Source organism: Liolophura sinensis, chromosome 1 (assembly GCF_032854445.1).
Source record: "Liolophura sinensis isolate JHLJ2023 chromosome 1, CUHK_Ljap_v2, whole genome shotgun sequence".
NCBI lineage: Eukaryota > Metazoa > Mollusca > Polyplacophora > Chitonida > Chitonidae > Liolophura > Liolophura sinensis.
This window is the reverse complement of record NC_088295.1, coordinates 84,105,319-84,177,407: the sequence shown is the minus strand read 5'-3', so window position 1 is coordinate 84,177,407 and position 72,089 is coordinate 84,105,319. Positions and strand designations below refer to the sequence as shown.

At 39.4% G+C, this 72,089-nt stretch overlaps 3 protein-coding genes across 4 annotated transcripts in view; 1 reads left to right on the top strand and 2 right to left on the bottom strand.

Annotated features, from left to right (window-relative positions):
• Positions 1–5,484, top strand: part of LOC135480887 (uncharacterized) — a 7,320-nt gene extending 1,836 nt beyond the window's left edge. Inside the window, exons 3-6 of the mRNA XM_064760819.1 lie at positions 299–421; positions 1,312–1,371; positions 1,632–1,862; positions 3,997–5,484. Coding sequence (XP_064616889.1) covers positions 299–421; positions 1,312–1,371; positions 1,632–1,862; positions 3,997–4,235 — 653 coding nt within the window. The 3' untranslated portion in view covers positions 4,236–5,484. The remainder of the gene's footprint in view (positions 1–298; positions 422–1,311; positions 1,372–1,631; positions 1,863–3,996) is intronic.
• Positions 5,485–8,551: 3,067 nt separating this feature from the next.
• LOC135482392 (galactosylceramide sulfotransferase-like) lies at positions 8,552–15,919 on the bottom strand. Its single transcript, XM_064762349.1, has 2 exons — positions 15,770–15,919; positions 8,552–10,919 (listed from the first exon to the last, which is right to left on the bottom strand). Exons 1-2 carry the CDS (start codon positions 15,793–15,795, stop codon positions 9,794–9,796), a joined length of 1,152 nt encoding a protein of 383 aa, XP_064618419.1. The 5' UTR covers positions 15,796–15,919; the 3' UTR covers positions 8,552–9,793.
• An 11,683-nt stretch (positions 15,920–27,602) lies between these two features.
• On the bottom strand, positions 27,603–65,930 carry LOC135461399 (FMRFamide receptor-like). 2 transcript variants are annotated; one of them, XM_064738473.1, is made up of 2 exons: positions 65,686–65,930; positions 27,603–28,966 (listed from the first exon to the last, which is right to left on the bottom strand). In XM_064738473.1, exon 2 carries the CDS (start codon positions 28,898–28,900, stop codon positions 27,776–27,778), a length of 1,125 nt encoding a protein of 374 aa, XP_064594543.1. In that variant the 5' UTR covers positions 28,901–28,966; positions 65,686–65,930; the 3' UTR covers positions 27,603–27,775. The 2 variants fall into 2 exon arrangements, with proteins under 2 accessions (XP_064594543.1, XP_064594542.1); XM_064738472.1 differs by lacking the exon at positions 65,686–65,930 and adding an exon at positions 37,157–37,368.
• Positions 65,931–72,089: the final 6,159 nt, after the last annotated feature.

Here is a 72,089-nt window from a genome sequence, read left to right as displayed (position 1 = left end):
AGCTGTTGCCATGTTTTTGTAGTATGTGTGTTCACTCTTCATTGGTTTAGTCCCACTACATGTGTGGTACAGAAAGTGTTCACCTTTATTGGTGTTTGTGAACTTTTTCACTTATTAGACACATAGATTATCACTAATTCACTATACCATAGTAGTTCTTCCTACAGTCATAAATGTATATGATGTAGAGAGAGACATAAAACAGAGCGATTTTCAAAGTTTCCGTGGTGATTTGGCTGATTTGCCCATTCACTATTGTCGTGCCGCGTCAGATAAGTTTGACCTATTTATGTTTTAGCCCCACCACCTGACTATAATTCCTTGTTCGGTAGAGTAAAGCCTTACCGAAGAAATGGCTCGGAGGGACCAGATATATTTCAAACTTGCTCCAAAGTGGCTTGCTCAGGAACTATTGGAAAAGGTAGGTTTGAAAGAAAGTTCCAATGTGAATATGTGTATATATGTGCTTAATTTATTCAACATCTACAAGTACTCAAGAAGAATTCACTTATAGGACGGTAGCCATCTGGGAGGAAACCAGACAGCATCTGGAGAAAATCCACAACCATTTGCATATATGTTAAATGCTCATTTGTTAGTGACCTCATGATGCCCTCACCCATGGAAATCCATGACACTGCATCACATGTTTGTTACTTTCAATTAAGTAGTCATAACCGTGAATCATGTGCAGGTGACCCTAAGAGCTTGGTTCTCATTAACTTTTTCTTGCAAATCACTTACTATGAGGTTGAAACATCAATGTGACCAGTTCTGGCAAAATCTGCAAAAAACATGGCATGTGTGAAAGAGACACCAGGCTCATTTGTGAAATTATCCTGAGTCCCTGATATTCATAGTTGCCAAAGCAGCAAACATTGTGGAGGTATTCTCTCCTTGCATTCTCAAGGCTGTGATTTTGTCACATTAGTTTTGTATAGTTTTTTGAGTTGGTTCTTGACTAGACTGACATGTATAGGGTGCATGCTTCCACTGAAGACAACAGACAGTTGACCACTTCTAATCCAGTTCCATCTGGTTTGACTGCCGTTTTACATCACAATGCCAGCTCTTATGTTGAAGTGCAGTGGTTAATTGGTAGATCTGTGTAGGGCTCATGATTATTTTCCTTTGCTGTAGTCTGCTGCAGCTTCACAACTTAAATTTATTGAAATATTATTGAAACCATGTATACATACATGTATGTGACATAGAAATTTATTAATATTTCCTTGAAGAGGTGGAAGTAAATTTCATTGCCAAATCTTCTATAATTTGTTTTACAATAATTTTTTTTCTTCCTATTTTCAGTTTTGTGTACCTTCATGGTTGTGCTTCTCGTGGGTATTTTAGTATTTATGATTGTAATAGGTAAGTATACTTTAGCTTGTACTACTGAATATTATTCCAACTTAATAACAGTTATGGATTTTTCATCGTCAGCAAATTTCTTGAATTGTCCTTAAAGTGTTTGTGTTAGAGCAATTCTTCATCTTCAAAATGGCATATTCTGTTTGCGATAAGTCACTCTACTACTGGACGACCTTGATCATTTAACTCTATTGTCTTCTCTTTTATCTGTACATTGTGTTTTGCTTGGAAATTTGACAGATTTTCTCTCTGTTTTACAGGAAGTGTGTATAGATTTGACTGCCCAGCTCAGAACAGCTTACCTCTGTATCTGATAGTATCAGGGGCAGTTCCGTTAGTATGGGCAGTGCGCTGCTTCAGTTACCAGCCATGTCTTTGTGTGGATCCACACGAAGATGAAAGACGTCGCCTGGCTCGACAGAGGAAGTTTGAGGGCATGGCCATTGTAGACGCCGGCATTTTCTGTTTTATATTTGCTTGGTTTGTCATCGGTTAGTAAATCTAATTTCACATACATGCTTCTGTTTTTCGGAGCAGATGTATTTTTGATTCACAGCTGTGTAGCTATGTTTGTGTTGATAGTCCAGGTGTCAGCTGACTTGACATAGTTTGCCAGTCACAGCAATAACAGTCACAACACTACAGTAAGGCAACACTTGAGTCAGGTCATGGCATGTGAGCATTTGTATCCCTCTCCATTGACACACAAGTCAAGTACTAATACCTGTAACAGTTGGTGGTACATGGAAAGCTGTTACTTAGAATTAGGTTAGTGCTTTGTCAGCCTTCTACTTTACTTTATTTATTTTGTTATATATTTATGCATATCAACAATATATGGGATACGTTTATTACAAAGATGTATATTTCCTGAAGTATAATAATTTTACATTTGACAGCTACAATTTGTTAGGAATGGTTATGGCGTGATATCAAGATCACTGTAGGTTATATAGTCTGTAAAGGGTGTATGTAATATTATCTTACTGGATATTTACCCTTATAGACAGACATTCTGTTTACTGATAATTTGGAACATATGTTTTCCACGTATGTAAGACGCATTGTAAACTGCGTGACGTTGTTCCACAATACAATGTTTTGTGACATTATTCTAGACTTCGTGTACATCAGGTACATTTTTTCCATAACCGTTTATGACGTTCTAATTGTATTGCGATGTAATGACATGGCTACAGGTAAACACTGCTAATGATTGCCTATTGGATATATGAACAATCCACTCTACACCATGTTTATTTTTTTGAAATAATGTGGTTAGTCACTTGATAATGATCCCGGTGTGTGGATCAAATGCTTGTGTAACCTTTCACATTTATGTGGTGATGCCATGACTTCATTATTATTCTGCTGTGCCGATATATCAAAGTATGGAGGAAATATTTAGGCCTCTTAAAAGTTTAAATAAGAAATTCACTATGTAGTCGGATTATTTACAGATATTGGCAGATGAGCATTGGGGGAAAATGCCTTTGTATTGTACACAGGACATAATCGTCATGTGGGAAAGGGGAGATAACCAGTGTGATTTCTTACATTTTCTTAAATGTAAGACCAATATCTACACAGCAAGGGGATATTTCTACAAAAACTGATATAAGGGCATAAGAATCATACATTTTATAGATATTTACAGGCTTTGGTTGGTTTACTTTAAAAAGTAAAATTTCAGCTTTTGTGGTAAAATTCCCCTTCCTTGTAAATAGGCTCTTGTGAAAATTCATCACTGGGTCTTATAAATTCATCGAATTTTAATTTGAACCATAGAAATGTGTTGCATATGTGGGGCTTTTTTTAGGTCTCCTCTCCACCCATAAACCTGACTACTGTCTTACAAGTAAAAATTACTGAGCATTGCATCAAACACCAATCAGATAAATAAATCAATCTACTGTAATTCTTCAACCTATGAAGACATTCAGTATGGAATGTTAAAGGTGTTCTTCTTGTGAAGCCCTGAAAGTTGACAATCCAAGGGATCTAGTTTTATCTCCAAAATCAAGGTATAAATGTGCATAAATCTCCCTGAAAACTGCTCATTCATATGGGAAAAGGTTGAGGAATTAGGGTAATTAATGGTGAGGGTATACTACACTGGCTAGTTTTGAGTGAAGTTCTGACCTACTTAATGATCTAGGAATTACCTTGCCATGGTGGGTTGCCCTGATTAAGCATTGTGAACACATTGATAAATGTGACACTGGTTATACATCTGTTATTAATATATTTACCTACTCAATTGCTTCATTTTGCCTCTATTTTTAACTCCTCCCCCTCCCCAAATAAGGTGAATATAATAACCTGTGAGGAAAGGTCACTGAAGTCTTAAAAGTAATGATTTCTCAAAGATTTACTATTTACATTTATCGTTGATAACAGGTTTCATAATAGCTGACTGGATTTTACTTGTGGCCTGTCAAACACCTGAGCCAGCTGAACATTACGCATACGTAACTGCCCTAACATAAGGCTTAGAGTCCTGGTTGCCTACGTAGTAAGCTATTGAGAGCATTTCATGCAAGTAGGCAGTGTATGCCAGTAATTATTGAATAGCTTAGTGTACAAAGGTGTATATAATGTTGAATGCTTCATGTGTGATTTCAGGCAGCTATTGGGTATACGGGATGTGGAGCTGGTCGTCAGATGCTGAGTCTGCCAACTACTGTCACCCCATGGTCTACTACCTAGTGTTCTGGTCTATAACTACAATCTACATCATCGGTGGCTGTGTAGGAGGCATAGTAATCATCGTGGTGCTAGGGATCTATTGCTGTCACTTCTGGACTGAGTACATAAAACCGGGCTTCTGTGACACGAGCCACAATCATGTGACGGAGCTTTGACGACAGCGAACTAGGACATAACCCCAAATTTGTATCAAAACAAAAGTTGTATCACAAGTGCTATTTTCCTATTTAGTAATAGAACATATGTACATGTACTGGAGAAAAGGATTTTATTTTTACTTGTTATTTCATAGGTCTTTAATTTGATCTGTTGTGAATATTTTGTCTATGAAGAATTGGCTATGAATTGTACTTGATGTGTAGCTTGAGAAAGAATCTGTTTGAACATCTTTCATATCATAATTATCACGGGTGTTTATGTTCTTTTGTTAGGAGACCATACACTGGAAGGGGCAGTCATCAATATGGCTTTTTTACTGTATTATAGTTTGATGTTTAACATTATTATTTATTTCTATGGTAGTGTTATAGTGCTAAAACTAATATATACCTTGAATACGTATACATCAGTTTGGTTTACAGTTTGCCTGGGTTTATAAATTTATGGCTTAAGTAAAGATTTACATGTAATCTCTGCATTATAAGGTGATGCCAGTTATTTATTAATATATAGTGTATTTGCTTTGTTACGTAATATTTATTGTGTATAGTAATTTATTGGACCAATTTTTTATTTGGGTCTGTGTCAGTTTTTTTTTTCAAAATATTTATTTTACATTTTATTTTTATTTATGAATATGTGTCAGGTAGAATCAAAGCACAAACACATTACTGATTAAGAAGAAGTGTTAAATGATATGGATTGAATCAAAAGATATTGTGGGTATGTGTAGCATTAACGCCGATTTCACAAGATCGAGAGGATCCTACAGAAACAAAAATGCCTTCCACTTTTGCTTAGTTGAAGGTCTCATCAGAACACATACGGTATCTTCATACATCGACGACGTTTTGCTGTAATTAATGGAACACTCCAATACGCCTTCAGATGTGTCCATCAAGGCTATTTTGACGTCACATCAGCAAATGTAGAGGTGCTTGTGTTCTTGACATTTTACATTATCATGTTCATATCGTACATTTATACGGCTTATGTTATATCATTTTTACAAGAAACCTTCAAGTGTGGTTGACGACTGAAAAGCCCTTTCTATTTTGTATTTGGTTGTGGAAGGTTTGGGAAGTTTACTTTTTGGATCACGATAATGCTAAATATCACAAAAAGCCCGAACCTCATAGTATGTTACTGAATGATCCATACATTATACACAACTCTGTACAAGAAACCCAGATAAGATAGATGTTGAACAAAATCTTATGCTCAGTGCAAGTCAACACACGCTCTGCATTGTCACCAAGTTTATTACAACTCCTGGAGACCTGTGAGGACACGTGTCGCCATGGTAGTTACAATCAACTTAGCCTGCAATACTTTGTGCAACAGGTATCACTTTGACAAAACTTTTTGTCAAATTTTTGTAAACTTTTTTCGTAAATGACGTTGTGTTTAGGTTAAAGAGACATAAGGGAATGTGACTACGACGAAAGTTACAGACAAATGGTTTACTTGTTACATGAATGTGTGCCCAGGCATTATTCTCTCTGCAGTTTCTGTATAGTGCTGGAATAGATTTATATGCAGTTGAAGCGGTTATGTATAACTTAGATGGTGGACTGTTTTAGCTGAAGATAAAGAATACGGCTTGTGAACTAAATGTAATTTAATTATGCAGAAAACTTAATGTGTTAGCATCGGAGTTGCAGAAAAAGTTTTAAGGCAACGGATATAATGTGACATTTGTTTATGCCGAAATCGAGATACGGTTTTGTAGTGCACGTGGAAAACTTGAGGTACCGAGTAAATACTTTCGAACACGTATATTAAACTAGTTATTCAACCACATACGTTTTACTTCCCCTGTTGTAGTGTTACTGTTTTGCACATGTAATTTATTGAGATACTCATTTATCTTACACAAATGTCATTCATGTGATAGTAATGTGGTACAGATAAGGGTAACGTTTGCATACTGTGTTTCATGTGCAAGAATTCTTGACCGGAGAATCAATAATCAGAAAGGAACACATACATGAAAAACTTTGGGAAGTCTGTGTTTTATAGCAAACAGCATTGTATTGAAAGTAATAGCATCCAGTAATACTGAAAGATTTATTAAATAATATGTTTTAGAATTGATAACAACACTATTTGCCATAAAGAGACACAAGTCAGCCAATATAAGGTTCTATGCACACTGTGTTCGGAATTTTGTACTCTTTAGACATCATTAAATTAACATGTTTTCTCGAATCTATATGTAGAACGTATTTCCAGGTAAAACCCCTTAGATTGTGAACCACTGTGCGCATTTGAGTTCGTGTGTCAGGGATTACGGTTGTTAGTCTTGAATATCTTCTTGTGCTATGTGACCGGACATGAAAAAATCTGCCGTGTTCAAAGATTGAAGCAAGGTATGTGCAATGGGAATAAGAGCAAAATACACGGACGGAGTGACGATGATTTCTTCGATGTCAGTGCCCTTTGTTTCCGTGCTACTCGCTGTTGGCGGTGTCAACATGTATGCTCAACGATGACCATGGCGACAAGCCTATCCAGACCATTTTGAATGGACAGTTCTTGTCAGCGACATTTAAACTGCTACTTTGGCGAACAAATTCTCTTTGGGGTTAGTCTATTTGAGGTTTTGAATGCCTCTCGTACTTTCGACTTACAGTTGGTCTGTGGGCCAAACGCAGTGACGTCTCAAGTTATCTCGTATAGCACAGTGCGGTATGTGAGTGCGTGTTTTACCCCTAGACGTCTTGCCAGGATAACGTTGCAATTACCTCGTAGAATAAATATGTGTGTATATATGATTATCTAAGCCTGTGATGTTTCCAGCCGTTCATGTTTTTTGTCAGAATTTACCCAGGTTTGTATTATAGAATGTCCCTGGTAGGCCCCTGCCTTGCATAGACTGAGCAGTAGCTACAGCAATAAAAAGATCTCGTCTCATTGCATCAGTATGTTTCTTTGTTTCTCTGAAAATGGGGTTTTCATTTGTGTGTTTGCGGTAGAACTGTCCGTATTTTATAAGCATAAATTCATTTGGAACTTAGAAGTTTGTGCAGACATCTTAGGTATAGGATTTTCCAGCAAACTATCAGCCGACTCGATGTCAGTGGATTGTACATTGTATAAATCTGAGTGCCGTGGGAGATCGAGGGTTGTTCCAGACTATGTGCCATTTCCCAAAGTGATGCTGTGTTAAATTTGCTGGTCTCCCTGGAGGTTGGCGGTGATATGTGCTTGAAGAGGATGTTATTACCCGTCACGTTCTGGCGCGAAATGCATGTACCCAGACCGGAGAAGTACGTTTACATTATCATTTTGGGAATTTCCTTTCTCCTAACTAAAGGCTAGTTTTACACAAGCTGTGCGATTTAGAGGAATGATTATTTCCATGCATGGTTATGGTGATCTGGTTTATTTCTGAATAAAGTGTCTTCTATTTTATTGTAAAATAGAAATAGCGACAAACGGGTCCGTGGTTTATATGCCCCCTTCTACTGAGAGGATGGGGTCGGGGAAATTTGCCTTCATACCACACAAGCACGACCACAGGGCATACCCATGCATGACTGTAACAGCACATTGCAGCTTAATTCAGTAGCAATGGGTAAGGGTTTATTCTGGCTATATTGTCTTCAGCGATGTGAACCAGATCAACAAATGCCACAGACAAATACTCTCTGGGCAGAAAACGCAATGTGAGCACTGTTCAACTTCTGTCCTCTTCTTCCAGTCTGACTTGGAGCACAAGAAACAACGAAATATCATTCCTCAGATAAGCCTTCGCCATCCCTCAGATGAGCCTTGGCCATGCATCTGAAGAGCCTTGGCCATGCCTCTGATGAACCTTGGCCATGCCTCTGATGAGCCTTCGCCATGCCTCTGATGAGCCTTGGCCATGCCTCAGATGAGCCTTGGCCATGCCACAGATGAGCCTTCACCATGCCTCTGATGAGCCTTTACCATGCCTCTGAATGAGCCTTCGCCATGCCTCTGATGAGCCTTCGCCATGCCTCAGATGAGCCTTCGCCATCCCTCAGATGAGCCTTCACCATGCCTCTGATGAGCCTTGGCCATGCCTCAGATGAGCCCTGGCCATGCCACAGATGAGCCTTCACCATGCCTCTGATGAGCCTTTACCATGCCTCTGAATGAGCCTTCGCCATGCCTCTGATGAGCCTTCGCCATGCCTCAGATGAGCCTTCGCCATCCCTCAGATGAGCCTTCACCATGCCTCTGATGAGCCTTCACCATGCCTCTGAATGAGCATTTTATCCCTCACACAACAAAGTCAGCAAGTGTTCATTTCTTTTATTTACTAAAAATAAATAAACTCTCAAATAGGCACCCACTGTGTATTTGTGACACATAAATATCTTTTTATATTTCCTTGAAATAGGAACATGAAGTACCCTCAGATTTTTGTCCTAGGGGAGATTTCTTTGACTACAGATTGATATTTTTCACTGTCGAAACCATACCCTGGTATCCAATCCAGTTAATACCAATAACACATTATTGATGATGGTAAAAATCTCAATTGTGTATACAAATATAAGTCTACAACCAGTATACATCCGTAAAATCGACAGTCTAGATAAAAATGTATAGGCTTATAAGTATCAAAGAATTCATAATTTGGGTTAACACAATACTGACAGTACTCCCACCAGATGGTCACCAATTAACTTTACAGGGAATATGTCCCTATTTCAGAGAAGTGATTTGTCGCAAAAAGACGTACAACTACAGGTAAATTTGGCATAGGGCATGATCACGGAGTACTTGTATTACGTACTTCCGCACAACACGTTTGGATTGAGAATACGACTTCCATCTACAAGAAAAGACGACATCGGTGAGAAAAAAAATAGCAGTATGAACGTTCTCATTTTGTACTCTATAGTCCTAATCATTTGAGTCAGTCTATGTACAGGGCATATCCATGATGCATGCGTCATCAATATTATATCAACATTCATTTGCATTTTTTGTTGTTTTCTATAGGTGAAGGATAATTTGCACGATACGTCACACTATCTCAGGTGTATAAATCGAGATTCGACACATTTTGTATAGTTTTAGAAATTAACAATAATACTGAAATATAAAATCATCTTCAGTATCTGACTTGCTTAATATCGCGGTGTATACATACCCGCATTCTGCAGGACAACAATCTCAGACTATAGCACACTTTATAATACTTTACCTTCAACGTTCCAAAACTACAATTAGATCAAAATCAATAACTGTGGTCAAGTTATATACGCTACCGTTAATCTATGTCCAAATTTAAGACTCGGTCCTGATGTAAAACCCACAACTTGAACATTTTCTTAAGTTTGTCATGAAGCAACAACTATGGACCCTTTGCCTTAAAGAACCACATGGAATCAGTGCAAAAGCATGGCTTTAAAAACATCAGATACAGTCTGCTAGGTAAGCAATAAAAAATTCCTTTCAAATACATTTAAATTGTGCCTGTATGGTCACCTAACACTTAAGGTCTCCCGTATGACCTGCATGGTATCATTTGTATCACAAAGGTTGGTCTGCTGATATTTGTTTAAACAACCCATTAGTGGTAGAGTTGAGACCGATGTACCGCTTTCCACACTGGCCCATATTGTCGTGAGCCTACGATATCTTGGAACTTCAACTCCGGCATGTCCATTAATTGACAGGTCTCTGACGTCACCATAAAAGCCGTCTGCCAAGGCGACGAGGGAAAACGGAGCGGTCCATCCACCCGCCATAACTGTCGAGTGCAATATTTTCTTACCGCTTCTCTTACTTGGCGAAAATACAGCAGTTCTTTTTGAAAATCCAACCCCTCTTGAAATACTTTGTCTTGCATTTTCTTATGAAAGTGTCGATAAAATGTGTAATCCGCATCAGCTATTGTTCTATGTTTGTCTTTTGAGATCATTGTGGCGTTTTTAACGCTCGGCGTACCGTCACGGGCGTTCTTTCGGATGTACAAAATATCTGTAAGATTCCAACAAAACTGCCGCTTCATAAGTAACAGAGATTCGTCTATTAATTCTAGCACCAGCATTATGTGAAATTCTTTATCGATCTGGTTTGTAAACATTTTCACTTCGGTTGAATTTCGCGCCCTCTTAGACGACAGACCAAAATAGTTCGTCAGAAGATTGAAAGACACATTTCTTTGGCCGGCATAATGATCTGGGTCGCGAAGGAATTCTTCAAGCTTGTCTTTGCCCGGAACGACATGCTCCAGAAAGTAATAAATATAACTGTTCAACAGTGTAAGTGGATGGCGTATGATGCCCACATAGCTGGTGTCTGGATGCATGTACTTCTCAAATGCTGTGCGGTTATACTTGACATGATTACAAGATATATCATATCTATCTTTAAATACTGGTAATGACATCACTTCTCTATCCTTCACACATGTGCTGTAACTAATATAATTACCGTATTTCGGCAACATAAACGTCAAATTTCGATTTGTGCCGAATCTATAGAAAATGTTCTGGACGGTGGAACTGCCAGCCTTTTGTACCTTGACAAAGACTACGTGTTCCTGGGGGTTACACTGGGGTGTCGCCTGCAGGTGTAACACTTGTAAGATGGAGGAGGGCTGAGATCCCGCCTTCTTTGGCACGGTAGCAATCCGGAAGAAGAGCCATGCAGATACCACCAGTAAGTCCAGGGCACCTAGCAGCACAATCGATCTGAAACATACATCAGGTATATAATGTATCAAAGTGTAGAGGTTTGTTTCCAGACAGTTAACGAAAGTGAATCTATACTGACGTAGAAGTTTCAGAATATGGCATGTAGAAGCCTACCTATATATCAGATAAAAGCACGTGGTTTAAAGGATACATGGAAAGGTTCTATAAAATGAAGTGTATGGTTTTAAGGAAATCAAGAAATTAGAAAATAAATTATTTTTGAAGCATATTTTACATATGTTCATAACCCCTCTATTTTACACATATTTTCCAGTAATAATCAAAGATATTCAGAAATGACGTCCTGGATGAATATACTGGGAAGGCGGAGCCACCTTAGCGCCACCAATTCGGGCTCAGTCTCCGGCAAAGTTTTTTTGACAGCTATCACCGTTGACGTTATCACAATAGCCTACTTAATCCCTGGACTGACCGCGAGGCCTCGTGAAAACCATTTTATAGCAATATTTGCGCCCCAACAAAAACTGAAAAGTGTTTTGTACTTTTATATGCTAGGCCACATCATACTTTTTCTTCAAAGAAAGAAAAACCAAGTACATCCTTTAAAAACGAGTGGAAACAACTCTATTTGAGCGAATATTAGTGTACTGTATATAAGATACACGATAGTCTTAATATGTTATCACTAATTTGTTCCCTATAGGGTTTGTATGGTAAACTGTATAACTTCGTCAACCTGGCTTCAAATATGATTAATACAGAATGTAACGCTACACTGCCTCGGATGAGACTGTTATCTTGGTATTTTAATTAAGGTTGCATCCATGCATGGCATTATCCTGTCTCAACTTTTCCTTGTGTCTATCTCAATAGCACGATGTCATGTTGTCCAAACATATTAATCAGATATGAATTTCCCATTATCTCAACGTGTACAAAACCTGAACAAAATTACCTCCCCCCCCCCCCCCGCCCCCCCACCACCACACCTCACACACACACAAGCACAGGGACCAAAGCGCGGTTGCTTAAACAGAGATTCGATCGACAAAAGCAAAGTGTCCCAGCATCGGATGTCTTTTACCAAACCTCTCCTATGTTTCTTAATATATGTGTTTTCCTACCATTTCCCGGGTAAGCCATGTTGTGTGATGATGTGACGATATAGGACAGGGCGAGGTGTTACGTATACGATAGCTGCTATCTCTATGGACATTCACATCTCCCAATACTACCCATTATCCATAAGTAAAAATGTGGCTGACTCTCACAATAAATATTGTTAACTGTGGACTCTTCAAAAAATGATATTTTCAGGCAATCTGGCAATTTACAGTGGGACCATCAGAGTGCTTCTCATGGAAATACAATGTCCAATTGCAAGAGAGAACTAAAGCAATTTAAGCATACCACTAAGGAGACTGGAGCCGATTTTATAGCTGAATTCAGTCTGCCAGAGTTAAATTTAGCCTTAATCTTAATTTGATATATCTGAATATTACTTAACGGCAATATGTAATGTTATAAATTTTGTCCATGTTATTAGAAAATACAGAAAATACATAGCCCTAGAAGGAAAATAAAATATGACATGGTGACAGACCATGTCCACATAAGTCAGCCCATCGAACCGGGCAGTACTTATATAGTTTCGGAGTGTAACTCTGAAATCGAACGACGCAGTTGCGAGAGTTACGGACAGAAACAATCCAGTTTGAGTCCGACTGACGGTAGGAACATTTACGCTGTTCACACCGACATTAAGTCTTCCATAGTATAAATCGATGTGAGCCGCATGTTCCTACATATTAACTAACATAATCTTCTGTTTCCCTACCGAAAACAGTACATGGCTATAACACAAGTTCAAAAAAATTCATTTTTAGGGTCTACCCTACTGCGACCGTTATCTTGAAAACTCACTAAACGCTATGGTATAGGCCCGGAAAATGTGATTATTTTTCATAAAATGAGTTCGTGACTGTCATGTACCCTTTTAGTTCGGCGAGTCTCGCAACAGGTTAGTTAATTACAGACCACATGGTTGACGTCAGTTCATGCCAGGGAACATTTAATGCCCATGTGAACAGCGGTAAATGTTTCTCACGGTCAACCCGACACATTTGGGAGTACTCTCTCAGCTGCGTTGCTCGATTTCAAAATTTACATTCCGAAACAAGTACTTATACTTTCACCTACCTTTTCCGCGACTACAGTCGTTCCAGAGTTTGAATCCACAACCTGTCAATGCTGCAACCCCTCTTCCATTAATACTCCAGATGATGAAAAGTTATTAGTTAACAGGTTCGATTATGAAACATGGCTGACAACCGTTTGACTTTTCGATCCCTAGTTTTCAGCGTCCGGATTATTCCAAGAAGAGGGGCTGACGATGCACATTTACCAAACATTAAGATGGGGTTAAGTTATACAGGTAGAGGAATTTTTTCTACTGGACAGCATAGGGACATGAGCGAGGCTCTAAATGTACTAAGTACAGCTCGTGCCGATGGGTTACTCGTGATTCAGACAGATGTGGCTTGCAATGTGCAAGGTAGCTGTTTAAAATAAACTGCAACAAAGCTCGTGCACCTATAAAGATCATGTGATGAAGAAATAAGAGATAATTTACGCACAAAGCTTGAGATTCACGTTGTTAAACTGGGTATTAAATATCAAAGGTCATTTATATAGGTTAAAAGTGTATAATTAAGACAAATAAATGCAACGTTCCTGTGGGAATTAACCGTATAATAATTTCCCCCAAATAACTGAGAAGTGGAAAGCATGCGGACATGGCATGTCACAAGGAAATTAGTCAAATCTGATTGCAGTTAGTCAAAGGTCATCAGGAAGGTAGTGGGTTCAAATCCAGATCTCACTTGTTTGGCTACAACTTCAGATTAAAGAGTTTATCAGCTGTTTGACAAGGCGTGGTTGTAAATACGTTGATGAAGAAGCAATGTATAATAATTGTACCATAATTGTATAATGCCGTCATGAATGTCTGAACACACAGATTCGAACAGTTTCTGATCATGTTTTTGTGCAATAGACATTTCAGCATGAGTTCATGAACCCATCCAGTTTAACAGATAATACAACAAATAATACAACCTGAATTACTTGAATTCAGCAATATTCCTGATGCATTTGGTAACTCAATAAATCAACTGTAAAAAATCTGGAATTATTGCGAGGCCATGGGATGCGTCATGTTAAAGCAACCGCAAACAAGTCACGTCACGTCACTCGTACGCCACTGACTTATGGTTAAAGGGCAAACCAGGCATTAAGTGACGGGAGGCTTTACGTTCTCAGGCTATAGAGATAACTTGCGCCCAAATGATCAAACGTGATATAACATGACGACACTTACCATTTTCTGCTATTTGTTTACTTTGAACTACGATATTTTGGTCATGCAACATCACAAAGACAAAAAGTTATGCTGTTCATCTACATGCGGGATACGTTATGACTGCATATAAACACTTAGTATACACTCAAAAAATTCATGTTTAAATTTAACAAGAAAGTCTGTTGTCTGAGTGATGCTACAATGTATTCTGTTATTATAACACATTATTGACTCATATACAGTGTTCTGTTAGTCTAATAGTCTCATGTTGAATTAATAGAATAATATAATGAACGGAGGGCAAAAATAAGCTGTTCAAGTATCAGATTTATATTAAGAAACGTTTTCAAACGTGTGAGTACCTGTACGTGAGATGTTGTGAATGTATACCTTTGCTGAGCTTGTCCAATAATATTTTACACTACACATACAGCTATTCCCAAACCACACTGAAGAGAAAGATGTGACAATCTGCTCGACATTTAATTGACAGCCCACACTTCCGGAAACAAGATGACATCCACAACATCGTGTTTTTTCTAGGGATACACAATAGCATAGTTCTGTATACGGTTGAGTAACTGATATAGCTATACCCCAGTACATCTTGGGCGATATCGTTTTATACACGCACACGTATGCATAAAAACATATATATAATCACCTAAACGTATAGTAAGGTACACCTGACAGCAGTACATGCTTGACCCACTTTCTCACAGCATTATTAAAAATATACCTACTTCATAAAGGGTACATAGACATGTGTATATGATAAATTAGCCTGTGTACAATTAAAACTGGCAAATTATCTGAATGCAAGCTTAAGACAGCTGCAAGGATAAATTAAACAACTAACCGATTCAAGCACTCTACTTTATGTAATCTAGGTAATAGAACATATGTAGGGGCCTACATGTATTCGTATTGCGAGAAATTAAGTGATGCCTTAAGTCAGATTTACATGTAAACATTTGATTTAAGCAGAAGTTCCCAACATTGGTTGACGACTTTGTAGTTCGTTGTGTTTCAGTTCATAATCTCAAATCAATTTAGATGCCAAATAGGCCTACATGTATAATATTCATAAAAACCCTGTCTAATCGCATTCAGCTTACGTCCACTATACATTTGCTTGTAATGGGGGTATACGAATTGGCCAAATCTGCAGTAAAAAGACATAAGCTTCGTGGTGGACTTAACATTGTGGGATATGAGTCAGGTATCCAAGACGTTTGAATTAAGGTATACCCACCCCTAAAGCGTTCAGTAAACAGCGCCATTTCGTATGAATGTAAACACAACATTCCCTGCTCTCACTGCAAGCACATACATAGTGTGAAACGTGGTCACATGGTGGCTGAGTTAAACCCTGTTAAGTAGGTCTGTGGGCAGGGTTGTAGGCCTATGCGTGTGAGTGTGGGAACACCTTTGACCTAATATACACTTGTTACCCAGCGGCCAAAGCCCCGCCCGTACGGTAGCAGGGGGCAACAGACCGGGTGAAGTTAGCTGTACAACCTACCTCAGCGTCCTCGCACCAGAAGCCATGGTGAACTGTTAGATTAGCTCGTACCCAGCCTCATTCTGTACGTCGTACGCCCCAGCCAGCCTGTCTGCCGACTGCTGGTCAATCACCCGGTCAGGTGAAGCCACGAGATGACCACTCCAGTCATGTGATCATCTGCAAGCAAAGGTGACCGTCTCCCCTCACAACCGTTGTCTGTTTGTAAAGACTACCACGCGAGTTCTCCAGGCGCACAGCGCTACGTACTCGCCCACAACATGCGACCATTCGTTTCTTTGTCCTACATAAGTGTGTGTACGCGAAAAAATAGCTCAGCCCATTTCAGCCTGTATGAAGAATTGAGAAACACATGCCGTGTGGTGCATTATGCATGTATATACATGCACGGTGTAGGAAGCCAACCGCATCACATAGAGCGGGTAAGCTCCGCGTAGGGGCCTACACATGTATATTCATAAGCGTAAATCAGCAAGTTTTCATTTCAACAGTAGAACTTACAAGCATAGCTATAAGCTAAAGTAGGCCACTTATGAAATAAGATAATGAGCAACCTACTCAGACTAAACTGGCTTTAGACAGAACACCTTTATGAGTGGCCTGGAAAATAATAATAGATATCAGAAGTGTGCGCCGCGCTGATTATATTGATCTGCCAACAGATGTCCGAGACATTGCAATATTCGGTTTTTGGTATGCATATTAAAATCTATATGACGAACGTACTACAATGCATTTATGCCGTCTACAGGATGCTGCTCAGAGCTCGATGTATGTGGTTGGGATATAGTAGAATTGAAGAGAAAACTAAGTTCGAAGGAAAGATGTTACATAGCACGGCGCACCAACCTTTTATATTCTGTAACTGCATGAGATGACATGATTCCATATCTCTTATATGATTTTTCAATGTTAATGCTAGGTCTGATTTTTACTGAGTGGTCAGCTACGCCAAGCGATTTTGAATATTAGCCTAAAATTTTAATTCAGGTTAAATACATGCGTTAAATCGATAAAATGTTGACCCTTAATTCTACACTGTGGTATTGTAATGCAGTGGGTGAGGGGGTGAGGGAAGGGCTGCGTTTTTTTCCACACGTTAACCCTACCGCCAGCAAAAACATGTACGAAATAATTTAGTTATGATTGCATCTAGCTCGTGAAATATCGGCTAATTAATTAAGTATGTATGTATATTTTGAATTTTACGTCATACTTAACAATTTTTCAGACATAAGTTGTGTGTTTATATATACCGTATTTTCTTGTGGCAGACTGAGTCTCAGCCGCCAAAGTGCTGCCACCACTGCAGTATTATGCCGAAGACACCAAGCATGACACCGCACTCAGTCACATTATACTGACACCGGGTCAACTGGCCCCGTTTCCTTGCTCTAACCTTACAGTGCTGAGCGCCAGGCGCCAGTATCGTCTTTGGTATGACCTGACCCGAGTTTGATCCCGGCTAACCCGACTTCGAAGCGGACGCTCTAACCATTAGGCCATCGAAGCGGTTCGATTAATTAAGTAAACCAAACAATCAGTTTTGCATTTTGCAGCTGAAAATTGCTCAATCCTCTACAAATCCCACGATGTCATGTATATTTTCAGTAATTATCAGCCAATTGATTCATACGTCTATCCTCGCCGGTTGATTTCACGTTCTCGGTCATTACTAATAGTATTAATTTCAAAATAAATTTGTAACACAAAATCCACAGAGAACTTAGTGAGAATTAGAGAAAGAATAAAGCTAGATATACATATAGTGTACAAGCCTGTCGTTTTATACTTGTGTTATACTTTTGTACATGTATAAAGGAGATAATAAATACTATTTTCCACAGGCACTATGACGACGAAGGAGTCCTTAAAGTACATGTAATGAGCCGTCTTGTTGCAGAACGGATTTCCACCACTCTTTTATCTAGTGCTGCTTCACAGAGACGACTTACCAAAGGCAAGTCAATCGTCCCACCTGAGCCATTATACTGATACGGGTCAACCAGTCGTTGCACTTCCCCTTTATGCTGAAGCGAGGAAGATACAACTTCCTCTTTTAAAGCCTTAGGTGTGATCTACCGCACCCGAGGCGAACGCTCTACCAACTGAGCCATCAAGGGATAGTTCAGGCTCATTGAAGTTGCATGATCAAATTCAGCTTTGGATAGTTCGGCTGCGGCTGACGGCAGGACGTTTGTCAAGTACCAGCATAGGTACGGTCGGTGGTTCCCCCCGGGCTCTGCCCGGTTTCCATAAACCTAACGACCGTCTTGTAAGTGAAAAATCTTGAGCATTACCTAAATCACAAGTGAAGTAAATAAATACATAAATAAGAAAATCCACTGCATTTCCCATCTGGGAATTAACAAAGAGCCCAAGAGCCAGCTTCACATCATCTGCTTTCTATGGTGACAGGTTTTTAGCGTGTTCTGCAGCTAAAGCTTCTGTTGTAAGCAATTGTCCGAATTTTCATTGTTAAGCGAGCTCACTCGTATCAGACGACGATCGTGGTCAGAAGTTTAAAATCGCGACATGATCTGTCTTTTCATTGGTCAGTTGTCTCGCGCTACATTTTTCCATGATAGATACGCATATCTTTATCTCATGCGCAGAAAATAAAACACATCTCCTTCCGAAGAGAGAAAACACACATTCATACTGGGACGAGATTTTTGTATCGTAGATTGCATAGAAACATCTCGTGCACATTATGGCCGAAATGACTTTTCATCCATCATAAAACGAACCAAACCGCGTTTGACCAATCGTCTAATCTTATTTTTCACAGTAAGTAATAAAGATATAGACAGTACAAATTATTACGAAGATTTAGATATCACGAGATAATGTCAAGAAAGATTGTTATCACTTTACGGATCCAGAAAGGAGGATGATACAGTAGAGATGAAAAATATCGAGGAGGACGATTATCAAGTCTGTCTTCATTCAAAGTTCTCTCCCTTTACACATAGAGCTAGTAAGCTCCGCGTAGGGGCCAACACATTATCATTACACTGCGCAGTTCTGCATCGTCGCATCTGCTCTCGCTGTACAATCAGAGCCGGATTTTATATGTTTGTATTTTAGATTACTTTTGTTTTACAGTGGAATGTATGTTAAACAGGATCAGTAAATCAGTAAACACCAGGATTATGTATAGCTGTTTAAAAGAAATACCAAGAGAACAAGAAAGTTATCTGCTTATAAAGACCACAAGATAAAGTTAAGACATTTGAATGACGATTTCGTCTGTTTACATCAGCAACACATGCGTCACAACCACTTTTGAACTGCTTACTATTTTGATTTAGTTGTAGTTAGTTAAGATGAAAAATGTTTATGCATACCTTTATCTGTGAATAGCAATGTCCGATCGCAAGCTGGTCCCTCTGTGACTCCATGTAGGGCTCTGCTATGTTGGGACTTCCACATGGGATTCACCATCTCAACATCGAACTTCCGGTCTCCTCAACATGAGACAACCAGTCTCCTCAACATGGAACTTTTTCTCTCATCAAAATCAGTTGTACTCTCGGTCTCCTCAACACGGAACTCCCAGTTTTCTTAACATTGGACTCGGTCTCCTCAACATGGACGCCCCCCCCCCCAACATCTCCTCACCATGAGACCGCCAGTCTCCTCATGAGATTGGTCTCCTCAACATGGACGACCCCCCCCCCCAACATCTCCTCACCATGAGACCACCAGTCTCGTCATGAGACTTTCTATCTCATCAATGTGACTCCTGGTGTTCTCCACATTTTAGTTCTATAAACGTGCATGTATTCACAAATGATAATGTTTAAAGTGATTTCAACATGAAAGTTAATTTAATAACAGGTGTACAGCTTCTTGCACAACAGCCTGAAATTGCTTTCACAGGCTGCAGAAACTATGCATATATCTGTGTTTTATCGGATGCTATAGGACACTATATCGGATACTGTATCCCCAAAATGCTAATATTGCCTCCACAGAATGAAAAAAATATATACTCAGTTGCAACGATATTACACATGTACCGGTAGATAATACATTTAATGTAGTAAACACCAGAATTTGAAATGCAACTGAAACTTTATTCTTGGACGTTACTTTAAGGTTACTTACCATCGCATGGTTATAAATCCACAGGATTGATGAGAACCATTCCGTGCTCTATGATTTCTCGGCTTAGTGACCATCTAGTGTTACCAAGTGCTACAAATGCTATAGGGTAAAAGTATTACCTAGATTGCTCTTCTGCTGGGGGAAGGGAGGAAAACAATGGAGCCCATTAGGGACATATAGCCTATAGGTTTCACCAAGCAGCTAAATCACATTGGCAATAGCAAGAAATGCTTTGAGTCATAAATTTACCCAGAAGGAGCTTTGAAGAGAAGTACTTAGTAGGGTCTCTCGGTCACACTACGTGCTCCTAGTCACGGTTATCGTTATGAAATTACTGGGCTGAGATGGTGGTTGACGGGAGCCGGGGGGCTTCTGAGCATTCACAGACTGGTTTTGCTCAATCCCTCTCCGGTTTCTACCACAGCACATGCAGCTCGGGTAATGCGCCATGTTCAGGCAACTTTAGTGATAAATGAATGGCGACATTCCAGCAGCCCTTTCACCATGGGAACTAAACGCCCGGGGTGCATGTGCATTTGTTATCAGAGTGTATTTTATTAACTTTGCTTTCATGCCTTCATTAAAGCACATTAATATCTGTCACATTCATTCGTAGGCGTACAGTATGAAGGCAATAACAGCTGCATATCGTCATAAAACACTCTTTAACGCAAAATATTTTCATTTAGTTCAAAACGTTAAAACGCGTAATACTTGTATTTTCAATGGGGGACTAAGGGGACTAACGGTCAAAATTCCAGGCAAGTCTTCCAAGTGGCTTATGCATCAGCTAAATATTACTTAGGCATCTTCCTTTATGTGGAATCACATTAGTTTTATCTGAGAAAAAGATAAGGTAACAAAGAATTTTGTTTTTGTATGATATAAGGCACAGTAAAATATCCTGTCTGCACTTCTTTTAAAATGCCATTGGCTGTACTTAAGGAAACACTCTTCCCAGGGCTCGTCATATTGACCATGTAAACGTTAATCTGGCGTCTGCTACAATTATTTGATTTAATTGGGAGAGACATATCACATTGCGCCCGGAACCGTTACGGCAATTTATGTACTTTGCGAATACACCATAAGGACGTAACATAGAAGAAGGGTGACGACTGACGATGGAGTAAATCTGTCAGACAATTTCGAGGAATATAAATGTGATTATCAGCCCACACAATGAAAAACGTTGTGAACGAAATGCGAGAATGTCATTCAAACGCGGTGGAGTATGGTTGTTTGCTTCAGGCGAAAGCATGAGTGAATTACCGTTATCATCGCGCATAGTGGTCTCTTAAATTCTATACTATAGTCTCTGAATGGATGTCACGAATAGCCAGATGAAATAAAGGCGATGGTTCTGGCCATACTGGCTCCAAGATGGCACAGTTGTGTTTCCTACCGTCATCATATAAGCGAAACATTCTTGTGTACGTACATGTATATGGTGTAAAACACCGATCAAATAAATAAACAGCAGTGCTTCTACATGTGTATATAATCACATAAAACCGATGCTCACACAATTTTCAATCGGCGAATTAAATTGGACGATGGAACTGTGTGAAAGCGACTTAAGAGATAACAGAGACATCCATGTCACCCGGCTTGTGAAATACAGAAGTCCGGTGAATAGTGGGAAATACATAGACAAAATATACATAGTACACACAGCCTTGAGGAAGAAAGCCCTCTGCACAAATATATTAACGTATCTCCATTGCAACACACAAATTTATTTACCATAACCCTATGAAGGTATTGTCTTATAGAACTAATTTATTTATTTGATTGGTGCGTTACGCCATACTAAAGAATATTTCACTTATACGACGACGGTCAGCATTATGGAGGGAGGAAACCGGGCAGAAACCGGTGGAAATCTAGAGCCCATCCGCAGGTTGCTGCAGACCTTCCAACGTTCGGTCGGAGGGGAAGCCAGCATTAGCTGCACTTGAAATCATAATGACCGCATTAGTAACTTTTAGAATTTGCGTAAATTGTACACATACAAGCACGTAAAAATGATAAGTGATTATAAGCCAGTGTACACGATCATACATAAGTTGAAAACATCATTATACATTTTGTGTGGTTGCATTCGTGGATTGGTGCAGGGTTATCTGGAAAACTTTCCCGACACAGCTGACCACGCTCCAACTATTGTCAGATTTTTGGCAGCAAATTCCCACTGCCCGACAAATGACCAATTAGCAACGTTATCTTCAGATTTGTCTTGGTAATTAGCAAAGATTGTCATTGAATTGTCAGAGCAGTGTTCTCGCAAAACGGTGAACTGTGTTAATACACGGGGTTGGCAGCTTGCAGAGATCTAGCTAATTTCCCCAGGGTATAGAACGAAGGCACTGTGATGCATATCTGATTTCTGACATCAGCTATCACTGACAAGGTGGATGATACTGTACAGTAATCAGACGGTGAGAAGGTTACAGTGTTTGAAGTTGTGGTACACTAATCATGACATGTGACTGTGAGACAACGGCTAAGCGTTCATATTACGCTAAACTGCAACTTATGAACATAACCCAGAATTTATTAATTATCCACAAGTACAAATCAAGTCTTTTAACTAATTCACATAATGTAAACACTTAATTCAGGCGAAGTACAAACTGAAAATGTTACCCGAATGTTTACGTACACAGATTTATGACAGCGTTTAAAATTACCGCTGTTTATAATTTGTATTGTGTAAAATGTAATGACCAAATAAGAACTTAAAAGGAAAGGTGCGCGTGACGAACGAAGTAAGGAAAACGTAAAGCACACCTCCCTGGGCACAGTCGTGTATGCGTGTTATACGTGCATTTGTGCACCATTTGCTGATTTGTCAGTATAGCGTGTCTACTGTGGATAATACTCTGTCTCAACACATCATTTCCAACTGTTCCGCTAATCACCATTTTTAACGACTCTCAACACGACACCGACAATACTGTTTTGGGAAATGAAAGTTCCATGAAATATGTTACTAATATATTGTCTTTACAGTAAGAGCCTATTGATAGCTAAGCTGAATGCTCTGATGTCTGTTGGCATTGTAGTGTAGCGGATATTACTTCTCCACTATCGCTATGCGAATTAGCTCGTTGTGTAAGCGCTGAAGCATTTCAATGCCAAAACATTCCAGGTAAATGAAAATTCATTCAAGTTGCAGGGGAACACTTTACATTTATCTATTGAACTGCCACATTTCCTATTATCAAGTAGCCACGAACCATTTGTCGCCCAATGATTCATGCATATTTTGCCATGTAGGCCTATAATAGAAGAACTGTCTCGAGAGACTTTAATTCTCTTTTGTGTTCTCTCACTAGATAAAACACGACAAGATTAAGTTGTTAATCTGGCTTCATGTTTTCTGTAACCAACATCTTTAATATCTCTGCTTATGCCCGCGTTTCAGCGTTACTAGAATCAGAATCCGTTATTATCAGTCTGAAGATAATTGATAGACGGGATACTACAGAGAAATATTTTTGGATTTATTTGATAGGTGTTTTACGGCGTACTCATGAATATTATAGTGAAATAGATAAGGAGCCCACTGTAGTAGCGGTGGCAACAGGACGCTAATTTATCAGATCGCGTGCACATACAGCCGTGGTTCTATAAGCATTCTTTGACAGCTCTTTGTGATCCACGGGGCATCACACACATCGTAAACTGGAGCATCTGTTGAGTTGTTCTTACCTCGTGTGGCCATTCACCATCAAATTTTCATGAGATCAGGTTTTTCTGCAGAAGCGCACATAATGTTTCTGCTTTTGGAAACCCAGCTGAGTTATGATCGATGTGAGACTGGATTTTTATGCGAAACGGTCGTGAAATAGTTAACATTTAACACGGTTCTCATAGTTTCCAAGACGTCATATAAACATGACAGTTTATGGAAAAAATAATCCTAGTCGTGTCAGCGCATCCAGGCAAAGCTTTTAGTTTTATTCTTCTGTCAAGCTACAGGCGATGGGAAGTTTTTTAAAGGGCTGATAAGCTGTCAATGGCTGTCACAACGCTCTCCGGCAAGCTCAATGTGGAATTCCTAAAGAGGTGTAAACAAGTTCATAAAATTGGTTTTATCTTCACTTTTATATGTATTTCTTTCTTTTTTAATTGTTGAAAGAAACCAAGTTTACCACGTCAGAGTGTGTAATGCTATAGGCCATGACTTAAACTGGTGAATCTCCTAATTTGAAGTCCACAGTTTACGGCCCCGGTGCCAGATGCTACCGCCTCATCCAGGATCGGTCACATCGAAATCTATTTAGCTAGGTTCTTGGTTTGAGAAAGCATGTGCAGGTCTTTTTAGTTTGATATCCAAATAGAGGTTTTTATTTTGATAAACGGCAGGATCAGGTTTGAGAAAGCAGGTAGAATAAACATGTCTCAGGTTTTGAGAAAGCACATGCAGGACCTGTTCTGAGAAATCATGTATGGCCGTCTTCACCCTTTGTAATATTTTATAACCACTTTTTGCAAATTGTAAAAGGTCTTCAGTTTCGAGGACAATGTCTTTGATGGAGTAATGCAAGTTAGCACTTATGCCTTCTTTCGGTACTGCTATAAAGGCATTGCAAATGTTCGAGGTCGGAATTATGGAAAATTATACATGATTGAGTTTTGTATCAAATATTGAAGAATATATCTCGTTTGCTCGGATTCTCTTCGAAAATCGAAAATCATACATAATAGCGTTTTGTATGAAATGCAAACGAAAATGACTTAGTCCCCCTGGGGTATCGTTTTCGAAAATCGAATATCATCCATCATAGAGTTTTGTATGAAATGCAGAAGAATATATATCGGTTGCTCTTGTGCATCATTTACGGTCAGTTACGCTTTGTGGGTTTGTGAATGACATTAAACTCATTGTAAATATCACAGGTTATCGTAATTTTGAGATGACCATAAGCTGTCCTTAACTGAATTTCATTGGTTATTTATGGACTTTCTACATTTCTTGGCTTTTATTAGTCATTGTAGGAATGGATCCAGTTTAAATGGTATTTGTTCTCAACTTCCCTCAGTGATGAACTAGATGAAGAAGTACTGTATTTAGTACATGTGTATTTATTAAATGCTTCGTGAATATATTTAATGGTTCTGCTAGAAAATCTGCTAAAGTCTAGAAAATGGGAACGGCATTTTAAGCCACAGATCATGGTTTGTGGCCTTTGGATGACAGATGGCCATTTACTGAGACAGGCGAGGAAATGACCAAGCACTTACAAGTGATTTTACGTTACAGTGCTAGTAGGACTATTCAAAGAGTTAATGGTGCGCAAGTAGAATCTACAAAGCATGGCGAAGAATCTCAGACCGGAGTAAAAGCCAACCTAAATCTTGTCTTCCTTCCGTCCTGTCAGGCGGTCTGACCATCTTGGATGTTATTATCGGTTCCAAAGTGCCAGTGATACGATGTGTTACTGTTTGTGCCAGAGGTTTGTAGGCAGTATTATATTCTATTATCAAGACAATGTATTCTGTTCCCAGTGCCCATGGTGACAGTCCATGTCTTTCTTTCTTATTGTTCATTTCGTGTCGGGCGCTGCTGTGGGCAATCTGATCTGGCAGGAACACTTAGGTCAAAGTGGCTGATTATACCCGGTGTCACAACGTTGATCACACCAGGTCAATCTTATGTCCCTACAGTGTAGGGAGAAAGCACCAGTTTAGCTAGATACCAGAACTACGTATCCATCTCGCACTGAACATACAGCGGCTTATAGCATGTAAAAATACACACACACTATTTCCTTAGTCACGCTGTTTTCCTGCGGGCGTTCAATTACCATATATATTCTTAACACAGTGTATATTCTCTGAACCAACTTAATTCAAAGCTAGCTCAGACAACATTTGGTTTGAGTTATGTGACACGTATATGACAGAGATTTGTAGATTTAACTGTATTCCATTAAGGGTTCTATCCTCAGGACGGAACAAGAATAATAATTTCTGTTGCGAAGAGGCTCGCCTTTGATTGACAGTAACGTAACATGTTGTTTATTTAAGATTGGGTAGAAAGAGTGTCAAAATAAAAGAGCGTAACCGGATTGAATACCGAAAAACCTAACAAAAAGTGCGAAAGCAGATCGGCTACAGAGAAGTCTAACCAAGTTAGAATGCAATCCGATGGGCTATAGAGAACGTGATTAAGGAAGGGTGTAATCAGATGGGTTACAGAGAACGTGATTAAGTAAAAGTGTAATCAGATGGTTTACAAGAACGTGATTAAGTAAGAGTGTAATCAGATGGGTTACAGAGAACGTGATTAAGTAAAAGTGTAATCAGATGGGTTACAGAGAACGTGCTTAGTAAAAGTGTAATCAGATGGGTTACAGAGAACGTGAATAAGTAAAAGTGTAATCAGATGGGTTACAGAGAACGTGAATAAGTAAAAGTGTAATCAGATGGGTTACAGAGAACGTGAATAAGTAAAAGTGTAATCAGATGGTTTACAAGAACGTGATTAAGTAAGAGTGTAATCAGATGGGTTACAGAGAACGTGATTAAGTAAAAGTGTAATCAGATGGGTTACAGAGAACGTGCTTAGTAAGAGTGTAATCAGATGGGTTACAGAGAACGTGATTAAGTAAAAGTGTAATCAGATGGGTTACAGAGAACGTGCTTAGTAAAAGTGTAATCAGATGGGTTACAGAGAACGTGAATAAGTAGTAGTGTAACCCGAAGGGTTACAGAGAACGTGGTGAAGTAAAAGTGTAATCAGATGGGTTACAGAGAACGTGACCAAACAAGAGTTAAATCAGATGAATCACAGATAACGTGACAAAATGAAAGATCGTGATTAAATGGGGGTGGGGGTGGACAAGCCAAACAAAGGACGACAAATCTGTGTAAGAACTGACATCTGGTAGCCCACAACCAGCAAAGTAGCAAATGTATGGCTATCATCTGGCCGCTCACAACCAGCAAAGTAGCAAATGTATGGCTATCATATGGTCGCTCTGAACCAGCAAAGTAGCAAATGTATGGCTATCATATGGTCGCTCTGAACCAGCAAAGCAGCAAATGTATGGCTATCATCTGGTCGCTTTGAACCAGTAGCAAATGTATGGCTATCATCTGGTCGCGCATAAAAGACAAAACAGCAAAGTTCAAAGCGCCGTAAGACCTGACATCTGGGCCAAGTTTCACAAAGTGGCGTACGAAATTTTTTATCGTACATTTGTCGCAGGATTTTTGTACATCACTTTTACCGTACCAATGTCCTAGCTGTGTGATTATCGTATAGTTACTATATCATTGTGAAACTGGGCTCTGGTCAATCATAAACGGCAAAACAGCAACGTCCAAAGCGGTTTAAGAGCTGAGATCTGGTCGCTGAGAAAAGAAAAAACAGAAACGTCCAAAGCGATTCGAGAACTCAAATCTAATCACTAATAATCGGCAAACGAGAAGGGGTGTAAGGGGTGACAGCTGGACACCCTTCACTGGTACAACGCCGCCATTTGACACATTTGTTCTGCAGTTTCATGACAATGTTTGAATGTTTGCCTCTTATCATGTGGTGTTTTAATCGACTGTTGTCAGCAGGCATGACACGTTCCAAGAGAACTGTACATAGTGTATACAGTGAGTATATGGAGATCGGATTGACTGAACGATAAATTTACCTAAATATACCCCCTATACAGGATGCTCAGAAAGGAACCAGCCGTTGATTCTTCTATAATAAATTATATTTAATGTCACCGTACATTACAAAATATATATCTGAACAAATAAACAGCATGGCTTGTAAAAGCGACTGATGGCATTAAATTATTCACAAACTGACATCACAAAGACTTAGGATAAGCCGTGAACTGGTCTCCGGTCCAAACACCGTTATATACAAGACGTCAATCAACCTCCTGGATTATTGTTAGGAGCACACAACGTAGCGCTCTCTGAGCTCAGCAAAAGTTTAGTCTCCATCACTGTCTGAATCCCAGAATTTCTTAAGTTATCTCTTGTCGTTTCAGCAATGCTTGATCGACTTAGTTTATTGAACATTTTCACACCGAAAATACCTAAAAATGTCCGCCTAAAATGCTTATTAAAAATACAGTATGGAATAAAGTTAACCGCTGAATTGATGAGAAGAAAGCTGTCTGTGATCTCCCGGACGCCCCTGGCCAGGTAACTCTCCTCGTAGTAGCCCAGTCCGAAAGCCGTGGACATGATGGCGTCTGGGGTGACACACACCAAGAATATGATTACAATAGACACAAGCATGATGGTGATTTTCTGTTTGGCCGATGGCCTCTTGTTGGCGGCCCGTGAACGGCGTAGACCCAACACGATGGACGTGTTTAGGAATGTTAAGATGATAAGCGGAATAACCGTCCTTAAGCAAGTGTGGATCCAGTTGAATGGCACAGAAAAATGTGGATTCTGCCAGAGATTGTTCACTTCCACCTCGTACATTTCCGTATTCGAGGCGTTGTTGAATTTGAGAGTTGTCTTATACCGGAATGCAAATGGCAAAGAAATGACGATAACAGACAAAAACACAGCTACAGAAACGATCTTGGCTCTAGCAAGATTACAGTATTCCTTCGCCTTTGTGGGCATACATATGAATATATATCGTTCTACGGCCACAGAGACGGTAAGCCAGGCGGAGGCACAGAGTGACATGTTGAGCAGGTAGTGACAGTATGGGTACAGCAAACCCATCGCTTTGTTGCCTGTTAGCGGATCTACTCGTAAGCACAGTATAACAATGAAATACAAAAAATCGTTGAGAATTTTCACGGTGTCAGCCACACCTAGCGTTATCAGGTACATGTTAGTTGAAGTTCGCATGGATTTCCTGCTCATGACAATAATTGACATAACATTGCCCAGGAAACCAAAGGTACAAAGGAGAGGATAGAAAACCAGACCGGTGGCAAACTGAGCATTGAGATAAAACTGTTCGTATTCCTCCAGTGTTTTATTAACCTCCCCCACGGTATCCATGTCTGTGGTATTTGCTGCCTCCATGTGTGTATTCACCACGGCCCACTTCTGTCATATGTAAATTTTGCTGTAACCACCTTTTGGTCTAGTCTGAAAAACAACAGAAACAAGTATCAGTCACGTGACCCACGCGTGTATTTCCTTGACATACATTCAGGCAGCCATATCACTTTTGGCTGTCTGCACGTCACAGGTTTCCCCGTAAACTTCCTAGGCAGGTGTTTCTGATCGCCGTATTGTGCAAAAACCTACACTCAGTTCACGAGTACAAGACAAACAAACACATAAATAGGCTCTTTAGTTGCGTTTTTGTGATCCGAGAGGAAAGAGCCCTGAGGAACCGTCCAGGATAAAAACTGCGGGAAGTTATTTTTGTGTTGTTTTTTTCGTGTTTGTTCACCCCTTCTGGGAAATGTTTGTATGGCTATTGTGGGTGTGGAGCTTCTAAGCTAATCTGTGAAGTATATTGTCGTGATTAGGTGCTTAAGTTGTTGTCTTCGTTCTTAAATAGAAAGGAGAGGGCTGGGAGGGTTGGACGGTCAAATATGAGAAGACTAGTCCATTTTATTTACTAGCTCTAGGCATCATTATAATCCTCAACTCTACGCTTGACTGCCCTCCCGGTGACCGAAGAACCTCGGACCAGAGATTTTGAACACTTTGGAGGTTCAGTCAGAAGAGGACCAACCTTTTGTACGAATGAACACTCGTTTAATCTTGTTTTTCATGCCTTGAAATCTTAAATTTTGCGTTTATGTGACCCAAATCCAGATAAAACCCTTGGGTTTCAGTTTCCGAATGTTATCGCGCTTTTTGCAAATCAAAGTGACTAAAAACTGTAAACGTCAAAATGTTAGTGTCAATTGTAAGTCTTAACCCCCCCCCCCCCTCAAAGGCCTTCTATATGGAAGCCAGCATCCTATCCGCCAGGAATCACCATGACGTTCATCAAGGAGCCTGTAACCAATGCGGTCGCTGGGAGTTCAAGTCCAGCTGTGTTGGATTCCTCTCCGGCCGTACGTGGGAAGGTTTCCTCCCACTAAACTGCTGGCCACCGTCTTACAAGTGAAATATTCCTGAACGCTGTGTAAAAATAAGACAATCAAGTAAAACAGGTATAGTAACACTGCTCATTGCTCGAGAATGGCATGAAGCGATGACAACATGACCATCAATTCATACCATCGTCCCATCGTTTCCAGCCATCGTGTTATCGCTTCGTCCCATGAGCCCACTTCTTCATGCCATCGTCGGACGATACCAAGCTGGAATGACGATGGCCTTACCGGGCTCTCACATTTCTTCTAATTGTACTAAAATTCAATCAGTTTCACCCGTTTGAAATTTTGCACAGTTTTAATGTTTAGTCTTCGTTTTATACCATACCAAATGTGGAAACTAACTAAAAACCATGAGCCTGAATGAGTCTCTGGCGGTTGGAGAACTATTGCCTGCAGATATAATTCTCTTTGACTGATGTTATATGGATATATGATGTTCTGCACTGATAGGGGACGCCATTCCCGTATCATCAATGGAATAGAGATAACCATGGAAAGTCAAAGTAACTATTGTAGCAGATGACTTTGGGCCCGCTATATGACCCGCTAGACCAGAATGCAGACTATATCCTTGGTCTGTGCGTTTTGATCCAGTAAGTATTATTCGATGAGTACATGGGATCTTGTACGTAGCTTGAGTGTTAATGGGGATTTCATCCATAACATGAGCTTTGTAGTATGGTTATTACATATCGTATATCTTTCTGTCATAATTGAAACCTGTAAGACTATTAACTCAATGTACCCACAACTGATATTTGCAACAAATATACATGCCTGTTTTGAAGACAGATAGTAGTTACCAAATCAGATTGTCAATAAATTTAGAGAATAAGCAGTACAATTTATTGGCAGTACAAATTTTACTAGGTAGCTGGGACAGTAGGAACGGATGCTCTGATAATGTCGTCAGTACCTGCTCTCACGCAAGTGCAATTCATTTACAAGTCTTAGCCTTTTACATGGGGCTTCGTTACACGTGGACCTTTTACTCAAGTGAGCTACAAATGGCGTAAAAGGCGTAAAATTCTACTTAAAATTAACAACAGACTGCACACCTTAAGCCGATACTGGGGGTCGTATAAGCATTTCTCTTAAGCACAAGTATTCATCCTAAATATATGGTCAAAATATGTGTCTTCAAACTGGCAACACATTTTGTGACTAGTGTTCTCCAATCCGATCACTGAAAAATAAAGTGGAATATACCGACCGTCAACGAATGTGATGACCATCCTGACATGGTGGTTTTATGCAATGCCTTACATAAAGGTAGATACTGTTGTGTGTCTGTTATAGTATTCGTTTTCTGTACACGCCTACATGTCACGAGTTACGTTGACGGGTGCATTTTACATGGTGAAACTTTACGTAAATATAAGGGTTTGCGCTTTACCGCCAGTTTTGTTCAGAGTCTTGTATCAACTCCACGGTTATAATTAATCTAAGAACCTTAGATATTAACCTGGTCGTCTGAACAGACATTCGTGTGCCAACCATCAACTGTTATGGACGTTTAGGTCAATAATCGTGTGACGAATTTGACTTAAATGGTAACCTAGACGTCGCAACTTACATTCGTTAACCAATCGTCAACCACAGTGGGTATTTTAGGCCAAGGAAACAAGGTCCCAAGAACAATTTCCAAAACGTCCAGCACAAACCACTAAATAAAAGCTTGGAGTTATCTTCTTACTTTTTATAGTATTATTAGAGGTTGTCTTTGTACATCTGCAAGTTTCAGAAATATGTATCGTCCGACAATCTGTAATTCTTGCAAGACTAAGCGATTCAAATTTGATTTCTTGTCTAAAACACTGACGATGTCATCCTGAACACTAAACTTATTTCGTTCCACTTGTTTGAACGTAGACATCGATACAGACATTCGCCGTATACCAGCTGTCAACCAAGATTAAGGTTACGGGTGAATAATTGCAAGATCAACATCCAAAACAACGCAAACACCCGTTCAACACAACCCTCCAAAGATTTAAGAAAGTGTCTAAAGTATGCAAAGAGATGCTGTCAACAGTTTTCAAGGCAAATGATTTCTTTATTTATTTATTTATTTGATTGGTGTTTTACACCATACTCAAGAATATTTCACTTACACGACGGCGGCCCGCATTATGGTGGGAGGAAACTCGTCAGAGCCCGGGGGAAACCCACGACCATCCGCAGCTTGCTGCAAGGCCTACCCACGTACGGCCGGAGAGAAAGCCAGCATGAACTGGATTTGAACTCACAGCGACCGGATTGGTGAGAGGCTCCTGGGTCATTACGCTGCGCTGTCAAGGTGAATGAGTTAATTCGGTACCCATAGTACTCAGTACTCCTGTACCTTATTGTCTACAAGCGTTTACAACTCTGTCGTCGATGCTCTGTTTTTTTCTCTGAATGTTATACGTCTTAATTATATGGCATTCCTGCATAAACCAGGATTTTGCAGGTGGGCAATGCATCCCCGACTCCTGGTCCCTCTGCATTGTTCTATTGTTGTTGTATGTTAAATGTGATGACAACAGAGCATTTTCAATATCTGTATCTAATGAACTGTAATTAACACCACTGCATTTCACTGAACTTATTCTGCTTACGCTGGTTTTAGGGGGCATGTAATTTGCTACTATTTATGCATTTACATGAACAGTTAGAATAAAGCTCTGACGTAAATTGACAAGAGTACATATTTTAGCGGTTACGTGTGTCCATTTGCCAGCTATCACACTGTCGCCGCTGCTCTGATTTTTCTCTCCATGCTGTACGTCCTGATCATATTTCTTATATGTGTCTTTCTGGGTAATCTGTGTTATTCTGTACGTTTGTCATGTTTGTGATTGTTTTCGAGGAAATGCGTTCTATATAGTGTACTATAACTTACATTTATATGTGGTTTCTGCGTACCATATTACCAAATAACACCATTAACAGAAATGACTATAAAAATAATTACCATGGTTATTTCGCAAGAGGCGTTCATGACCAGTGGCATTGCCTTCTGACGTGCTAGGTAATGCTATAAGTCGATTTCCAATCTGGAATTCTTACGAGACCATGGAGAAGGCTATGTTAGAAAAATGTCAGTCGTGGCCAACGCGCGCATGGTTCGAATGACGTTATCGAAAACGGGTGCCTTCTCGAATTGCAGAAATAACCCATGTCTGATTGGTTAAAATTTCTAACATGGCGGTACTTTTAATTTTGTCATTGTACACGATTTAGCCCACTTAGAAACCCGTTGACATCAGTTTATACATTACAACAATGCTTTCCATGACGAGCTACTCGCAGAAACTGGTATATCTTGGTGGTTCCTTCCATCGACCGATAGTCAACAAGAGCTGAATTAGAAAATGCGTGATATGGGTGTATTTTTTGTTGAGTTGGTCGTGAATTTAAACATCTTCTTAATACAGTTAATTTGTACCATGGTGTTTGCGACGTACCGTAAGTGAAATTGAAACTGAAGTACAGCAGAAATAGTTACATTTTACTGTCTTCAAAACAGTAACCTTCGCTTCCGGACGTTCAGGTTCAAATGTGATTTGGCTTCTGATAGTGAAACTACATGCAACAAAATAAAAAAAGGACTAAGTAGCATTCCAGGCCAACGATTGTATGCCACTTTATAGAATGGCAATTGTATGTGTAATAAATGCAGTGAAAGTTATGTGTCTTCAACTTTGCCCTGATCATATAAGAAAATTAAACCGTGATGCTTTTTGCATTAATTATTCACAAGGAGGAATATCAACGCGCATAAGGTAGACGCGGGGTAAAGAAGAATTTTCAATATATCCCTGTGGTATTTTGTGTGTCCGAAACATGCATCCTGCAGTCAAGACGAATGTTTGTCAGTTTGATGTGACACGTGGCTCTTTTCTCGTCCGGATCTAGTCTTAATTTATTTTAATTTTATACTTAATTTCATAAACCTAAAGAGGCTATAAATGCTCCAATGCGGTAATACACTCACAATGTCGAACGTCTATTGAAAGCATTACCTATGTGTAGTTATCCTGTATCCAGGTAATATTTTACAACGGATCGTATCACCAAAGATCAAACGGAGGTCAAATTATCATGTCAACAATATATCATCTTTCCATGGCTGAGATTACAGCAGTTCTCAGAGATCTGCAGAACAAGTGTAATGTAAAACTAATGAAAATAACAAGTCGATAAAATATATCTCGTTCTGCAGAGTTTACGTTTATAAGGTAATAGTACCATTTTTCGATTAGCCTCAGTCTGTCACAAGAACATTGTATGGCAAAGGAGACATCCTCTTTGTGGAACAGTTTGATAAATTCCAAAGAGGCGTCGCTGTGACGCTGATTATCATTACATTGCATTCTATGATTGATCAGGAATTAGAGCCAGTAAATGTGCAAGTACAAAATCAATGGATAAACACAAGCAAGTGTTGTTTGAATGGTAATAATGAAAAACAGTATATAGCATCATACACGGAACTCATAATCCCTGATTCGCCACTATATTCCTGAGATATAGCGGATGTGGCGTTAAGCCATAATCATTCATTCATAATCCTTGATAGGAGGTTAACCGAAAGCTAATACTGTCCTCAAGGAATGCAATGTTTTCTTTGGATTAGTGTTGCTTAATGCATAAGGTTAAAATTATATATAGGTTGCATTTAATCTTACTTACCAAGCAATCCAAAGTTCATTAGATGGTACGGGTGTCCCAAACTCCACAAATAACAATGTTTTATAGTTTATATCTACAGCCAGGGCAAGAAACAGAGCTCTCGAGATAAGCCTACGATAACATGAAGTATATAAATGTACAAAAAATGTATGGCAAACAAACAGTACATTTGTAAACCGTCGTGTCGTCCTTACCTTCTGGCTGACGTGATATGTTATCGCTATGGCACTCTTCCGTAATAGTTGAGTTAGCCAACATCAGGTAATCTGACTTCAACTTATCATTATTCTTTGTCACGATTTGAAATTGCATAACGCTGAGGAAGCATATGCCTGGGCTGACTCTGCATATGGCTGTGTCATTGTATGAGGGTAGTCGAACACTGTTTACAAAGTCAGTCCTAATGAAGACAACCAATATGGACGTCACATATCTTGTGCATTGCATGCTAATCGATATATTGGTCAGTTTACGCTAGTATATATTCTCTGATGATTTTTGTCTTTAATGTCTTTGGAAATCCATGATTCGTCATAAACTGCCCAGTGCTACACATTGTTTCACGTCGTGGTGAAGAAACTGAACTGAATATAAACATAAAAGACTACGGGAGCAAAGAGAGCAAAACCAGAGAAGCGACGACAGTTTGGTTGTACCGGGTAAATGCCCACAAGTAAGTGATGAAATCCAGCCTCTCGTCAGTTTATCTCATGTAGTTACAACTATTATGTGAATGTTTAAGTTGTAGCCAATTACATGGCAACTGCCGCTATGGCTTAAGTATAATTACACGTAGGTTACAAAATTGCGGCGATATTGATTCCTCGTCTAGAATTACTCAGATTGTGTGATGTCATCACGTAACCAATAACCAATAACACGAAAACAATGCAAAGACACTACACCTCAGGAAAAAGTTAACAGCCCATCAGCCGAACCTAATTTATGCAGAAATACAACATGAAAGACTTCAGCAAAGGGAGTAAAACCAGAGGAGGTCCGGTAGTGTGCAAGTTGACAAATGGTCACACTTAACCTCGTGTCAATTTACCTCAGTTAGGGTTTTGTTATATAACTGTTCATGTAAATACTTAAATAACTGCAAATCACACACCCATCAATGTTACCATGAAGTAGATAAAGATACAACGAATTTGCAGTGATATTAATTGAACAATTCGAAGGGACCAGGCCTCTGGGTTGTTTAATTAAGTACACCAGCGGAATGCTGGGTTAGGCAACAACACAATGTAAAAGTCTCACAATGAATAAACTCAGAGCAGCCACGACCTTATGATAGTTGGCAAATGGCCATACGTAATCCATGAAATCCGGTCTCTTGTCAGTTTGGCTCAGTTAGAGCTATAATCTTTACGATTAATGTAAATGATTAAATAGTAGCAAATTACAACAGGCCCTCCAACACGATGGCTTAAGCAGAATTAGGTAAAAACAATTTCACTAATATAGCTGAAATGTATCAAGCTAGCCGCTCTCAGCATATAATACCATAGTTAAGTCTTTAGATTTGTGAAGTTAAATACCTGTGCAATTGATTCCGTGGGTCTTACGTAAAAGGTTGTTAACAAGCCCTGTCCGTCAAGTTTACAAATGCAGTATCGCATCTTTACCACTTTGCAAAGCACAATAAGATAAAGGCATTAGCATTCATGTCACTAACGAAATGAGCCCAGCTTTGTGAGGTTGAATGCCCACACAGCCACTTTACCTCATTGATAACTTAAACACTCCTCTAGAAAATACCATTGGGAGTCAGTAATAGCCAGCGATGAATATTTCAGAACACGTCATTCAAGCGACAATAATTACATCTGACTGAATGCTACCTTTTGCCCTGAAAGGTTGATGCATGTGTACCGGGTGTGCAGCAAATAACTATATTAACTCGCTTTGCCTAAAGGAAACCAACTTAACTATGCCTGGGCTTGAACTCTCCACACAGAGTTTTTTTACATGAAAATCATATATAAAACACACTGTTTCTTGAGTTAGGAATGCGAGTGCTGTCCTGAATATCAGGCATGGTACAAATGTATGGTCACACAAGACAAAACATGCGACGGTGATAATGAAGCTACGTTTACTCGGACCTTTTTCATGCTAGACACAAACTCCTACACTATACCTCAACCTAGAACAAACAGTCTGGATCTCACGTAAAAGACACGTGAGCATTTGTACCCCGAATGAGTGTAAACAATTTTCATTTCCATGGCCTGAGGATGCAACTACTTTCATATTACGGTACCATAGGGTAACAGGAACAGGAACACAGTACACAAGAATACAATGGTCATCACGAAAAAAATATTGGCAGTGTTTGTTCATCAATACGCACCGTCGCAGAGATCAAGTGGTTAGTTCAGCATCAAGAAACTGTTTGATACATAGCCTCAGAAAAAAGCGACACAAGACTTGTATACGCCTTTAAGAACACCACTAAGCTATAATCTCTTGTACAGCTATCTCAAACCACGTGATAAAATGAGTGATATTTAGAGCACCTGCACGAGAATCTTACCTTCAGGATGTACAGCTGTTTAGAAACCCATCAACCACAAGCAGTCATATAAATACACCTAGTGGGTTGATTCACACTCACAAATCGTGAAACGGCCGCTTCCCCGTGTAAGATCATGAAGCCGTTGAAGTGACGGTGAGCTTTCTTCATTAAGTAAGGGGGGCTAATTACACAGATCGACTCTAATCACTGAAATGGTATTCCTGCTCCATGGCGATAATTTACAATTATCTCAACGAATTGCCCATAAGAATGGCAGCTGTTGCTGTAAACACCCGAACGATCTCTCCTCAACACAATCCAAAAACAGGTCCGTTGATGTAGTCCATATGTGTACAACAGATACATGATACGTTAACCGCTCTTTTGATACTGAACTTTGTTATCAAAATATCCAGGTCATAGATCAAGGTACAACTCTCGCTCTGTTGTGATGTTGTTGATCAGTCATCGCACCTGTACTGGGACAGATGCTCACCCCAGGCCTAGGGTTGTTATTGTAACAAACAATACTGTATCACCAGATTCACTGATTCCAAGGCAATACCTGGGGACAATCAATGGACCGGTGTGCCTATCCATAAGGCTCATTACAGAGCAGCGAGTGGTAGGTGACTAAACGAGACTATTACTCACGCTACAGTAACAGCCTGGCAAATGGGGACCACCATACAGATAACAGATCTGCAATGTGAACTGGTATTGGTGTCATTTCTTTAACGTACACATATACACCCGCAGTTTTAATACGTTCGTACATTTAGTGATAGGATAGTTCAGCCCAGAAAATTGTAAAATAACTTTTTTAAATTGTCCGTTATATCTCTTAGCCGAAATACTGGGAAGTAAAGAGCAGACAATTTAAGGGCGATGGTGTTCAACGAAAAGAACACAGTTTACCATTTTATTATAACGTAATCACTAAAGCTTTTGATCAACCGATAACATCCAAGCCATATCTACACATATTTACACTCATTTGCACAATATTAATTCGGGCATGTTTTATGGTTAGGGTGTTAAACTTGACTAATACACACAGAAATGCGATAAATGACCATTACTCATTTAAATAAATGACAAATACATGTCACATGGGCATGCGATAAAGATCCAGTGCGATTCTTGCCGTCTTCAAAGGCGGCTTCCCAGTCTATGTGGAGTCTTGCTTCGCATCAACAATTCCTGCTGTCTGATCGCTGGTATTATTCGCTATCGTTAGCAGTTGCAATCAAGGCGCGACTGAGACACCTCTACCTGGAAATTATTCACGAGATTGAAATTTGAATTAGATGTCAGGTCTAGAATATCGACTGTCTTCCCTGCATCATTGGAAGCTGTTGACATTTTTTCAGTAACATGTTACCTGCTCTATTTACTACGTGTATAATTTATTTTACATATTCCTTTGGGAAATTATGTTTTCCGTTACTTTGGAAACCAGTCTTGCGATTATCGTTGGTACTCCACTGTATGATTGTCTGATTTGACACAATGATTTGTAACTGTTTGTGTAAAAAGAACCGGGGCAACTCCGTGGCAAAGGTGGTTAACGCGCCAACGCGGAGCAATGACCAAGGAGCCCCCAGCAATGCGGTCACTGTGAGTTCACCTCATGCTGGCTTCCTCTCCGGCCGTACGTGGGATGGTCTGTCAACAACCTGTGGATGGTCGTGAGCTCCTCCGGGCTCTGCTCGGTTTCCTCCCATCATAATTCTTGTCACCGTCGTTGAAGTCAAATTTTCTTGAGTACGACATAAAACACCAATCAACAAAATAAAATAAATAAATATAACGAACGATGTTAGTGTTATCCTTGAAAATGTTGTAATTGAATAGAATTTGGCTCATACATATGCATATGTAATAGGCAATAAGTATGTGATAATAGAATGCATTCTTGCACCTGCAATATGCAAATCAGCGCTCAAGCAACAAATGTGAAGAACATATCTATGTATATAGATAAAGACACGGTTAAGTATAAATGTGCTAACGGAGAAAACCTTTCTTTGCGGTTGCTGATTTGTAATCCGCGGCAATTGTTGTCATCTGAGAGCAATGTTTACAAAATCAATTATAGTCTATAAGTATGTGTAAATAAAACAAATTTGAAAAGTTTATTCAACATGGGCTGAACTCGTTTTCCAAATCGATGTCAACCTATGGTGCCTGCTACATATTTTTTTTACAAAAATCTAAAGCAATGGTGCTGTGATCTAGGCTCATTTGTCTTAAAAAATCTCACAGTCTGCATGAAGCTAATAACAAAGGAAATATATGCTTATCTCGAAACAGCAGAATTCGACCCCTGCAGCTTTTGTAAATCTCCAATCTGTTTTCCGACAAGGCAAAAATTATGGTGGGCTGAAAAAGTTGCAGGATGGTCCGAGACACAACCGTGCTGAGTCAATGATTCCCACTGTGTATCAGGCCTCAAGTGACATGACACACTGTTCATCAGTGATCTGACCTGAATGCCCTCGAATTAACCACAGAATAATCACTTGAATGCATTAATTTGCTTAATGGTCTTTGTTCTCAAGATCTGTTTAACTGCAAAATAAACATTTCTTGAGAGATGCAGGTAGGGCATGAAACTGATCATTGGGAGCTGAACAGAAGCAACAGTTAGAATCGCAACTTGAAAAGACTGAACACTGAAACAGCTAGTAGGGGAAAAAAACAGCGCGTATAAAATGGCTCATTTAATATTTTAAAAAAGCATGAAACCTTTCCGCTTTCATTCAACAGCTGTTAAAAAAAATCCACAGAGAACATGAAAACTTCCAGCTAAATACAAATTTTCATTTATTTATTTATTTATATATTTGGTTGGTGTTTTACGCCGTACTCAAGAGTATTTCATTTACACGGCGGTGGCCAGCATTCTGGTGGGAGGGGGAAAGCGGACCGTGGGAAACCCATGTCCATCCGCACGTAACTGGAAAGCCCCCTCACGCGCGTTTCATTTAAGAAACCTCATTAATAAAGTTAGTAGAAGTGCGATAATTGTAATCCTCCTCATACATGGCTAATATCAAGGTTTGGGCGAACAATAACATCAGCATCACATCATGTATACATGATGTATGTTTTTTGACACAAATACACCGCTTTTAACATGTGTAAAAGGATTGCTCGTTGTTCAACGCAGGGGTTCAATATAAAAGCGACTTGGCTTTCTGCCACCAATCCAGAACCATATTTTTGTACACAGAATTTGTTAAACTAATCCTATTTAAGGCGCAAGAGTAATATGCGATGTTTGATCAATGCTACCTTGTGTTTGTCGATCTCTTCTCTGTTGACACCTCTATTCACGCCATCAAGGCTATCACAAACTGTGATGGCAGCTTTACAATAAAACCAATGTAGAATTAATTAACTCCAGCGTTATCTTATACTGAGTAAACCGGGCCCTTCCAGTATTGTGTGGATCAGGCAAATGCATTTTAAAGTGGACAACTTAGTTAAGCAAACCAATGTACATGTTGCTAGACTGAAAGATGGATGTCTGAAAAGAGCTTTAGAATGCAGTTATCATATCCAGCAAAATCCAAAACTACAAACATTAAAACTAATGTATATAATCGATTACGACAAATAGACGGGTATAATAAAGCATGGTAAACCTAACTTGTTCCACAAAATTGGGAACCCTTGTATTTCATCTGGAACTAAAACATCAAAGGCCGTCCAGGGCTAAAGGACGGAAATATAATTTTCATGTTGGATACATGAACAGTTGAAACCGAAGCGCACCTTCGTCATAAACTAGAATGGTACACGGTTTGGGTACTGTTTTTGTGCGCCTAGGACATTATTTTATTCACAGAATCCTGTTGTCCGCTTCTCGTAACAAGACTCCATTCTATATTTTCTTACTTTATATACTTTCTTACGTCTATAATGGCGGCTTATGTAAAAGTTGTTTTTGAAATAATTATTTACTGGATTATTATATTTTTTTATTTTATTCATAATATAAATATTTCATAAATTAAAATCCTTAAAAGAAAAAAAAAAACAAGGTATAAAAACATCCATTTTGAGAGCCAAATATGTCAGTCATTTTTAATGCTGAGTGTTACAGAAGACACGACAAACAAGAAATACTTCGAAATCCTTGGAATTCACGATCAATAAATAAATATGAGAGCGAACAGCGGTGAAGTGTGGCGGGTGCAATTTTTGCTGTCTTTATGAAAAAAAAAACATTTAAAGATCAACTTAGAATATCTGACGCATGGCTGCTTTGGTCGACAATTTTGCTTGTGCTGCTACTAAGAAGGCATATTCCAGCCAACTAGTGCAATGTATGTATTGATTTGATTATCGTACAACGGTATCATGGCACCAGACTTCTGTTCTAGCGACGTCACGTTATGACTGTCGCAGTTTGACTTTACCTTGTGTTATATTGACGTGCATTTATTTCCTCCCCACACTATAGTGATCTATGATGCCATACATCATGTCTGCTTACCGTCCACATATTTGTACTCATGGAAACACCTAAATTTCCATCGATAGCCATATCAGCTGGACCACATAGATTAGAAACAGTCAATATACAGCGGAAATTGCTGGAGGCTTAATGAAAACTTGGTCGTGGAAATCGACTATCTGTCAATTGTATGTGTGGTTAGCGGTTGACGCTTCGTCACCATGTTACCTCATAGATCGCTACCTCCCCTCGGACCGTGTCTTAATAACCGACCCAGTCGAAGTTAATAGCCATCCGGAAAGGGTTAAGGTAGAGAGACAATTTTCCATTGGTTAGTTCGTCAGTACATATCCAACCCCAGACCAATATTCAGCCAGAACATCTTGGTCAATATTACTGAAAAGGTTAATAATTCCGCCAAAACGAACACTCTTTATCAGACTGTATTATCCCATGCGGAAGTCTGTCGGCAAAGTTAAAAGCTGTCTGTCAGTCGTTTACACATGAACGGAATATGTAAGCTTTGCAAACGCTTCACAAACACAAATAATGTGTGCTGGACAGCTTGTGTTAGGTTTATATCCCAGTATGCATGAGGAGTCTCCTAACCAAGATATTTAAAGCATTAATAGCTGCTATCTTACTGGCCCCGAGATGAGGCTTTGGGAAGCTGCAGCCAAAGCTATCAGAACACAGGATAATACAGCGTCAGTGATTTGCTCTTTGTGTTTGAAGATCTACCTTGGATGCATTATTGTCTACTTGATGTCGGACAAAAATCTCAACATTATATATCAAAACTGTCCCCAGAAAGCATGGGAGATTTAACACCTTCCTCGAAGTGATCCTAGCACTATATCTGAAATAGCACATCCCCCCCACCCCCCACCTCCAACCCCAAATAAATAGTTGACAGTGTTTTAATGCGCAGTTTTGCAGACACGTTCATTAGTGACAACAAGATTTCCAGTCGCGCTCAATGTTGACAGCAAGATTTCCAGTCACGGTCAATCATGACATCAATATTTCCAATCACGCTCAATGTTGACACCAAGTTTTGCAGTCACGCTCAATGTTGACACCAAGTTTTCCAGTCACACTCAATGTTGACGCTTGTTTTCAACAATATTATCAACATTCCCGATGTCAATATTGACACTCATTTACCACAACACAGACTGAGTCGATAGTTTCTTATGAGAACAATATCAAGGTTGTGATAGTCAAAAATAAATCCACACTCATTTACCAGACCTTAAAATCCAACTTACCCTAACTCGAATGTTGAGTAAAGTCATAAGCACTCGTCGTCCAGTCGTTACGTGTATGCTCTACAATCTTAAAGTCATATGACTGCGTACGACGTGTTGAGTTGAGTTGAGTCACGTATCAAAGGGATATAAAATCATATGAGGTATAGGAATTTTCAGCTGAATTTTCGGAATGGTGCATTATTCAGTTATAACAAAAGCTGTGTTTTAACTGTATCAGCCATTCATCAACAATTCTGTATCCCCTTAATCTCCAGTGTGTGTCGTTTTAAAGAATTACATGTACACCAGAACATCACCTGTACACCAGTACATCACCTATACACCAGAGCATCAACGTGACTCAACGCTGAAAATAAGCATCAAAGCTGACATTTACATATACGACAACGTTGGCTGTCCCGCTATGAAACTACAACCTAGTCCAGTAGGCGTCGAAGCCGACATTCGCATTTTCCAATATACTGTACGATATTTGTGATAGTTTGCATTGCTCAGCTCGACCACAAGAAGACGTACACACACCTAATGGCTCCTCGTATTCAATTCACCGAAAAATTGTTAAACACAACATAAAACGCCAAGCATACATACATACATACATACAGACAGACAGACAGACAGACAGACAGACAGACAGACAGACAGACAGACAGACATACAGACAGACAGACAGACAGACATACATACATACATACATACATACATACATACATACATACATACATACATGCATACATTTCTCAGTATATACCACTGGAATATTGCATCGACTGGGAAAGGCGAATGATCCACCCGTGTTGAAGGTGATACGTGCATGTGGTGTTATGAAACGTGCAAATGCACAAAAGCGGATATCGTCTTGCACACAGGTCCCTCATTTGACGGAATGATCAATGTTAAAAGGCTGTCAAAGTTGATCAACAAACTGGCAGACAGACAAACAGACCAAGTGAGTGCTTGTCGCAGTTAGGTATTAGAAAACCTTTTATTCTCCTCTAAAGATGAATAAGCTGGTTCAGACTTCTATAAGTGTTGCAATGTACATGTTACAATCCAAGAACAAAAGGTAATAATGGGGGTGGAAAAGCATTTGTCATTACGTCGTAAAAGTGAAGTCTTTCACAGTTAGCCGGTATTTATTATTTATGCTACAGTAGGTCTGCCGTCAGTTTACCTCAGTTAAGGTTTTATTGTAACTGTTCGTGAAAAGCCTTAAATATTAGCAATTCATGAGTCCCCTAGCACTATGGCTAAGACAGACAGACAGACAAAGCAGAATGTGACAAAAATGCACTGAGTTTAATAATAATTTATGATGCATCACTGGTCTGTAATTACTTCAAATGGTGTGTTGTCACAAACAATAACATTCATGTAGAATGCATTTTCAATTGCAAACAATTGCTACAAGACACATTCCATATATAATCTAGTAGCATATATGGAAAATACCAGATCACCAACGACTTGACAACTTTCTCGCCATACTAGATACTATCTCTTCATTCCGTCAAGGTTGATTCTGGCATCTATGCTTGATGCGTAACTTGAGTTCAGTTCAAGTAAATCAACCAATAAAATACCAGAGCGATGGAGATACTGTGACCATCCAGATTGCCCCTTTTAAGTTTGAAAGGCAGACCTGAAACCTTACATCGCAACATCGATTTAAAAACATGGCCAGTATGACCATATGACTAAAAAAAGATATGGACTGAAAAATTTCACCTGGTGACCTATCATAGATTAACCTGCAACAGGGTCGAACGAGCTATAATATTTAAGAGTTAAGGGATCACCTGTAGCGAAGCGAGAAACACCGGTTGACATAGCGTAGCTGCTTGTCAGTCGCTTTATTGCGCAATACTCAGGGGACCGAACATTGTCCTGACCCAAGCTGCAATTTTCCATGTATTAAGGCCTCTCTGGCTGAAACATTTTTTTTAAATCTGGAAGCACAGTCTTCATTTTAGGTGTAGATTAGACAATTTGGTACACCGGTCTGAATGTCCGAGTTTTTCTGCATGCAATTCCAGGTACGGCAACTGATAATTAATACAATCTATATGTTAGGGGCTGCGGCCAAATCATTGGTAATTACCGACCGAGGTGCGTGCAATCTTCTTGACCGATCTCTGCTGATTACTGTCCTTCTGCGGCCTGTTCAATTCTGTGATAGGCTATTTACTTGTTCCTCAAAGGCTATGCCTGCATGTATCTTCCCAGTGCCAACACGGTACGCTGGCAGGCAGGAGCTGGCCTCTGGGGTTAGCGGAATGATGAGCCGAAGACGGTTAATTTCGCTTAAATAAAATAGTTCGTATACAGAGCCATTAATCTGAAACGACGCCCAGTTAGAGTCTCGAGTGTACTGCCAACGACGAGGATAGAGTGGTGTATCTGTAAGTGTAATGATCCCTACACTGTTGATCTTTGGCATACTAATGTTCAGAGTGGGGAGGAAGCAACACTAACAATCACATTTACGAGTCACACGAACACGTCTTTCTTCCTTTCTTTCTTTCTTCTTACAAAAACCACTAGTTTTCGCAGCGAATGTTATACCAAAGGTGTGAATGTGAAACTCTTTTATACCTCTGAGTGCAGCGTGTGTTGTTACGTCAAGGGCGTTTGGAAAACATGTAAACAAAGGTATAAAATCACGTGTTTACAAATGAACAGTTTATGCATTATGTAGTCATTAACCTGTGAAAACTTTCTTCACGCTGATGTCCCATCAACATTCCTGGAATACTGCTGGGTTGAACTGTTCATCATGATCGAGTGTAACAGGTGATTGATGTAATCTGTCTAAATTTACCCGTCAGTTATACGCCATTTAATTACATAAAGCTGGTGTACTCCCAACTGGAATCAGAATTAGGCGACTTGGCAGATTCACACAATAAAAACAAACCACCATAAGGTGAAGACTACAAATGCATTTGTAATGCACACTGAGATATGTTGGCTATCTCAAAACAAAAAACTGGAAACTTTTAAAGCGTGAACTGCAAATATGTGTCTTGAGATAAAGGCTGAAAATGAATAGCACACACAATGTACGCACGTGGGCTGTCTTGTGATAAAATCTGAGAATACATAGCGCACCTATATACAAACATGCATTTGGGACGCCTTGAAATTAAGGCTGAGAATGGCCGAGAAACTCATCCAACTCACATGAGTTTTATGCCTACAACTAAAGACCGCAAGTCTATAATTCAAATTCACTGAGTCAGACAATGAATGGTATAAGGCTTCGAGTACAGAGTTTGCAAAGTAATGACGCTCTTGCATTAACTCCGCATCTCAGTTCGGCGGCCATCCGCCGTTATAGCCTCATTTTATAAAAAAAAATTAAATTTGTTTTCATATTTAGCCTACAGAAATATTCCAAAATGAAGAATGGGAATAAAGGGAAGGTGATAATAATTCAATTTCACCTCTGACCGGTTCTAATACTCTTAATGGTACCGGAACACGGTCTTTGCCATCAACTTGCTAATGAAGATGGAGTATGGAGTAAAACACTGGTAATAGTTTCCTGTGAATTGTCAGCTCGTGTCTAGCCGCCGCTTTCATATGCAATCGGGCATATTCCGGTTCACGTCCGACGCACTACATCACTAACATTGCTGTCGTCGTCCTGAGGCTCTACCCCCGCGCCAATTAGACCTATTAGTCTGCGCTTGAAATCACTAGTATGCCACACTTAAATCATGTCAGTTCGTTAATACTAACGACCACCAGTGTCAACAAAATAGAGAAAAATGATATTTACTTGACAAACACTAAAATTGGACACTAAAAGCATTGTAAATTTGTGTTATGTTATAATGTTAATATGGCCTATAGATTCACGGTACACATTAATGAATTGCTTGTACCACACAATATACCGAGTATAGCCCATAGCAAAGAGATTCACGATTACATTGCTTCATTACATATATAAGGTACTATTACTTTAGAAACAACGTCGGTATGATGACTAAATTCACAATGTCCACTAAATTGCTGATACACAGCAATATATACAGACTATTTCTCTATTTCTGGTGATAAAATAAGAGGATGCTTAAGCAAAGGTATTATTGTAATGCATAAGCTCTGGTACATAATCTCTGGTACATAATCCCTGGTACATTAGCTCTGGTACATAAGCCCCGGTACATAAGCCCCCGGTACATAAGCTCTGGTACATAAGCTATAGTATGACCTTGCGTAAGGAATATGTTCAGAGTACAAGACGACTACATGTTCATTGTTCAGGCAAAGGCTTATCAAGTAAGTGACAATCATTGTGTTTAACAAGTGAGCTCTATACCGCTATTAGGTTTTTTACTTATCTATCTGATTGGAAATTTACGAAGTCTTCAGTTAAGAATGTTTCACTAATACTACACGGCCAGCATTCTGCTGGAAGGATCGTTTCGAATTAAACCAGATCTGTAAGATTTAAAGTAGGTCAGCATTTACATTCAAATAATCTTCTCAGAACAAAAACCAGGCTGTATGTTTTGAAACAGATTACAAATTGAATTCTGTAGTAAAAGCAAAACGTGCATGATTAGTTACAGATTTTTGTGCATAAAATTGCAATTTGAAACAAGGTCATGTCACAATTTAACAAAACGTGATCATTATCCCATTGTAGTAAAAGTATCGATCGAGTTTGGCCGAAAATCCTGAGTCTCTAGCTACGGTGCGGAAAATTGGAAAATTCTTTTGACTTTGCAAATGATGGAACATGGAAGCTTACATGTACATGTAAATACGTGTCCAATATATACATAGATGTAGTTATTATTTCAAAACTACTTACGTCATTGCAACGTCAGTGGCATATACAATATGCTTTTGACAAACCAAAAAGACACATATTACTTTCTTATAATGATCAGGTGAAATGATTTAGTTATGTTTTATGGATGGAGGGGGCCTCCGTGGCTCAGTCGGTTAGCGCGCTAGCGCAGCGTAATGACCCAGAAGCCTCTCACCAATGCGGTCGCTGTGAGTTCAAGTCCAGCTCATGCTGGCTTCCTCTCTGGCCGTACCCGGGAAGGTCTGTCAGCAACCTGCGGAAGGTTGTGGGTTTCCCCGGGCTCTGCCCGGTTTCCTCCCACCATAATGCTGGCCGCCGTCGTATAAGTGAAATATTCTTGAGTACGGCGTAAAACACCAATCAAATAAATAAATAAATTTATGGATGGAACAAATTACAACATTCGTTTTTTGTTGTATGTGTATCCTTGAATTCATTTTCATGGCGTGTTTTTTGCTTTTTTTGTATTCAGATGTGTTCTCCATGGGGCTATTCTAAGGCAGTGTATAGAACAACTCTCCTAATTTATACCGTAGGGTCCAATTTACTGACTTAAAGCTGAACCACCCGCTCACCATGCCAGGAAATGCTTTCAATGGAATTTAACGGCCGCTGGCCAGCGCGTTTCGGAATCACAAAAACTATAATCGACAGTGTCTTTCTCAAACAATGATTCATACACATATAGCCAGCTATTAAAGCTGATTACCACACGTCTAACCCACAGCTAAATGTGTTCTGGCCGCCCGAAACATCGCACGATAAGAAAGGCATATTTCACAGCACAAAGGACTTCCGGAGTGGAGCCATTAGCAACGCTACATTCACGGCACAATTCCAGTGTGAGTGTACTCATGGAAAATACCTATACACAGAATCAAATCGAGTTATGGTGTAATATGGTGAAAGGAATATGCAGAACGCGGTTTCTTTCAAAGAGGTTATAACCCTGGTTTCCACAAAAATGCACCCTTCCGGATTCAAAAACTGCATGGTTGGTTCAGTATTATTTCATCACAGAAATGTCTTTTCTTAAATTTATGCTGGCTGCTTTTCAATGACTCTTTCAGATGGGGAAATGGGTGTTTGATTTGTAAATAGGAATGTGTACCTATATATATATATACAGGTACAGGCACAGGACGGTTGTTTACTCCAGTTTCTTCCAACCATAAACCTAACAGCTATCACAGAAGTGAAAAATTCCTAAGCATGGTACTAACACCAATCTGCTAAATAAAGAAACTAATGAAATGCATCTTAACTGAACAGTATATCGTAGCACAAAGAGTAGAATGTATCTCATCTCAGTTCGTTCCTATAAATACTTAGACTCAATGACACTTGTCATCGCTCTAACGCACCTGTGTGCTTTTATATGGAGACACGATCATCTCCTGTTGAACGAAATTTATCTTTATGGATATCTTGTCTCAACACGTAATTTAATCCGAATCTCACGACATATGGTCCGGGCATGACCGCATGTAAATGGTGGCCATGTCACCAAGTATTGCTATTCTGCACAACTTAGTGGCTTTCATCTCACGAATCAGATAGAATCCGTCCTAAACAAATGTCTCCTACATGCTGTATAATTCGGCCATTTGGCGTTCAAATGGGCAGTTAGAAGGGCAGATTCGCCAACAGCTGTGTACTGGCTTGAGACAGCAGCGCATAGAAGGGAGGTGTTCGGGTCACATGGTCTTCACCATGTAGGCAGGTATTCACGATTACCATTGTCGCCACATTTGACCGGACGGAAATGTCCAGTAGAGAAATCGACGGAGAAGACTAATACATAAGTGTTATTAACAGAAGTTTAAATGTCTTTACAAATACTTTACACATGCGCGAGCGTGGTTGAACCTCGATGACGACTAGCCATGGCCCGGTGATATTGTTCGAAATGACCGGAAACATTACAGTCCCAGACGTTGTCGTATCATAATGCTGCATGATGGGAACTGTCGATTAACGTTAGCGATGTGTAGGCTATATTCTGTCATCATGACTGTCGACACCATGGCGATTCCCTCAAGATGTTAATTTAATTTAATGCTCTAGTTATTTCGGGATGAATGTCCAAGGCCATTGGCCCCTAGGGTTTCTCCTCAACAAAACAGATTACAGATACAAGTGTTTACAGACAGGAATTACATAAAAGATTTACGCAGGATGATGGGTCATATAAGGGAACCATGCCTCACACATATATAATCCTTTACAGAGCATCATAACAGGTGTGTTCCCATGAACTTACTGGCTGAATTCGCGTGTGTCCAGGATGTAGTTATGAACCATTTTACACAAAAGCAGATTTTCAGCGATTTGACCCAAGTCGTTGGACCCAAGAAGACAAGTTTTCCACAAATGTTGTACGCTAGCTTTATCAGCTATGAAAATAGCATAGTGTACACCTGGACACAATAGTTTTGCGATACTCAGAAGCACGCGCTTTCTTGGAGCGGCGAAAGCGGGACAGTCACAAAGACTGTCAAAAAGCAGTGTACGAAGAGCACTAGCATAAATTGTAGCAGCTCTGCGTTATACTTTTTCTAATCTTTGCCTAACATTTGCACTGCAATTATGAAATATTAATCTGCATATGTTAACGTAGATCTAACAGTACTAAGTTATAAATTAATCAAACATTTTCCACTAATAGTCCGTTTTACTCTAGCCATGAGGTACAGTTTGTTTATTGCTTCTGCAAATAACGTCATTCATATGATAGTCGCATTTGCCATTTTCCTGCAGTGTAACGCGAAGATGTTTATGGGACCCAACGCGCCTCACCTCAGTGTCACCCAGATACAGTTTGGGATAAGACGTATTTCTCTTCAGAGAGATCAACAAGAACATAGATTTGGTGCATTAAAGGTAACCAACCATTGACTTGCCCACAAAGTTAAGCGCTGGAGGTCCTTATTGATTTTTTCTTCTGACAAAGTCACATCTTTAATAGGTTCATACAATTATGTGTCATCTGCAAAAATGTTTATCTTAAATTCACCATTATTACATTTAGAAATATTAAGAAGAGTAAGGGTCCTAAAACAGATCCTTGTGGAACTCCAGAGCTAATACGGTGTTCTTCAGAAAATCTTCCATTTAAGCATTCTTGAATAAGTCTATTAGAGATATAACTCTGAATCCATTTCAACAGAGACCCATCAGCTCCTAGCTAACGAAGTTTAAATAAAAACAATTCGTGCCACACTGTGTCAAACGCCTTACTAACATCTAAAAAGACATCATTGCCTTTGCCTAGATTTATATAAATGTTGTGAACAATTTGGGTTAGCTGACAGGCAGTGGAATCATTTTCTATAAACTCAAAATTTTCAGAAATAAGCAAGTTATTTGATGTACACTATTCATACAAAGGTTTGTTTACGATATTTCCAAAGATCTTAGAAAGACCGGAGAGTAAAGAAATTGGTATGTAGTTGGAGAAGATTTAGTTCCTCTTTTTTAAAAACAGGACATAAACAAGATAACTTCCTGACAGAAGGAAAGGTACCGGTGGACGTTAAAGTCGTTGAACAACTTGCATAAGAATAATGAAATACACTCGGGATTTATTAACATGAAATTAGAAATGTGGTGGCTTTTTCAACTTTTAAGCGCTTTAGAAGGGAAACAATTTCTCTTTGACTGGTTTGGAGATGACCGTTTTCTTGATTGCGTCATATATCACAATGGTGGTAATGTGGAGTAAGATGTTGTGCTTTTGTGGAAGAAGATGCAAATAGTTTACAAAACTAATTTGACTTGTCCTTGTCGTTGGTAGTATTTACACCATTAACAAGGATTGGGGTGATAGATCTGGGTTTTCATCCTAAGACAGACTTCATCAATTCCCAACAGGGGGCCTCCGTGGCTCATTTGGTTAGCGCGCTAGAGCTAATGACCCAGGAGTCTCTCGCCAATGCGGTCGCTGTGAGGTCAAGTCCAGCTCATGCTGGCTTCCTCTCCGGTCGTATTTGGGAAGGTCTGCCAGCAACCTGTGGATGGTCGTGGGTTTCCCCCGGGCTCTGCCCGGTTTCCGCCCACCATAATGCTGGCCGCCATCGTATAAGTTAAATATTCTTGACTACGGCGTGAAACACCTATCAAAAAAAAAAATCCCAACAGGGCTTGGGGTTATCGAGCTTGGGGTTAGACAGTTTTAGTTTAGTATTTTCGGCGTATCGTTTGATGGCGTTATTTTTAGCTATAGTTGTTTCACGTCTAACCATTTAGTAGTGAAAATGGTCCATCTTAGATTGTGTTCTTTTAAATTTTTTCTAACATCTGTTTCTAATTCGGAATTTACGAAGGACATCATTGGTCCACGGTTTATCTCCAGGCCTTATAGTTACTACCTTGTTGGGTATGACCTCGGCACAACATGATAGAAATAAATTACTCCAGGCATACACTTTATCATTAATATTGTCAAAAATATCTATCACTATATTGCAAGGGGTGCATTGCGAAAGGCACTGTAGTTGTTCAAGGTTTGATGATTTATAGTCCCTTGTTTGTCGTTTGTAAGATTTAGGTTTATCTGATCTTGTAATATTAAGGTGACAGTATACTGTGCAATGGTTTAGATTGCCCCCTGCAAGTAACACCAAATTACGTAATATAACCAGGACTAGTGTCCTGGTGTTAGGAAAATTGTGACATCGACCCATAAATTACATGCATTAGAAACTCTACAGATAGATGAATTTCTTTGAGTAGGTGGTTATGGCTTACGTCGTCAATATTTCAGTCCTATCATGGCGATATTAACTTTGAGATTTGACAGATAAACTATTATTTAGAAAGAGGAATGAAACTTTCTTATCTCACTTCTAGTCTTTGTTTGGAGGAGAGATTATTACCAGTTATCAAGACCTCGGTAAATAACAACGTAAACTTATATGTCGCTGTACATGTCTCCAGTGAAAAGAGCAAAGGTATTGTTCTCCAGTCAGATATATGTTTCATTCAGAGAGGGGTCGATTCCATAACTTTTGAACATGTAAAAGTGCAATTCATTCACCTTGCATATTAAAATAAGGTCTGACTGGACGGAACTATGGACCTTGGATGGACTCTATACTCCATTCAATTACATTCCCAAAGGAAAAGGCATGTGACAAAGCTTTTTGTTGGTGAAGAAAACAATTGCTACAAGGGGTAACAAAAAGGACGGCACTGCCAGGAAGTAAATATTTTCAGTTCAAACCATGAAGGTGAATGGTATGAGTTAATCGGTAGACATCAACCAGGTGTAGCGTGTCTAATCGAGGCGCCAGTGACAGAAGCATCAGGAGAAGGCACATGGCTTCTCGTGGTTTAAAGCACATAATAAACAAACAATGCCATCAGTGGAGTCTAGAAAAACAGACCTAGACGGCAGCCAAAGGGCGTGCGATGCCACAAAATCCTACTCCAAAAAGGGCTTATACAGCAAAAAAGTGGAGATTCTTTCACATTTACACATCTCCCGCCTGTAGCTATCACGGCTTATGAGACCGTTAAAAGGCCTTATTTATTATTCACGTCCGTAGAACAGAAAGATAAACGGGAGAGAACAGACAGCTTGCCAAAATCTGGAGTGTCCAGTATCTTTTGTTCCGGTTAATTTTTAAAAGCAGAGTTTGTCAGAAATGAAGCCAGTGGTAAATAATAAGGAAACTACAACTGAGAAATAGCCCACTGCGTGACAGCCAGCCGATCAGCCAGAATAATGAAAGCAGTTACCGGTGTTGAAATCAGCCGGCAGGCGATGTCGGCTTACAAGGTGAACAATACTTGGCGTATTTAGTGACCGATCCTTCTTAACACATTCGCCAGGATTTGGCTGCAAGAATGCCGAGGTGGTGCTTAGCCTTAATCATTCATCCCTTAAGGTTCCTACCTGGCGCAACTTTGGAATATGTGTGGAGTACTTTTGAAGTAGGAACGATGGCAAAGAAGATAACCACTATGGATCTTATTGCAAAAACGTGATGGTTTAAAATTCAAAATTGCTTTGTGTAAAATTTATACAGTGAAAGCCTTTAGAAGCTGAGTGGTGAGCAAATGGTAGCCTTTTGAATTTTCTTCTAAATCGTCTTTTATTCCAGAGAAAAATCCGACAATATTTTTTTCATTTCCGTAAAACAATTACGTTAAAATTTATAGCCGTGTTCCAACACGTCATACAACAAAAGAATTCATCAGAAGATTCAGCAAAGACCTAATTCCGCTGCAACAAATTTTACACTAAATGAACTGCGGAGTTCCAAAGCTCAAAGGGGAACTTTCCCTGTCTAACCTAATTCGTACCCAAGCACCGTAGTGTTCCGTTCATTCCTGCTTTTTCGATGACGATTTGTTTGCAAACTGGCAAAGTAGTACTCATGTATTGCAGCAGAAGAAAGGTCAGTCAGGCTTAAAGCAGAGCTGCCATTCCGCGGTAAAAGATATCTCGCTTAATTTACGTAAATTCAGAAAGTTTCTGAAGTACTGTTAAATTATGCTAAGGAAAAGTTACTGGGGTTGTATAGCATTTCGATGTGTGTACTCCCTCTAAGTGTAAATTGAATCGGCGTACAGCGATAGGTTACAATATCAGATCTTTTATACATCATGATTGGTGTATTTATCCGATGATATCAATTGAAATCGGTGTTATGGAACAGTGCGGATATTGATTCACCTTCTTGTGCACAACTTGGCATGGTCGTAACTACATGAGAACTAACATAACACTGACAGAAGAAGTAAATTTCCCACTTAATTATTACATAACTCGAACATACATCAGCACTCCCTTGAACAGCGTTGATGTTCCGCGCTGTATAGGTTGTGTTTACTTTTGGTTAGATACATGTACCTTGCCCAGAATTCATTACTTTCTGCATGTCTAATTCTGCTGTGTTGTATTGATTGCGTTTCAGCATTACCTTCTATCCAGACTTTGTCTTTGCTGTACAGCCTTTTCACCGCAGTGTGAGAATCAATGTGAGAGTGAGAGTATGCGACATGATCCATATGGAGCACAGATCATTTTCTCTGCAAAGCTTATCAGAGATATCATCACGTGGCGAGAGATTCAGTCTGGTTTGTTAATGGACTTTCAACCATTTTATGAAATTAAAAGTATCCGTAAAGTTATCAAATAAATTGAAAATTCACAGCCTATTTTCAATTTTTGATTTCTCTTTACATGAAAAGTAAAATATAAAATTTGGGAGCTGATGGCTTAAATTCCGAAGGGATATGGAATACCACAAGTGGTATTCAACATTGATATGAACTGCGCCCATCTCACTGGTTTGGCTCTACAAACAAATGTTTGTATGAAAACTGCAGACCGTTGTAAACTGAGCAGGTAAAAAAGTGAAAAGGAAAGACGGAAATAGTTAATACAAAGTGGGTGGCTGTTGCCTTCCCTAAGCAACTAGGACACGTTCCACAGGCGGATCCAAGTGAACATGCACTTGAAGTACCTTTCCCCTGCTGGCTTCTACCGCTGCTTCGCCTGCGTGCTTCACCCAGTCTGGAAGTGTACGACTGCTGCACACATTCTGGGAATCAATCAAACTGATTTTGTTCACAGCTAGTCTACATTTGCCAAAGTTGCAGGGGTCGTGCTGCCAAAATAAGGATCAGTCATTTGTTTTCAACCGTCAGTCTATTGTCCCTACTTCTGACCAATTAGTCAAAACAAAACCCAGAGGTTGTTTACGGACAAAACAACACGATGGTCAACAGTTGGCAGTTTTGAGACTGACTCCGAAGCTCACGACTTACCTCCTGTTATACAGTTACACTGTCAGGTGTCATAAGTGTATTGTCCCCGTAAAGTGTCAGTTATAAACATTGTTCCTGGCCCAAATGACTGAGGGTTCAGCTATCAACCTTCATAAAAGACAATAATTTCAAGGACGCATTGGGTCATTTCCGTGTCCGAGGGGCCACAGCAAAATTAAGCAGGATCTCGCCGATTAACGTGGCCAAAACGCAACTATCCTGTTCGTCCGCAGCAGTGAAGATCCAAGATCGAATCCCTCTCTCGCTGATTCTCCTGAGGTTTTCACTATCAGGAGGTACCTGCACGATAAAAGTTCGGTGATTGAGCCTGGGCTTCGTCTTATTTCATCTATAAAAATGACTATAATGATTTCGAATAAATGAAAAGTATTTATTTAATCATTTCTTTCGCTTTACATTTGTGCATCATGATTCATGGTCATCCTTGTAGAAATGTAAGTCAAAATAAGATGTACCAATAGCTCTTTCCGCTGTCTAAAGCTAATGACGGTGGCTCTATTTCTATACATATCCGGTACTCCTTAAATCAGAGACATGAACTAGCTCCTTCCCTTCTCCTCCACATAGTCAGTTTTCCCAAGAACAAACTTATTGTTGATCAAAGCAAAAAAAAAGCTTACGTTAAGAAATTCGTCTTTGTCCTGAATGCAAAAATGGCTTTCTTAAAACAAGTAGAAGTGTTCGCTAAAAAAATCTAAAATCGAAAATAATGGAATAAACCATGGTTTGACGAAGAGGATCAACCCCAGTGTATTTCTCTGTAAACGGCTCAGCTGACAATTGCAGAAAAGAATTTCCTAGACTCGTGGCAGACGTTACACTCTGGTGGGTACAAATAGTTTATTACATTACCCGGTTTTTCCATGAGGATATTTGATAGTTATAAACGCCACAAGGCAATATATAACGCGTCCAGTTCCATTATTTTTATCCTTTGGTTCCTGTTAGCTGAACTCAAACTAAAGTTTTTTATTGATCACAAAACTTCTTATCCCATGACACCGGATAAATGAAGGCTTTAGTAAGTAGATGGGTATCTAAGGAAAGAAATGTGATGGATTATTGATAGGCGAAGTGTTTGGCCCTCAGGGATAGGGACATCGGAGCTGTGTCTCCAGTGTACAAAACGCCAGACGGCTGCGGGATAACTGGTCTCGACCGGAGTCAAACTGAACACCCCACTCAAATTAGATAAGTTGCCTCTACGACTTCACTGGGAACATTAACTCCATATTTCCATAGAAGAAATTGATCAGCAGATGATCTGCAGGTCGTCGATTATGAAGAAAGGATAATGTAGCTATCCGTCCAATAATGTACCGTTATATCTAACAGCGTCTCGGCAAAGAAACCTCCCACTGGATGCAACGGTAAATCATAATTATGCCTAAAGCTTTCAAGGCCTGTGGGTGTTCTGTATCCGTTTATCTGACCAGTAATCAGCTGGAGATGTTCATAAACCAAGTGGATCGGCACCTCTTAATTCAAACTTAGTGATATCTATCCTGGAACGATAATTGCTTTCCGCTGTATCATGCGTAACAACAGGCTCCTTGCCGCCGTGTCTTAAGAATAACCAGAACAACCTTCTAGGACAACTTCCACGCCATATTAAACCCCGTGAATCATGAAAAGAAAACGTTTCAATTTGTACCGCCATTGGTGACAGCGCTGAACACTTCTCCCATCACAAACATCAATGCGAATAGATTTACCGGACTAAAAGTTCCATACAAAACATTGGTGACTGTCTGACCTTTCTATTTTGGTGTACAGAGAACTCTGCATTGCTTAACACCCGCGGTATGATGCCATGTTTTATCTGGCTAAATGATAGGTCTCTCAGTTTATTTGTAGACCATGTCTATGGAAACACCAAATGTCCAGCCGGATGACACACATTATACACCTAATCAACCATCTGAGGGCTATTTCGGTGCTAAAATGTCCAGGAAGTTATCAGACAATAATTTTCAAGGTTAAACTCAATTGACCAATTGGCTACCTTCTGCAATATCTTATTCTTAATATCAATATAGACCGGCTTACAGGCGATGTCAAATGTTAAAAACGTGTCATACTATCCACACTTCGCGAAATAACACCAAATCTAACTAAACCACTAACACCACTCAAAACTGGCATTTATGAACATAGTAAAAAATCTTGTAGTTTTAAATGTCTTTTTTATGATTTAAAAACGAACGAAAATTCCAAAGTCTGTTTAGCGTGAATTTGTAACTTGGTGGGCACAATTTAACAAGTACCTTTTCAACACATAACTCTTAATTCCGATGTGCCCGTTATTCCACTTTTTATTTAGTTTATTTAATTAGCAAGCTAACTGAAAACGGCTCTTCGATCAATTTCAAATGGACTTGCCTGTTAGGTATTTACAGTCGTAATCAAACGTTGTGTAAGCTTGGCTAAGTTTAAGCCTTATCTCAAGAGCTGATTGAATCTCTTTTGAACACGCGCATCACCACTAATACTGATCGACATTTCTGTCTAAACACCAGATGAAGATACTACCAAAGAATTGTGGATCCAGAGAAGATTGTCTGGCTTTAAGTAAACTGTTTCTATACAAAGTGCAAACAGGAAGTGCGCAATGTCAAATTCAAGAGAAACGATACATTATTCAGGACCCTTGTCAGTCGCCTATGAAACTCGGGTTAAAGGTCGAGCCGGGTCATAGTTATGACTAGAGTGAGGCACCACTATAAATATATCGGCATTATGGTGAACCTGTACAAGGAGATACCGTGGGAATACCACAGAATAAATGTTAAAAGGTACGTTCAGTCCGAGACAAAGAAGCAAACAGAATCATGCAGAGGTATTCTGACAACAACATTAAAGGAAAGATCGGTTACTCAACGATGACAAACTAAAAGCCACTAGGGCTTGCGGCCAAGATTTTCTTGCCTTACCGAAAGCAGCAACACCGGAAAGGCATATGCTATGTTGATAGAAACAAGTGTTTACAATCTGTTCCTTCACACCTGATTCAGATGGAGATACCAGCTATTTGATCCGACCGATAACCCGTAGAGAAGAGCACATGCTAGGCTCTCCTGGTGAAAAGCCTTGAAGTTGGCTAATGTTCAAAACACCCCAAATCTACATGTATCCCTTCAACATAGGCCTTACTGTTTTGATCGTGTGGAGATAGAACCGTTTGCTGAATAATACTGAGATACGAAATACGAACCGATAGTAAGTCCTCCACTTGAAGGCTTTGCACATAATGTGATTGTCTCGTCTATTTCTTAAATCACACTAATTTAAGATTTAAATCACTATTTTAATGAGCATTATAATTTTTGGGTGAATCATGAAAATCATAATAGAATAATGTTTTGTTTTTTTTAGAAATTTTTCTATCCGCTATTAATTCCTTACCAAACAGAAAGGCGTGGTGGGTTTATTAGATCTCATGTAACGTGTGTTTGTGGACGGCTGTGGACTGTGTAAGACTCTGAAATAAAACAATTCATGTGAAATCATCTCTGATCAAATGGCTTTAAAGCATTTCAGGTAATGAAATTTAGGGAAAAAAACCTATATATGTAGGTAAACATCCGACATCCGTACACAACATGTCAACCGAAAATAGGTGTTCTAAATCTAATACATCCATTATCAAGTAATTCATAAACCGAAATATATGATTTACAAATACTAATTGCATACAACAAAGAAGATCGTATATATAAAGATCGTTTTTTTCATTTCCCACGAAAATAATGCAAATTATATTTCAAACTGAAGGCTAGAAATCTTGTTATACAAAACAAATGTATCTTTGTCGTATCTTAAAGGAAAAATGTTAGAGATAAATAAATTTATACACTGACACTTTAAAGAACAAAATGGAGACGATGCGATTCTTTACCATCTGGGAGATTATATTTAGAGTCCAAAAAAAATAGAATTTAAATTCTATAGCACAACTGCAATCTTTAGGATTGCGTTTATTCTGGCAATTGTAAACAATAAAATCCAATCGATCTTTAGAAGAAATACGAGGCTGTAGTTGCATATAAATGGAGCAGAGGTATAATTGTCAGCGTTTCGAATTTGCTCCCAGTCCAGGTTAGCATCAGTGATAGATTTATGAATCAGACAGACGTCAGCCTACATTTAAGATAAACACGAATGCGTGGGCCTGCATCACGAGATATTTGTAAGTAGTTTTAATTTCATCAACTTTACAAGAACAGGCATGAGTCACAGTAATTGCGATGATTTACACTTGTTGATGTAACTGTTGTCAAAATGTCAACCTTTGCCCATTTATTTACTTTGAGAAAACTTTTAATATTAATCCCGAAGAGAGAATTGCTAAAGTGTTACAGTGTTGTCGGTGAGAATTGGCAGAGCAGTACTGTACAATGTAAATTGCTAACATTTTTACAATCAAAGATTGTAATGTGTGCAGAATAAACTATAATATTATTATGGTAGAGTTTGGGGATATTTGTGGGCATCGGTTTGATCGTCTATCTTAGTGAGGACTATATCATCTGTCCAGGCAAATCGCAGAGAATAGCTGAAAACGTCAAGAACTGCCAGTTTTTCAGCAGGATATTCTTATTTTTGTTGTCTTGTAAACAGCGTGTAGATCGACACTTCAGAACACCAAGACAAAAAAACACGAAACAACCAGTTTGAGCACCAGGTTCGGTTATGTGTGACTTATTTGATAACGTTTCACTTTTTGAAAACCTCGGCTTCATTTACTTTGTGCTACACACTTGCAGGATTTATGAATATTTTTCATATCCCTGGAGACCTTTTGTGGTAAATATTTAATTGAGACGGGAAATTTGGATGCTTGAAATAGGCTTAATGTCTGGCTAAATGACATGAATGCAAAGAAATAAATTGACACTGATGTGATATAAATCTGCATTAGGCCCTGACAGGAAATTGCGACAGCGGCTTATGCAACACGAAATAACGTGAGTTGAACCATGCGTGGAGACACTGGGCCTTTAGCATTGTTCAGTAGCTATGCCGGGCGAAACGCAAAAATATCCTGTGAGGCAGTGCTTCAGCTTACAACGGTTACTCTCCTCAACGACAATACTAACATAATACGGGATGGAAACTCATTAATTACGCGTATAAAGGATAACTGTCAATAGGCTGAACAGCTGTATTACCTACCTTGCCAGGAGCTGTGAACTGGTCATAAGCAGTTGACACTGAACGTAACAAATCAACTGACGTAAGCATTCCGTAGGTAGATAAAGCGGTTTGACAAGAGCTTCTCGGAATACAAAGCAGCTTTGAACCCGGTATTGTAAAAATTACAAAACTTTTGATAGCTAAATGTTCAAGCAGTGTTGGCTGTAGCATTAAGGAATTCATTAAGATTCTATAAGAGCTGTACACATACATGATGACGCACAATGGAATGGCTCCCCTGTAATTGGCAGATATTTCAATTGCACCTTAATCAGAAAGGAAAAATTCATGAAAAGTTCATAATTATACATTCTGTCCACATGTTGTTATTGTCAAGGCCATCTTTCATACCGTTTATCCTGCTGCTCTTTCCCGTTACCGTTACAGAAGGTCTGAGCCTATACACAAATCACCTGCACGAATTTTATTTTATAAAAGCGTCCTTAGAGTCATAGTATGGAGACCAGGAAAGCCACAGACGATAATATGAAGTCACGTGACCGCATTTTTATTTCTCACTTTTTCCATCTAACACGGAGTGAATCTTTTGAGTGTATTAGAGAACCTTCAGAAGCACTTTGATTCCATGGGGTCCCAAAAGTTCCCCAAATTAGAAGCCTTGATGAATATTAATATTCTGTTCCCGGACGTATTAAAAATAATGGTGGCGACTAGTACTGACATCAGGTGTAGAAACAAAGACAAGTTAATGACCCATGTAAACAGACTGTAGGCCAATTTGAGAAATGTTAAAAGTAAGAATGTCAGAAATTTGACCAACTGACTGCCCGAATTGTAGAGATGTTTAGTCAGAGTTAAAAAGCCAAGAAGAAAAAAGAAAAACCTCCATGTCGTAATGTCCTTTTAAAAGATGACTTCAATTCACTGAAATCCTTTTTTTTATGTGTTAATGAACTTAGCATCCAGCCACATGCCTATAAGCTGTGTTGTAATCACATTGTGCAAGAAAAGCTTATTTGTTTTTACCAAAATACAACAACTAGCCGTGGAACAGGGCCTCTGATTTCATGAAATCGTCTCATACAGTACTGCTGAGAAATCCCTCATTATGCATCCAGAAACCCCTCTTTGCATGCTGTCGATAGACCTGTGAGACATTAGTGCTAACAATCTTGACAGGTGAAGATGGTAGAAAATTTGGCTACACATCTGATGGCCAGCTTAACAACATTCACTTGTTCACGTTATTTCCAAGTGTGAACATCCATCCTTGTTTCCGCTAATACCCACTAAAATACAACTGGCAGTAACCGTCAAAGCCTACCCAACAAAAAGATACCCATCAAAGGCATGAAAACTGCAAAACAAGCCAAGCCAAATAAGCCCCGAAAATGGTAATAAAAATAGCTGGAACTTCACCATTAGAAAGCGCTAAATGGGGTTCGTATCCATCGCAATGGGACTTGACAATTTGCAAAATGATAGCGGCATGTGTTATTAGATGAAATATGGCTTGGTGACGATGCGCAGAATGCAGTATTGAGAAGTTTTGTTTATACGCAGATATACATGTTTTACGGAGGAAAATATTTTAAAATTTGAATGCGCTAAAAGCTTCTGCACCCTCAGAGTGATACACCAGATTCAACACTTCCACATATATAGATTTTATGGTAAGTACCCCATCACACTGTAAAATAAATGACTTGTGACTGACTGATAGAAACTTTGAAGCACATATTACTTATCATACCACTCATTGCCTATCACATGCTTAATATCCATAGCACGGTCACAAAAATTACCTGCCGGATACATGGTTATTGACATGTTCTGCACAGTCACATAAATTACTGTCGAATATATTTTTATGTAACATGTTCTGCCACAATCACATAAATTACCTGCCGGATATATGGTTATTGACATGTTCTGCCACAGTCACATAAATTACTGTTGAATATATTTTTATTAACATGTTCTGCCACAATCACATAAATTACCTGCCGGGTATATGGTTACTGACATGTTCTGCCACAGTCACATAAATTACCTCCTTGATATATGATTACTGACATGTTCTGCTTCAGTCATATAAATTACCTGCCGGATATATTTTTATTGACATGCTCTGTCACAGTCACATAAATTACCTACCAGGTATATGGTTATTGAAAAGTTTGCATGTTCTACCACAGTCACATGAATCAGCTGCCCGGTATATATTTACTGACATGTTCTGCCACAGTCACATACATTGAGTGCCGGGTTTATGGTTACTGACGTGTTCTGCCACAGTCACACACATTGAGTGCTGGGTTTATGGTTATTGACATGTTCTGCCACAGTCACATATATTGCCTGCAGGTTTATGGTTATTGACATGTTCTGCCACAGTCAGATACAATGCCTGCCGGGTTTATGGTTATTGACATGTTCTGCCACAGTCACATACATTGCCTGCGGGTTTATGGTTAATGACATGTTCTGCCACAGTCACATACATTTATGGTTATTGACATGTTCTGCCACAGTCACATACATTGCCTGCCGGGTATGTGGTTACTGACATGTTCTGCCACATTCGCATACATTGCCTGCCGGGTTTATGGTTACTGACATGTTCTGCCACATTCGCATACATTGCCTGCCGGGTTTATGGTTATTGACATGTTCTGCCACAGTCACATAAATTGCCTGCGGGTTTATGATTATTGACATGTCCTGCCACAGTCACATACATTGCCTGCCGGGTATATGGTTATTGAAATTTTTTTTACCACAGTCACATACATTCCCTGCCGGATATATGGTTATTGACTTGTTCTGCCACAGCCACATAAATTACAATGCCGAAAAGGGTTATTATACCTGTGCACATTGGAAGTTCAAGCTGTTATATACCGAAGCTGGCATAATGAAGTTGCCCACCGCATGAAAAATACGCTCACATATCAAGCATTTCGATAAATATCCATCCTTTCTAACTGATAGGCTGTCGTTACAGGCCCGTAAAAATTATAACCATTTTGCATTCATAAACACTGTCTATGTGATAAGCTGTCATTATATATTTGCAAATTGTTCAACAATTTTGCACTCATAAAAGCTGTCTAAATGATAAGCGGCTGTTACCAGTATTATAGAAAACATCACAATATCGCACACTCAATTTATTTATTTAAACAAATGTGCAATTGTTATGAATAATTAACATAACGCAAAAAAGATATTTCAGTTGAGCAAGATAACATAAAGATAGACCGTCCGGATGTCGATATTTTTCGATTAAATGCTAAGCACAGGTAGTTTCACTCGATCTTGCGCAAACTAAAACCACCGTCGGAAAACGCTTCGTGCATCTTAATTTAGATATGTTTTACCCCTACAGGCAAAGTACAATCATTCTTTGTTGATGCGTCACTCAGTTGATTAAGCTATTGATATTCTGCTTCGAATCAAAACACAGAATGAGTCAACCATCTTCCACACGTGAAGATAATGTTAACAACATAGAGGTAAAAAACACCTAGTGTAAAACAGCCAAATTGAAAGATCTCCAGGCACTAGCTGCAGGATGTTAAGAAAATGGACATATCATTAATTTGGTTCCTACGGAGGCTTTCATACCAAAAAAGAAATGGTTGTTATATGAAATTCCTCTGCGCAAGTGTTCGACTGTTCAGAAGGGCACGACTCCCCAAGGCTAATGGAATAAATTGGCATAGATTATAAGATATCGTAACATTTTGATAGATATTCTGATTCTGAATTTTGAAAGCTAAAACATAGAACTACAACTGATATCCGTTCTTCGCCACATCCCTTGCTCCTTAACGAGCGTTATCAAACAAATAACAGGGCAATTACAAGTACATTCAACCCAAACACCTATTGATTTGTGGTATCTCGGGGCTTGTTATCATCTAGCACAGCAGTCTTGTGTTCATGATATCACTACGTTGGAGTACTTTGTTGATTCGCTCGCTTCAACGTCCAGTTGATTCTTTAAGGTATAATTACAATTGACTATAACACTGCTTAAAGAGCCAAAGTACTCTTCTTTTCTATAGGTACTGCATGCTATTGAACCATGGATGTGACTCGTGCAAAAGAAACACATCTGGAAGATCAATGGCAACTTTTTGTCCACAAACAGATTTCGCTTTATTGTCATGCACTACAAAGAACAGAGTGGAGTTCAAACGCATGCCATTTCCCGGAAAATTAGACAAGGTTTTGATCTGCTTTTTATTTGCAGGGCGCATTGATCAAAAGTGCCACATTAAAGTCTTCCTTCAAACCAAATACAGTCCAAACCTAATTTCTTCTGCAGCTCATGCATGCGAATTTTTAACGCCATCTGTTTTCATGATTCTATTCAACGATAGCCTGGCACAGCTTGTACAACGGTTTATTTTGTATTTAAGATTACACACTGTATTCTGCAAAATATTAACTCATTTAATTTGCATGTACCAACAATTCCAGGAAGCAAAATGATATTAGCTGGGAAGCTCTTTGTGAATATTTTGACATGTATAGCTGCTATGTTCCAACATAAAAAAATATAATGCAGTTATATAACAGCTGAACAAATTAAGAACTTCAGTATCCGGGTGAATTTTTAATATCGTATCCAGGCATACAGATTAAACATAAATTCTTCTGTCTTTGTGGATTTGTGTGTCGTGGAAAAGTCTATCTAACAGCTGTCTCCATCCGATGCAAGAGAATGCAACTGCTCCAGGATGTGATATGGAATAAAAGCCCAAATCATATAGTACTTATGGAAGACGTTATGCCGGGAAGATTGTAAATTCTTACATGCTATGTTACACTGACCCGAAAATGCCTGATAATAACGTTATATAAGCTGTGATTATGCCTCTGATCCATGTATTTCTTTTATAGCAAATCATTCAATACACTTTACTGTAATAGTTTGACCCTTCTACGACATTTCATGTAAATATATTAAAACTCAAATTTTCTTATCATTTCACACCTTTAAACTCACCTTTACCGTATATCCGTTTCCCATAGGTTCTTCCAGAAGAGCGTTTCTCACTAACACAATATTAAAACCTCTTTAAACTTTCTGGTGAAGCTTTATGTCGGCGTTCAGCGTCAAGCGGCATCCGAGCAACACTTCCACGCCAGGCTGCTCAGGTATCACCAGGGAGACGTCTCACAATCAGTTTACCATTTGGTCTGGCAAGAACACTCCAGCTTGCTGAAAAGAGCGAATGGTTTACAGACGGCCGGTTGACGCAATGTAGTGGCTGACTGGCTGCCGAACAGGCTGCTCTACAAGTGCGCCTGTCCAGGAGAGCATGTATCGGAGAGTTGCATTGATTTCGTTGCTCCTCTCTATGCTACATCACCCCTGTATTTATAGTCACACGAAGGCTGTGTATGTGTTTAGTACATCCGCATTCTGCTAGGTAAGCCCTGCAGCCTGAGTCTCACTGACCAGCGCTCACGGTGATTCCTGATGCCAACAACCCCAACCATTCCTTCCTCAAGGCACCAACCGCCAAATAGGTATTTTTTTAAGCAAAGCACGAGCAAGGGTCACGCGAGGTATGACTCATGAGGATCAAGAGGACAAAGCGCGAAACCATATAGTACGGAGCACATGTTTTTTATATTCTCATCTTTCCATTTATGTAATATTTTTCTCCACCAAGTTATAGCAAATTCGGAAAGGAAAATTTCGCTTGATAATCAGGAAGCTCTATTAGGATTGGATCTTAATAGTGCTGTATTGTTCAAAAACTTGCGATATGGTCCTGTGCTTCACCAGTACAGTCTTGAACTGTTCTAAAACTTGTGGTATGGTCCTGTACCTTCACCAATACAGTCTTGAACTGTTCTAAAACTTGTGGTATGGTCCTGTACCTTCACCAGTACAGTCTTGAACTGTTCTAAAACTTGTGGTATTGTCTTGTACCTCCACCAATACAGTCTTGAACTGTTTTAAAACTTGTGGTATTGTTCTTTACCTGTAGTAGTATCGTCTTTCACTGTTCTAAAACTTATGGCATTGTCCTGTACCTCCAACAGGACAGTCTCGCACTGTTCTAAAACTTGTGGTATTATCTTACAAAATCGTGGCCAGCAGACGACGAACGGTACCCCGCGCTCAAATGCATTTAGTATTTACAGTTACCTCCCTTTGTTACCATGGCATGCCCCGTACGAAAACAATACGGCTCTCCGAGATCCAATATTGCCATAAGTACAAAGCGGTCAAGCTGTACGATTCAACTGATTTAGCTCGACTACAGTAACGCGATATATCCACACACCGTATGCCCTATGTGATGTCGTTTTTCATTTTAAATAACCCTGGAAGATTGCTGAGCATTAAGTTACATATTTGCATTTTGTCCCTATACTTTTGTTGATGGCGAGATTGTATAGGTACATAACACCAGGTAACCGTGCTTTGCTGCTCCTCACTTGTACATTCACTGCTGCACCATACTACCACGCAACAGAAAAATCCAGGTTGCAGACAAATGCACACCTAGTCAAAAGAGCTTTTACACATTCTCAGTACACGTTATTCATCATATTCAGACTGGAGTGCTGTTTTCTACGAGAATGTCATTCATAACTAATCTCTAATAATTCCAAGCACATGCAGAATACAAACCATCGCCTGACATTTCCTTCACCAATGCCGATTTACTTGCTACATTATATATAAATCGAATTCCTCACCGGTAAAACTTATTATGATTTCTCACTGATGAACAGTTTTCTGTTAGTTCCGTCAGTTAGTAGTTCTGGGGAAAAGGGAACAATTTTTAAATCTAATAAAATCCTGGAGGATACATATCACAGAAAAAAAAAACACATAGGCCCCTACACACACACAACTTTTAAAGTGTCAGCAATGTTAAGTCCTGCTCGCAAGATAACTGATCAATAGAAATTAAGTTGTTCTCACGAGATCTTTGTTAAGCCGTGAGCACGAGATCTTAGTTAAGTCGCTATATCATGTGCATAAACTGAGACTTTAAAAGACGATTTGTTATTTTTTTTCCAATTACAGCATTTTTCTAACCATATCACTTTTACGGTTGTTGTTTTTAAGTTAGTTTCTTCTGCTTTTGCATAAACTTTTATTCACCCTTAGCCTCATTTTGCCAGCATAACTGTCCTCATCTAATCCAGAAGTAATATGACGCTTCAGTTTTACATACTGCTTAAAACAACAAACTGTAATAAAAGCTAAATGAGTGTTACTGATGACATGGTCGAAGAAAACAACTCCATGTCCTGTGAGAAAAGACTTGTGGGCTTACAGCTCGAGGCAGTGTTGTTTTTTGTGGTAATCATTTTCCGCTTTAGCCACCATTCGGGCATTTAGGGCGTTGAATGGAAAACTAGAGCAGTTAATAAAAGACGGTTAAGGTGACGCGAAGGAAACGTTTAGCACCATGCTGCAGCCCTGAAGATTTTATCCATCCCTGATACAGGTGACAGGGGAGCAATCTGAGGAGTTTATTGTGAATGCTCTTTGTGTTACAGGCGGCACGTAATGACACACCAAAGTCGCCCTCAAAATGACGTAGGGTTAAACAAGCGTACCATACTTAAGAAAACCTAGACTGACTTTTTCCGATTGCATTGTATTTTCTGACCATTTACAAGCTGGGAAACAGTAGCGCTGCCAAGTACGCAATCAGTGGCTTGACCTGACCTCAGGCCATCACTCTTCACCAAGGACTTCGAACCTGTCAGATCTAGTGTGGATCACTGGACAGAAGAAGTGTGTTCAGAAATTCCGCTGAGACTCAACAGCTGGTATAGACTGGACATTACAGTTGATCAAACACGCTTCCCTCTCATGTCAGGGTGGAAACTATAAAATTTGTTCACAGCATCGAGGGACAGACTGTGTATTTGCCACAAACTGGAGGACACCTTTATTGCAAAACCCGACGACTCGTGATTGCGGCCACGAGGGCTAAATATTAACTACGAGTCAGTCGGGCAGGTGAAGTGGCTGACAGAAGTGCTCCAGGGTCGGGCTGATTAGAACTTAAATAGCCGATGCTCACGCGTTTAATCCACAAGCCTCCAATTTATACGTGAATAAGCGGCTAATGCATAGCCACTTAGAAATACTTTACTGGGAACGTCGTTATTCAAAAAACATCAAGCGAATTAAGTAACTTACAAAAACCAATTCTAAACGAAAACTGCACGTGTATGCTTGGTTATCAGATCATATGTCTATATAGGCGTGTCTAGTGAAATCAATTTTTTTCATATTTTCACAGTTAGATAACTTAAAATCGAATATTTGTATTCCGTGGTAATTCATCCCATGCCAATTGTAATATCGTGTCTAAAGCATACACCTCGCTTTGGTGTGAATAAAGGTAGTGAGATCCCAGCTCTGATCTAAGTGATATGCCAGCCCCATTTAACGGTCGTATGGCAAATCCATCGGCATGGCCTTTACGGCTGTAACTCATGTTAATGTACTCATGATTTACTTAGGTCTTTTCCTTGAGCTGACAGGGGTTACACAAGTTGATGTGTTAACTCTTGCTGCAGATCTGATGCTATCCACATCACGTAAACACATTTACTGATTCTGTCTCGACATTACCATTGACGATGCTGGCGTTGTAGCTTTCTTAAACAATCCTCCACCGGAGCTAAAAAAAATGCCTCTTGGCAACAGTGTACCTTGACAGGGCTTCATTGTTACCAGCTACTTGACTGTTGTCACAGACCGTCTCGGCAAGGTTTATGTCGATGACACCATGAAACCGCCAAGTTTCTGCCGTATGTATACACTGTAAATCCATTCCATGCTAGAATATAAGTTGTCAATAATTAAATATGTATCGCAGCTGGGGTTTAATTGCAATTGTTCATATATCCAAAGTGGGCAGCTAATTCATCACGATGAATATATCGTCCCTAGGTAAAGCGGAATTAGACACAGTCATGAAGCAGAGTGCCAGAGATTCTGGACGATTTGTCCATATTTACTTACAAGAGAATTATATCCATTGTAAAAACTTAAGAAACTCGGGGTGAAGGTGTTTGGTGGAATAACCTCGGTACATAAATTTAAATTAATAACTTGTGACGCGAAAATCTTAGCCATATTACTTTCCAATATTTTAGTCAGGCTGTGTAAACGCTAATATTGTTCGATCGATTGATGTTGGATGTTTATGGTTAGAGGCCTATGAATGTGAATTATAAATATCACTACCATCCAGTCTGCACATTCAACCTTACGCATCCGCAAACCAGTGCAAAGAAAGTTTTCGTAATAAACCATTTCAATATTTATTTTATTTATTTATTTTATTGGTGTTTTACGCCGTACCCAAGAATATTTCACTTATACGACGGCGGCCAGCATTATGGTGGGTGGAAACCGAGCACAGCCCGGGGGAAACCCACTACCATCCGCAGGTTGCTGGAAGACCTTCCCAGGTACCGCCGGAGAGGAAGACAGCATGAGCTGGACTTGAACTCGCAGCGACCGCATTGGTGAGAGACTCCTGGGTCATTACGCTGCGCTAGCGCGCTAACCAACACCATTTCAACACTGAATGAACATAACATGAGGGCAAATAATAGACATGTTGAAAGACATGCATCCCTGTTTCTACTGTATGCTTATGACGGGCAGTGATAAAATTGTGCGGACATTCTCTGAAGAGTTCACAATATTTTACGCCTGTTGATATTTCTTGCGCAGTGATTGGTTCATTTTGGATGTATATAAATATATATAATAATCAATAATCTTAATAAAAATTTTTGTTGACAAATTGCAAATAAAATTATGTATTGTTCAAGGTCACAAAAATGTGGCGTTGTTGCCCATTAATCACACAATAATCAACTTGATATCTCTAACCTAAAATCCACCATCCCCGATAGCACTGTTGGTAGAGCGTCCGCTTCTGGAACCGTAGATCCAGGGTCAATCGTGGGCCAGTCCTGGGTCGGGACACACCTAAGACTAAAAGAGGATCGCTTGGCGTTCAGCATTAAGGGAATAGTTCAGCAGTTGACCACTACTGGTATCACTATAAAACCTCGAGTGGGGAGGCTTACTTGCCAAAAAGGCCCTTGATCTACCCAATATATCCCACACCATCCCGTTGTCTGTACAAGAAGCTATTAGTTATGTCAAACTGAAATTTATACCAGTATGCCAAAATGAATGGGACAACTCTGTTACAGGAATATTATTTTACTCACAACCCTCAAATCTCTGTAAGCTACAATCTCTCTCTCAACTGTCGCTGTGACGAAATACTCGTATTTAGACTCTTGTCTGGTCACATTAAAACAAACAGCTATTTGCATAAAATCAGTCTCAAAGACACGGGTCATTGTGAGGAACGTTTTGTAGAAGATACTGTTGCGCATGTTCTTTTTCGTTGTAAACGTCATATTGACGCCAGGCGCGTATTTTACGAAGAATTAACTCGTGTGGGTGTTAGGAACCCGTCAGAAGACACGGTTTTAAAACCAGTGAGAAATCACAACAAAGTTTTTCAGGCTGTTGTCAATTTTCTCACTCGCTACTACAGATTCTAACACCTAAAATGTGTAGTTAACGGTGTACCCAAGCATGTCTTGAAATGTTATCTATCGTTGTTTGAACATGCGTAATTTGTCAAGGGTCAAAGCCTAGCATTTTCTGTGGACTCAATGTGTTAACATTCCCCCTCTTTACTGTCCACGCGTGTATCCTTATACCATCGGTGTTCTTTACGACAGCTGTGTAAAGGCTTAGTTCTCTTGGGAAAATAATTTATTCAGCGTTCCGTTATTGGCGTGCATCATTCAACTTGGATGGGGAAACGCCATTACAAATTAATCTCCCCCCCCCCTTACTTGCCTTCGATAAGTGCTCTCAGTGAAGCAGCACTGGATAAAAGAGCGGTAAGAGAAATCCGTCCTGCAATAAGGAGGCACATTACACATACATGCACCCCATGGACTTCTTTCTTGTCATATGACTGAAAAATTGTGAAGTACGACGTTAAAACCCAAGCACTCACTCTAACCGAACATCCAACAAATATCTTACAATCCGATACAAGTCAACTATTACTGTTACTTTCTTGTCATTGCTTGGTTTGAGTTATTTAGAGTATTTATGGCTGTTATTTATCAGGAAAACATTTACAACATATGTAGGCAAAGAGGTAGTCCACTAGTGGCTATGTCATCCCTTTTTGGAGCATCGACTCCTTAATGTCTACCCTGAGGTGTATGCGTGTGCAGGAGAAAAGATCCCCAGACACAAATACATCACTCTGCTGCCATCATCAGATCTGTGGTTCGTGTAAACTGCTCTGTACCTTGTCAATAAATTGGCTTATAAGAGAAGGCTTCTCGGTATAACACGTTCAGTAT

Excerpts from the sequence above, each read along its gene's own strand:
- LOC135482392 (XM_064762349.1), bottom strand. The coding sequence starts at position 15,795 with ATGGCTTCTGGTGCGAGGACGCTGAG. Across the intron at positions 10,920-15,769 it reads TCTGGTGCGAGGACGCTGAG|ATCGATTGTGCTGCTAGGTG; the intron begins GTAGGTTGTACA and ends TGTATGTTTCAG.
- LOC135461399 (XM_064738473.1), bottom strand. The coding sequence starts at position 28,900 with ATGGAGGCAGCAAATACCACAGACATGGATACCGTGGGGGAGGTTAAT.